The 69,700-nt window shown below is 35.9% G+C and overlaps 7 protein-coding genes and 1 long non-coding RNA gene across 25 annotated transcripts; 5 read left to right on the top strand and 3 right to left on the bottom strand.

Annotated features, from left to right (window-relative positions):
* Nucleotides 1–1,333: 1,333 nt before the first annotated feature.
* LOC18422244 (malate dehydrogenase, chloroplastic) lies at nucleotides 1,334–4,340 on the bottom strand. 2 transcript variants are annotated; one of them, XM_020663194.2, is made up of 2 exons: nucleotides 4,270–4,340; nucleotides 1,334–2,914 (listed from the first exon to the last, which is right to left on the bottom strand). In XM_020663194.2, exon 2 carries the CDS (start codon nucleotides 2,872–2,874, stop codon nucleotides 1,633–1,635), a length of 1,242 nt encoding a protein of 413 aa, XP_020518853.1. In that variant the 5' UTR covers nucleotides 2,875–2,914; nucleotides 4,270–4,340; the 3' UTR covers nucleotides 1,334–1,632. The 2 variants fall into 2 exon arrangements, with proteins under 2 accessions (XP_020518853.1, XP_006827259.1); XM_006827196.4 differs by having other exon boundaries at nucleotides 1,334–2,918.
* A 3,739-nt stretch (nucleotides 4,341–8,079) lies between these two features.
* Nucleotides 8,080–12,531, bottom strand: LOC148782642 (uncharacterized). The gene is made up of 2 exons (XR_016055084.1): nucleotides 11,546–12,531; nucleotides 8,080–8,966 (listed from the first exon to the last, which is right to left on the bottom strand). It is a non-coding gene; the product is annotated as an uncharacterized LOC148782642 (long non-coding RNA).
* Nucleotides 12,532–16,266: 3,735 nt separating this feature from the next.
* LOC110007115 (Pyridine nucleotide-disulfide oxidoreductase family protein) lies at nucleotides 16,267–19,772 on the top strand. The gene is made up of 3 exons (XM_020666262.2): nucleotides 16,267–17,030; nucleotides 18,312–18,607; nucleotides 19,051–19,772. The coding sequence occupies exons 1-3, from the start codon at nucleotides 16,313–16,315 to the stop codon at nucleotides 19,579–19,581; spliced, it is 1,545 nt and encodes a 514-aa protein (XP_020521921.1). The 5' UTR covers nucleotides 16,267–16,312; the 3' UTR covers nucleotides 19,582–19,772.
* Nucleotides 19,773–20,303: 531 nt separating this feature from the next.
* LOC18422248 (GDSL esterase/lipase At1g74460) lies at nucleotides 20,304–24,442 on the top strand. 15 transcript variants are annotated; one of them, XM_020666276.2, is made up of 5 exons: nucleotides 20,304–20,754; nucleotides 21,981–22,111; nucleotides 22,234–22,473; nucleotides 23,070–23,319; nucleotides 24,112–24,442. In XM_020666276.2, the coding sequence occupies exons 1-5, from the start codon at nucleotides 20,484–20,486 to the stop codon at nucleotides 24,288–24,290; spliced, it is 1,071 nt and encodes a 356-aa protein (XP_020521935.2). In that variant the 5' UTR covers nucleotides 20,304–20,483; the 3' UTR covers nucleotides 24,291–24,442. The 15 variants fall into 15 exon arrangements, 12 of the variants coding, with proteins under 12 accessions (XP_020521935.2, XP_088722263.1, XP_088722269.1 ...); XM_088866137.1 differs by having other exon boundaries at nucleotides 24,128–24,442; XR_016055086.1 differs by having other exon boundaries at nucleotides 20,308–20,754; nucleotides 22,234–22,526.
* A 4,464-nt stretch (nucleotides 24,443–28,906) lies between these two features.
* Nucleotides 28,907–40,402, top strand: GALT1 (galactosyltransferase1). 2 transcript variants are annotated; one of them, XM_006827200.4, is made up of 8 exons: nucleotides 28,907–29,513; nucleotides 31,058–32,350; nucleotides 34,862–35,097; nucleotides 35,211–35,492; nucleotides 36,792–36,920; nucleotides 37,016–37,195; nucleotides 38,123–38,230; nucleotides 40,007–40,402. In XM_006827200.4, the coding sequence occupies exons 2-8, from the start codon at nucleotides 31,597–31,599 to the stop codon at nucleotides 40,211–40,213; spliced, it is 1,896 nt and encodes a 631-aa protein (XP_006827263.1). In that variant the 5' UTR covers nucleotides 28,907–29,513; nucleotides 31,058–31,596; the 3' UTR covers nucleotides 40,214–40,402. The 2 variants fall into 2 exon arrangements, with proteins under 2 accessions (XP_006827263.1, XP_088722274.1); XM_088866148.1 differs by having other exon boundaries at nucleotides 28,940–29,513; nucleotides 34,845–35,097.
* A 284-nt stretch (nucleotides 40,403–40,686) lies between these two features.
* LOC18422250 (protein DMP9) lies at nucleotides 40,687–42,173 on the bottom strand. The gene is made up of 2 exons (XM_006827201.3): nucleotides 41,711–42,173; nucleotides 40,687–41,403 (listed from the first exon to the last, which is right to left on the bottom strand). The coding sequence occupies exons 1-2, from the start codon at nucleotides 42,016–42,018 to the stop codon at nucleotides 41,079–41,081; spliced, it is 633 nt and encodes a 210-aa protein (XP_006827264.2). The 5' UTR covers nucleotides 42,019–42,173; the 3' UTR covers nucleotides 40,687–41,078.
* A 6,396-nt stretch (nucleotides 42,174–48,569) lies between these two features.
* LOC18422253 (uncharacterized) lies at nucleotides 48,570–62,610 on the top strand. Its single transcript, XM_020666292.2, has 11 exons — nucleotides 48,570–49,009; nucleotides 50,628–50,758; nucleotides 50,878–51,117; nucleotides 52,045–52,294; nucleotides 52,490–52,652; nucleotides 52,736–52,748; nucleotides 56,147–56,405; nucleotides 58,390–58,520; nucleotides 59,805–60,044; nucleotides 60,867–61,116; nucleotides 62,315–62,610. Exons 1-11 carry the CDS (start codon nucleotides 48,697–48,699, stop codon nucleotides 62,557–62,559), a joined length of 2,235 nt encoding a protein of 744 aa, XP_020521951.2. The 5' UTR covers nucleotides 48,570–48,696; the 3' UTR covers nucleotides 62,560–62,610.
* A 2,870-nt stretch (nucleotides 62,611–65,480) lies between these two features.
* On the top strand, nucleotides 65,481–69,109 carry LOC18422255 (uncharacterized). Of its 2 annotated transcripts, none has more exons than XM_088866149.1 (4): nucleotides 65,481–66,398; nucleotides 66,780–67,166; nucleotides 68,285–68,490; nucleotides 68,636–69,109. In XM_088866149.1, the coding sequence occupies exons 1-4, from the start codon at nucleotides 65,555–65,557 to the stop codon at nucleotides 68,888–68,890; spliced, it is 1,692 nt and encodes a 563-aa protein (XP_088722275.1). In that variant the 5' UTR covers nucleotides 65,481–65,554; the 3' UTR covers nucleotides 68,891–69,109. The 2 variants fall into 2 exon arrangements, with proteins under 2 accessions (XP_088722275.1, XP_088722276.1); XM_088866150.1 differs by having other exon boundaries at nucleotides 68,285–68,383; nucleotides 68,636–68,711.
* The last annotated feature ends 591 nt before the right edge of the window (nucleotides 69,110–69,700 follow it).

A 69,700-nucleotide genomic window follows, 5' to 3' on the forward strand; every position in this document is an offset into this window, starting at 1 on the left:
TGTTGAACAATTACATAAAACAGCAAAAGCTGAACTAAGTTACACTCTAAATATCAGAATACAAAGTTACCAACTCATAAAGCAAGCGACCAACAAGAAGTCTCAGCAAAGAAAATGAGAGGATCTAAACTTAATTTCAATAAAACAATATTATTTCAACTAAGCAACGCTGAATAAAAGCAGCATCAAATATTAGGTTTCAAATTCTACATGTAGAAGCATAAATATCTAGGCACCTGTTTGATGCATAATACAAACCAAAAACCAACTTGACACACTTCACGGCCTACTGAAAAAATATGCCTCCGCCAAAATGCATCACGTCAGTCACACAACTTGAGCTCAGAAGTCAATCAAACCCACCATACGTGCAGATCTTTTTTTTTGAAACTGTTAACTGTATTGTATTAGTAATAGAAAGTTACATGTAATAATGGTTCACGAAAAAATAGGTTACCCAAAACAACTGGGAGCCCCATACAAAAACGCTCAAGGGTCCAAAAAATCCCAAATAAAACTATACAATGAATCACGAGTGGGAATAAAAACAAGTAGGCGTTCAGTAGCTCAAAAAGGTCGTTGGAAAGCCCTTTGAAGGGTGGGTTGCTAGAAGCTTCCTCCCTAGCAAGGAGATCAGCATCAGTATTAGCTTCCCTCCATACATGCCTCCACGAGATGCTAAGCGGGCTTGTAATGGGCAAAACTTCATCAAAGAGATGGGCCAATCGCCACGAGCAGGGGCAGAGGCTAAAGCCCAGGGAATGGTGTTCTTGGAGTCACCTTCGATGACCAACGTGTTGCCCCAGCTCGGAATGAATTTTCTGAGGCCAACAAGGAGGGCTAGAGCTTCGGCAAAGGTGGAATTGGCATGGCCGATAGGGAAGGAGAAAGAGAGGAGAATATTGACATTATGAATTCTGAAAATTCCACCAGACGAGCAGCTTTTTGAATTTCATTTTTCATCTTGGTTGCTTTATAGTTATTTCCAATGCATACCCATGGTGTGACTCTTTGATCCTAAAGCATTTGTAACTAAGCATCTGTAACCCATAAAGACATCCAAAACAACTTTCTGGAAAAAGTAAATGCAAACCATGCCATCCACCACTGACCATTCCACCACACACAATACTGAGTCCCTTGATGATACTTTTCCATTTTTCTTGTTTACTTGTCATGGAAAATTTATCAAAATACACCTCACTTTTCAACTAAATAACATTTTACCCTTTCTTACTATTCCAACTACAAATCATGTGCATTTTGACAGGCATTTCGAAATTAAATCAAAACATGTGAGTAAAATGGAAGACAGTTAATATCTTGGGTGTGATTTGACAAATTTCCCTTGTTTTATTGCTCGTTGTACGCTTATACTAATAAACACCCTGATAGAAGACCTCCAATGCATTAAGAAATACAGAATTAGACAAAAATTACATCCATATGAAAGATAGATGCCTCCCAAAAAGACTGTCCCTCAACAAGACCACTACATCCTCTGGAATGCAAAGAAACCTAGTTCATCTGTAAAACAACATGTGAAAAACCCCATAATGGAAATTCTGCCTCCTACACTACAAAAATTGTTATTATCCCTGCTCGTTAAGTATGCCAGCCACATAAATGCAGTCAAACTGATGCATGTGTTTGCTTCTGTACAAATGCCACACCCTTCTCAATGCTGGCCTTCAATTCTGGCTTCAAAGCCTCCAAAGCCTTCTCCTCATAGTCAGTTAGCCCTTGAAGATCAGCAGATATCACAGCCTCAACACCTTTACGCCCAAGCTTAACCCTTGATGCAAAGAAAGGTAGCTCAGTGAGTTCAGACTGAACATAGGAGCACTCAAAAACATCTCCATCTCCATCTAAAGCTCGAAGTGAAGACTCAACAAATCTAGCTGCAGCATAAGCCATCGAAAGAGTTGCAGACCCAGCACCTGCTTTCGCCTCCACAACTTCAGTCCCTGCATTTTGAATCCTCACTGTTAATTCTTCTATCTCTTCCTTAGTAAAGGTAACTGAAGGCTTGGTCTTCGATAGCAAGGGCAAAATGGTAATTCCAGCATGACCCCCAATAACTGGTACATCAACATCGATGAGCCTTAGGTTCTTTTTCTCGGCAACAAATCTATTTGCCCTCACAACATCAAGGGTGGTTACCCCAAACAATTTTTTGGGATCACAAACACCTTTCTGTTTGAGAACCTCAGCTGCAATAGGAACAGTAGAATTGACCGGGTTGCTTATAATGCAAATCAAAGCTTCAGGGCAATTATCAGCAACAGCTTCAATCAATGTCTTGACAATTCCTGCATTGATATTGAAGAGATCATCTCTTGTCATACCAGGCTTTCGAGGCACTCCAGCAGGTATAACAACTAAATCAACACCCTTCAAAGAGTCAGCCAATTCTGAAGGCCCAGTAAAGTCTAAGACCTTAGATGGGGTGTTACAATGGCTGAGGTCAGCTGCAACTCCTTTCACATTGGCTATATCATATAGATGGAGAGAAGAGACCAAGGGTGACATTTTGATCAATAATGATAATGGTTGCCCAATTCCACCTGCTGCTCCAAGAATAGCAACTTTGAACGATGCTTTAGGTTGCAAACTCTTTGAAATGCTCTTGTTTTGGTTTAAATATGTGGGTTTTGATGCTTGAAGAGAAGCAATGGAGCCTTGGCCCAAGAAAGATCGTTCTGATGTCAAGCTTAGACCAGTTGTTGGTCTGAGACCACAGAAGCTCTGAATGGGATTCCATGAATTGTTTCTAGCAACAAAGGGCTTGCTGAATTTGAACCTTGAGCAAGAAATGGTACTATAAGAAGCAACCGATCCCATGGAGAAGCTCGCTGGTGCTGATTTTGCCATTTTTCAATATGAATGGGACTGAGGAAACCAGCCTTACTACCTAACTGCAGATAGAAAAAATGGGAGTTAGTTGTGACTTTGCTGTGTGATCATCATCATCATCAGAATCTTATCCCAACTATTTGGGATCAGCTACACGGAGTCATGTTCGGCCATTCTGCTCAATCAAGGGCAATACCCTCAATGAGACCATAAAATAATCTAAGCATACCATGTTTACGATATATCAACCATTGCATAAACTTGAAGAAAACAACTAATTGCCTCTGTTTCATCAGTAAAAGATAAGGGAATCTGGAAAGAAAGATTACAGACATCAGATATGGGGAGGAAACCGCTAACGGTCAAGAAAAAACAGTTTTAACAAAAAATGCCCTAAGAAATAAATGATAACTTCAGATTTTTTGCTTGGGTTGCTCAAATTGGCCTAATAAGAACTGTAAGGCTTAAATACATGACATACAATTCAAGTTAAGGTTCCACAGAATTTAAAATTAAGTTTTATCTTCGGACCTACTGTGAGAGAAAAAAAGCTACCGAGCAATTAGAATTCAAGCTCATTTCAGCCACATAAGAAACAAACAATATATATTAATGACTTCCTCTTTAAAGTTTAAACTTGCTCACAATTTATAAGACCGGCAACTTCTTTTTTTTTGGGAAAATTTTCTTGAATTTTTTTTAAAAGACCAACAAAAGTCATCCTCAAATTCTACAAGTCATAGTTCATTTGCCCAACAATAAAATAATTGACTGTAACTTAAAAATATAGTTTCCTTTTTGTTGATCTACAACTTAACAAATAGTTCCTCATCAAAACACAGACTTAAAAGGTTTTTCCTTTTTCCATATACTTGTTGTAATGGTTAAGGCCATTTCTTTAATCTCTTTCTCAGAGGCTCACACTACAAAAAACAAATACATAAAAATAAAAATATACAAGAAAATGAAACTCTGTAACATTTCGCAGTTTTCCCAATAAGTTATTTGGCTACAGGCACAATACATCAATAAAAAGGAAAAAAACAAAGTCATTTTCTGATGGAAACCACAGCGCAAAATTTCTCTCTGTAAATGCACAATATACAAATTTTTATCATTCCTACAATTTCACATAGTGTATATATAAAATCACTTATTAGCTAGGCACCAAGTTTCTCACCCTAAATGCACAATATACAATTTCTCTCTCTAAATGCCCAATTCACCTTGAAAAGCATGCATTTTCAGCAAGAAACAGATCTGTTCTGAAAGGAAGTTTTGCATGCAATAAGCTGCAGAGATCTAATATTGAACAGAACCATTTGAATGAAGAAAAATCACTTGATGTCTCAGAGAAATTTGGTAGTAATACACATTAGCTAAAGAAAAGACTGAACTAGGAGAGCGAGGCACCTGGTAAGAAAAGCAGAGCAGATCCCCTCCTTCGCTTTCTCTCTCTAAAAAGGTCAAGTGATCTCGTTTATATCTCTCTACAAATATGCAGCGGGGACGTGACAAAAGACAGATCCTTAATGAGGTGGCTCGAGGCTCAAATGGAAGCGGGTATACATCCTCGTTCGCTGCTCTTGATCTGACGGTGTAGAGAGCGCCATGTAAAGCCCTCTTTCCGATGCGCGACGATTCCAAGATCCGAGTTTCACGAATTACGAAAACAAACAAAGAAACCGAGTTTCACGGTAAAGGCGCCGCGCTTGCACGAATGTTAATGAACTTTTCTATCAATTCACCGAATGAACGCTCGAAACAAATCGATCGTTGGAAGGTACTAATTTTTACCATATCTAATGTGTAAATTAAATTTTTTTTCATAAGATTGATTATGAGGATGAAGAGAATACATTTGTAAAATTTAAAATCATATAAATACCACAAACATAATTTTTTAAAAATGTATTTGCATTATACTATGATACAACCGGTTGTTCTTCTTATTTTTTAGCTTTCCATTTGACTAAATCACACCTCTTAAGGGAGTTTAGTAAAAAAACAAAATATTAAATTTTTTATTTAAAACAAAACAGTATTGAGGAGGACATATGAAAATACAAATGGGGGTATCTATAATTTTCTCTAATTTTAAAAATCATTTTATAGAATGTGACACATATGTAAATCTCCCAAAGAGAGGGACATATGATTTTAAGTGACATTATTATCTATTTTTTATATCAAATTAATTAATAATAAAAAAAAAAAAGATATAAGACATGAAGGTCAATACATATACAAAAATTGAGAGTTGGTAGGGTTATGCCTACATTATATTGTATCTAACAAAAGAAATAGGGATGCGCTTATCTATATGGAAAATTGTTTCATGCTGGTTGGACTGCATTTCTACATATACGGGCCAAAAAGTATAAAGCATCCATTTTAAATATGGATGCAAATAGGTTTTCCATCTAAAAACAATGGAAACTATATGTTCAAATGCTTTTTTACAAGAATTATTATTTTTAGTTTTAAAATTTTATTTATTTTTTCACATTCATCATGTCCATGTTAGAGATTATATGTCCTTAAAAATTAAGTCTTAAAATCCAACTCAAAAATGGATTTATCAAAAAGCCCATATTTCTACATATATGGGCTTGGCCGCATAGAAACCGGGTCTTATTCACATATAGTTTAGAATAGAAAAATATTCTCTGTATATATAATATATGAAAAGTATAGAAGAGAGAGGCGTGTGAGAAAAAGGAACGTTGTATCTGCACACTCGTCTTCACGAGAATGATAATAACTTATTTCTTGCATCGTTTTGTTGAGAGACGCGATCTTGCCATAAAAATCGGTATTATGACATCATCAAATCGAGTATTATCTTGGATGGCATTATACAAATATGGCCTCAGGCTTTTATTCACGTTAAACTTCTTTCATTTTATTAATGTGGGATTTGAGCATAATACTTATTGTGAATAGAAAGCAATATAGTATAGGCTTAGAAAGGTAATATAATATAGATGTTTATTATAAAAGGTAATACACAAGTAGTGTTGTGGTGTAGTTAGTTATCATGTCCGTCTTACACACTAAAAGTCCCTGGTTCGAAGCTGGACAGATAAAACACCTAAAAGGTACCTGAGCAGCATGATTTTTTTATAAATAAAATGTAATACAACAAGTATCATGCATTTCAAACATGCATTTGCATTCCGATTATCGTAAAATTAAATTAGATATGTAAAGGTCATACAATATAGACATGATAGGTCTTTTTCTCTCTCTCATATGTGAATGTCTTTTTCTTCTTTTTTTTAAATGCTTATTGTTATATATATTTTTACTTCGGAATAAATAGTCTAAATATATATATTTTTTATTTTTATAATATGGTGGTCTTTAATATAAATTTAAGAATATTAATTTCAAGATTGGGTTCATACAATGAGGCTATTTAAAACCTCTCTCTCTACTAACAATCTCTTCCACTAAATTTATTCTAGAAACCTAAAAGATTAGATATGTTTAAAATTAAAGTGTTATTTCGAAAATCGATACGCATTCTAATAATTTGTACATTGATAACCAAATATTGTATTTTATTTATTAATTTATTTGTATTGTAAATTATGTAATGTACTATTTTTCTTAAAGTTGTCAATAATATATTTTAAATTAGATGATATTATAAGATATTTTGGATTTGTTATTATTTGTATTGTAAAATAATTATAAAATATAAATTAACCACTTCAATTTCAATATATAATATTATAATTAGTTAAGTTGTAATAATTTTGGATTATAGTTAGTTAGGTTGTAATAATTTAAGTGTTTTTTAGTGGAATAGGGTTTTCCACCAATTCGAGATTTTGGTGACCACTTTTTCATCGATTTAATGTATTCTTTATTATAGTCCATGTATGATTATATGCTTCATCTATGATAATTTTATGGTTTTTCTTTTGTGTGATGTAAATTTAATGGTTAACATAAGTTCATACAAGAATGAATCAATATTCGTATATTGATAAAAAAAAAATGAAAGTTAATAATGTAGTACCCCATTTCTTATTGGATTACTAAAAACAACATTTATACTGATTTTTAATAAATTTTTTGGATTTTTTTTATTGCTGAATCCGATTGATTCGGCCAATTCTCGATCTAAACTGCCGATTTATAGATCCGGATGGGTTTTTGGGGTGCCTGATCGAGAACACAGATCCATTTTTTAAACCATTGGTTGAGAGTAAGTGAGAGAGAGAGAGAGAGGGGTGCATATTCATTGAGAGAGAGAGAGAAATTATATATAATATAGCCCCTTTGGGCATAAACAAAAATAGGGTTTTGTTTGTATGCGGTTGTAGCATTGAACAATTAAATTAAGACACACCTCCAAATTTTATCATAACCATAGTTTTGGTATAAAAAATTTGTTAGGATGACTTGAAAATCTAGTCTCATTTTTAATTATGAAATCTTATACTCTAAAAATAGTTCAAATCAAGTAGATTGATAAATATTTAAAATTTTTAAAAATAAATGGTCTACATAATATGTTGCAAAATGCAATATTCTTAAGACTCAAAATCTTTTGGGGACAATCTCTAAAGGGGGTCAATTACCATATGAGGGTCTTTTGCCAAATATCAAGAGGAACACCCCTCACCCACTGCTCTAGTTTTTTTCCTAAGTTGCCTGGTTGGTAGTGCTTTTTAATGGTTTTGTGTTATGTACATGGGCAAGGCCGCAACTGAATGTGGCAAAGTTGCATACAGGGGTCAGGCCAAAGAGGAGAAAGAGGAGTCTTTCATGGGAAGTGGTTATTCGGTTCCAGCTGAAGCAGTCACGTTGACAAAGTTAGGAATATTTTTCGGTCTTCTTTGTTATTAGAAGTTGTTGCTGTTATTTATTATTTATGTTGCACTTGTTGAGGATTTGTGTTATGTTAGCACTTATTTAAATTTGTGTTTTGAATAAATAAAGTATGAGATTAATTACAGCATTGTGGTACTTTACCGGAAGCTAGTGGATTCCCTCGAATCAACCCAACTCTGTTTCTTTCTTTATTTTCTGCGGTCATCACCATAGGGAAGGAAAAAGGTACCTTGTTTGTACCAAAGTGGTATCAGAGCTCAGGGATGGATCAGCGGGTGAAGCAATTGGAAAAAGCAATGCAGTCATTTTCATCTTGTCAAAATGAGATGATAAACAAAATGACTGAAATGTTTAACAAATTGAATAGCCGGATGGACCAAATAGCTGACTAATCCAATCGAGAAAGTGGTGAAAATTCACTTAACATAGCTAATGGAGGACGGGCTATCACCACAGCGAGTTTTCATCATCTTATGCTCCTAAACTAGTGAAATTGGATTTTCCTCGCTTCAATAGCAGAGAAGATCCCACTAGCTAGCTCTGCAGGGCAGAGCAGTTTTTTCAATTTCAGGGGACCCCAATAGCTGATGAAGTATCTTTGGCATCATTTCACCTTGAAGGCGATGCTCAGTTGTGGTTCCAACTGCTGAAACAGGAATCATCCTCCATAACTTGGGACGATTTTAACGAAGCACTCCATTCTCGTTACGGCCCTAGCCATTTCTGTTATTTCTTCGGTGAACTCCACAAACTACAACAAACTGGCTCAGTGCGGGATTACCAAAACCAGTTTGAACAACTTCTATTCAAAGTTGGGTTTCTATCACAAGCTCGACCGGTCAGTTGTTTCATCAGTGGGCTGCACAAATCCATCAGAACCGATGTACAGGCTAAACAACCCACATCTCTATCAGCTGCAATCAGGGTGGCTAGATTGAATGAGGCAAGGAACTTGTCCAAGCGAAGGGCAAACTCACCAGCTCCGAGGCATGGATCTCAGACTGATCAACTGCCCAACCGTTCACCTGCGATACCAGTAAAGAGATTGTCCCCGGCAGAGTTGCAGGAACGTAGAAACAAAGGGCTTTGTTACAATTGTAGCAAAAAATTCAGCCTGAGATATCGTTGCAAAAAGTTGTTTGTTATCGAAGCTTGCTTGGACGAAGCTGAAGGAGACGTTGTCATGGAAGAGGAATTAGCCGAAGACCTTATGGCAGAAAGACCAAAGATATCTCTTCATGCCATCTCCGAAACCCATGCACCTGAAACAATGAAGGTTAAAGGCAAACTAAGACAAGCCATAATTACTATCCTAGTTGATTCTGGTAGTACTCACAATTTTGTGAGTGAGAAATTGGTTGAAAAGGTGGGATTAAAACCAATTTTTGGTGGTCAATTTGAAGTAATGGTGGCATCTAGAGAAAGACTTGCTATCCCAGGTAAGTGTACCAACGTCCAACTTAATCTACAAAGGGTTCCTATCATTGCTGATTTTTATTTACTGCCATTACAAGGCTACGATGTGGTATTGGGGACTCAGTGGCTTCGTACACTGGGGCCAAGTTACATATGAAATTTCACATTGAAAGAAAATATGTGGCATTGCAAAGCTTGTCCGTACCAGATAACAAAGTGGTAAGCCATTCTCAGATGGAACGTTTGACTCGAAAGAAAAAAGAAGGAGCTTTATTACAACTGTTTTCCTTGGGGGCTCGACAACTTCAGACTGCTAGCTCTCCCGTCTCTTCAGATTTGCAGCAGCTTCTTGATAAATACAACGGAGTGTTCACTAAACCTAAGAGCCTACCACCTCCACGCATCCAAGCTCACAAAATTCCTCTACTGTCGGGACAAGGCCCAGGTTGTCTAAAACCATATCGGTATCCACATCATCAAAAGGCCGAAATTGAAAAATTAGTATCAGAGATGCTATCTTCGGAAGTGATTCATCCAAGCAATAGTCCATATTCATCACCCGTCATCTTAGTAAAGAAACATGACGGCTCGTGGCGAATGTGTGTCAACTATAGGGCTTTGAATAAAATTACAATTAAGGATAAAATTCCCATTCCATTGATTGATGAACTTTTGGATGAATTGAATGGCGCGCAATATTTTTCAAAGTTGGATCTTCGCTCAAGTTATCAGCAAATTCATGTGTTTCCAAAGGATATGGAGAAGACAACATTCCGAACACATCACAACCACTATGAATTCATGGTAATGCCCTTTGGTCTCACCAACGCACCTTCTATTTTTCAAGCTCTCATGAACAAGGTATTTAAACAATATTTGAGAAAATCTATCATTGTCTTTTTTGACGACATTTTAGTTTACAACAAGACTTGGGTGGAACATATGAAACACTTAGAGTGTATTCTCTCGATTTTAAAAACCCACCAGTTGTTTGTATAGCTTGAAAAATATCAATTTGGCCAAAGGGAAGTTAAGTACCTTGGCCACATCATAACCAATGCAGGTGTGGCAGTGGACCCTGACAAAATAACTGCTAAGTTGGGATGGCTAAAACCCCATAACGCCTAAAGCCTTACATGGATCCCTGGGGTTGACCGGCTATTACAGAAAATTTATCCAAGATTACGATAAAATATCTGCCACCCTTACTAAGATGCTTAAGAAGAATTCCTTCTTATGGACTCCACAGGCTAAAGAAGTATTCCAACGACTCAAGAAAGCAATGACAGGTGCACCAGTCTTAGCTCTTCCAGATTTTTCAAAAAAAACCATTATTGAATGTGATGCTTCTAGTTCAGGGATTGACGTCGTTTTGATGCAAGAAAGACCCATCACATTCTTTAGTGATGCCTTACAAGGAAAGCAACTCATGTTTTCTACATATGAGAAATAAATCTTGGCCCTTGTATTAGCAGTCCAGAAGTGGCGACCATATCTCCTGAGAAGGCAGTTTATTGTACGCATCGATCACCAAAGCCTCAAGCAGTTGTGGGCTCAGAAAATCACGACGGTAGCACAACAACGATGGCTTTACAAATTGATGGGCTTTGATTTTGTCATAGAATATAAAAGTGGAAAAGAAAATACGGTAGCAAATGCACTTTCAAGAAGGGAAGAAGGAGTAAGCCAAGGATAAATTATAGCCATTTCTTACCCTCTACCTAACTGGGTAGACGCCCTCAAGGAAGAAATGGGGAAAAATCGAACTCTTCAATGGTTAGTACAGCTTGTCAAAGAAGGGGAAGCTGTCGGACCCTGGAAAATCCAAGACGAAATTTTGTTTTTCAAAAATAGAATTTATTTGGCAGACAACTCTCCTTTGGTTGATGCTATAATCAGACAGTTTCATGGAAGCACGCATGAAGGATTTCAAAAAACTCTCCATCGCATCCGATCCAATTTTTACTAGACGGGCATGCATCAAAAGATCAAGGACCACATTAAACAGTGTGACATTTGCCAACGTCACAAGGTAGAGCAACTCACCTTTACTGGACTCCTACAGCCGCTGCCCATACCAAACCAGATTTGGGAAGATATTGCGATGGATTTCATCGATGGGATGCCAAATTCAAAAGGGTCATCTACCATATTGGTGGTAGTAGATTGACTGTCTAAATATGCACACTTTATAACTATAACCAATCCCTATACAATTGTAAGTATTGCTCAAGTTTTCTTTGATCAGGTTTTTCGTTTGCATGGAATGCCTAGGTCAATTGTGTGTGATCGAGATCCGATTTTTATGAGGCTTTTTTGAAAAGAATTGTTTCGATTGAACGGAACAGATTTTAATTTCAGTTCAGCGTATCATCCCTAAACAGATAGAAAAAGTGAAGTAGTGAATCGTACAATGGAAATGTACCTCCGCTGTTTTACTAGTTCTCAACCAAAACACTGGGCCAAGTGGCTAACGTGGGTAGAGTTTTGTTACAATCCCAACTGGCATTCAACCATCAAATGAACACCCTTTGAAGTGGTATATGGGCGAGCCCCACCCACTCTTCTAACCTATGTACCAGGAATAGCCAGGGTCACTGCAATGGAACAATAATTATGTGATTAGACAAGGTTATCAAGGATTTGAAAGAGCAAATCAAAGATGCACAAGCTATGATAAAACGCGTCTACGACAGCAAGCACCAAGAGAGATAATTTTCAATAGGAGATATGGTGTATCTGAAGTTGCAACCGCATCGGCAATTATCTGTGGCCATGAGACAGAATTTGAAACTATCTCCAAAATATTACGGTCCCTTCAAGATCTTACAGTGAATTGGAGCGGTGGCTTACAAATTAGAATTGCCACCCAACTCTCGAATTCGCCCAGTTTTCCATGTTTCTCTCCTTAAAAAGCAACTTGGGATGAATACTATTGTTCAAACTCAAATTCCCTCGATCAGAGAAGGTGATGAGGCGCTGATTGCTAAACCTCAGGCAATACTTGATCGTAAAACAAGAAAGAAGAAACAAGAACTAATGGTCCATTGGCAAGGGTTCTCACCGATAGAAGCCATATGGGAAGAAATGAGTTTTATGAAACAGCAATTTCTAGAACTTGCCCTTGAAGACAAGGGCGAAATTTAAGAGGGGAGGAGTTGTTATGTATATGGGCAAGGCTGTAACTGAGCGTGTCAAGGTTGCATACAGGTGTCAGGTCAAAGAATAGAAAGATGAGTCTTTCATGGGAAGTGGTTATTCGGTTCCAACTGAAGCAGTCACGTTGACAAAGTTAGGAATATTTTGTAGCCTTCTTTGTTATTAGCAGTTATTGTTGTTATTTAGGATTTTTGTTGCACTTGTTTAGGAGTTGTTCATGTTGTTTAGGATTTCTATTATGTTGGCACTTATTTAAAGTTGTGTTTTGAATGAATAAAGTATGAGATTAATTACAGCACTATGGTGTTTTACCGGAGGCTAGTGGGTTCCCTTGAATCTACCCAACTCTGTTTCTTTCCTTATTTTCTGCAGTCATCACCATAGGAACGGAAAAATGTACCTTGTATATACCATTTTGATAGCAAGTTCGCTAGCATGGCCGCAGGAATTTCTCTGCCCCACCTCGAAATCCTATGGTGAAACCTGCTAACCTCTCTTCAGGCCATTCTTGTGCAAGTTTTGTGGACCCTGTAATCCTCTCTTCAGGGTCTTTCACCTCTACCATTAATTTGCAGAGCGACTCATCGGCCAACATAGTGGTTCTGAGGGTTCAGAAGTTTTCCATATATTGCCTCCCCCCTGCTCTTACCCCAATTCACGGCCACAAGATCTCGAAATATAATAATGCAGGGGTAGCCCTCCATTGCAGTTCATGACATGAGATAGAATGTTGTTTGATGATATTAGAGAGCCAGTGTTGGTAGAGAGAGATAGGGGAGGGGGAGCAAGGTGAAAATAGACTTATTACAATCGCATGAAAAATCTAGAGAGAAAAAACAATGAAATGACAAAAAATGGGTTGGAAAAAAAGAACTAAAAAAGGGAAATGAGCTTACAAATAAGAGAAAACAATAAAATGGAAAATGGGTCTTACATTTCGGCCTTGGAGAAAGCCATTTATGGGTCCTCAATCTAGGAAGAATTCAAGAAAAGAAAAGCCCATATTTTCCATTGAGATTTCCATTGGGGTTGCAGCAAAGAGCTTAGCAGCGCTATGCAATGTTGCAGCTGTTGACGATGAGGAGCGGACAACAATGGTGGATGGAGGCGATGGCTTTGCTCTTGCTTCTGACGAGGACAAATTCTTCGAGGTTTTGGGGGAGGTGAAGATAGGCAAGAGTAAGAGGAAGGGCCAGAGAATAATAACTTAAGAAGACGCTTAGCTTGTGGTGAGTGCAGGAAAACTAGCCCCGTGACAGGTGTTTCAATTGCCGAGGTTGGAAGTGGTGCTCGTAATATTGGGGCAAATGATTTTCATACGGTAATTGATCCCCCAAAGAATGCCCGTGCGTAATTTTCTCAATCTTTTATTCTTTTTTCATATTCATACATCTCGATGTTGAGATGATCAATTAAAGAGTTTTTCCAACATCAAAACAACCATTTATGATGGATTTTAGAGGTGCACCTTAATTCTAAATTTTAAGTATGAGATTATGTAGTATAGTTACAAGGAAGTCACAATCACTTCTAGCAGCTAGATGTCAAAAATAACAAATCTCTACCTTAGCATGAATTTTAAAAGATATTCTCATCGACCGCCTTCTCCACATGCGTCCTTACATGGGCTCACCTTGCTTTCCTTTACACATAACCTTTTGTAACCAAACGTGATTGAAACTAATTGCCATCAATCTCAAGTGACCCTTCTTTTTTCTTATAAACTTATTTATATCGAATGACTCTCTTGCCTTTAAACAGCTTCATGAGATCCTAGGTACGATTATTCCGAATAGACTTCATTTCTTCATTCGTGACATTACTCCACCTGCTGTTGTCAATATCATGCATAACTTCATTAAAACTGGATGACTCTTGGCTTGTGGCTTGTGGATTTTTCTTATGAACTCATTTTCATCCAATAGCTCTCTTGCCTTTAGACAACTTAACAAGATCTCAGGTACGATTCTTCTAAAGAGACTTCATTTCTTCATTCGTGATATTACTCCACTTGCTATTGTCAATATCATGTATAACTTCCTTAAAAGTGGATGGTTCCTAGCTCATAGCAACTAATAGATAAGCTATCATGTCTATTATTTCACATGGACTTTTTTGCATATAATTTGGCGTATTTTCTATAGATGTCAACTCCACCTCAATTACATTACTATTGCTATTATTTTCTTTTTCTGCACCCTTTCTGAACATGTTTTAACAAGACACACTCATCAAACTTAACATCACAACTAATATTTAACTTAGTCGACTTAGGATCTGAGCAACATAGCTATAGCTCTTAACTTCAACTGTATAACCAAAGAAAATACACTTTTTTTATTTGGGACTCCACTTATTATCCTTCACATGAACATATTATGCATGACAAACAAAAAATTCTTAAATGAAAATAATCAACAGGTTTACTAGACCATAGCTATTGTGGTGTTTTGTAGTCTATTGCAATAAAACTTCATTGCAATTTTTGGATTCTAAAATTTTGAAAATTTGAAACCAAAAATAAAATTTGGAATTTTAAAATATGAAATTGTAGATTTTGGATTTTTCCGTGTTAAAATTTTGAAAATCCAAATATTGCAATTTTCATATTTTTGAAAGTTCTTAAAATTATAAATGTTATTTGCAAAAGAATTTTGGATTTTCAAAATCCAAAAATGTTGGGGGACTCTAAATTGAACTTTTTTAGATGTTTTTAGATGTTGAACATTTAAAAGTTCTAAAACGGATTTTGGAAATCTAAAAATATTCAATTTTGGGATATTGAGAATCCGAAAAGTACAATTTCTGTCAGTTGGCGTAAATGTAAATTTTGGATCTTGAAAATCCAAATGAGCAATTTGGTTATGTTTTAAAAATATCGACAAAATATTGTAATAAAGGACAAAATAGGTAGAGTGGTAATGACATGAAATTTTAGGTGATATTGCAATATTGTGGTGGTGCAAAATTTTAGGTGATATTGAAATTTTAGGTGATGTTACAAACCAATTAGGGCGTACCTCCAAAATTTTTCATAACATGTAAGTTTGGTGTAGATTATCTGAAAATCTATTTTTATATGTAACTATAAAATTTTAAACTCCAACAATAGGTAAAATCAAGTAGGTATATAAACATATGAAAATCTTAAAAATGAATAGTCTAGATAATGTGTTGTAAGATGCACTATTTTTATAACTCAATTTTTTTTTTTTTTATATTCATACATCTCGACATCGAGATGATCAATTAGATGGTTTTTTAACATTAAAATAATCTTTTCCCATAAATTTTTGAGGTGCATCTTTCATTTTTAAGATTGTAACCTTATATAAATTTTTTCCTTTTAATAATATTACTCTGTTTCACAAATATTTTGAAATGAAAAACTGTTTCATGCGGACTAGACTGCATTTCGACATATGGGGTTAAGAAAGTGTAAAACATCCATCTTAAAAATGGATGCAAGTAGGTGTTCTATCTAAAATCAGTGGAAACTAATGGTCCAAATGTTTTATAACTAGAATTATTATTTTTAGTTTTTAAATTTATTTAATTTTTAATATTCATGATCTCCATGTTAGAGATTGCATGTCCTTAAAAATTAAGCCTTAAAATCCATCTCAAAATAAATTTATTAAGAGGCCCGTATTTCTACACATACGGGCTTGGCCACATATAAACCGGGTCCGAAATGATATATCACGTGCCCCGCATACAACATGCACCACAAACCAGTTTCACGGGCTCTGAACGGCCCATACGTTGGCCGCGTGTCATATTTTCATCCACTCAAGTTTCAGGTATTTTAAAACTTTATTTTAAATGAAAAGTAAGTTTCCAAATTATCATATTATCTTACATAATGCATTTCAACCGTTCATACCCAAGGATCCGACGGCCGATAAGCCTCTATCCAGATTTCAGCCAGAATAGTATCAAGAACTTAATTGGTCCAATTGCCATCATATATTATCCACACTACAGAGTCTCAAGCTTAGTCCCCTGGCCTCACTCAACGCGCCGGAAAAAAATGGCAACTTCCGGCCTGCAAGCCCAATTCTCGGTCTACTCTAAACGGAAAACCGCCACCCACCCCATCCAAACCGCCTCCTACCAAGCCAAAGCCACCCCCCACCAAACCAAAGCCACCATTTTAGACCATAAAGCCATCTCAACCCTCAAACCCCACCAAAAGCCACTACTCAAACATTTTGCCGGCCTCCGCCCCTCGTCGGAAAACCACCCAACATTGCCAGAGAACCGCCCATCCCCGCCGGAGAACCGGAAGCCGCTTGTGGTGTTCGCTAAAAAATCAGGACGGAAGCTTGAAGGCCGGAACCTCCGTGTGGCTGTAATAGGCGGCGGGCCTGCCGGTGGGTCCGCGGCCGAGACTCTGGCGAGAGGCGGGGTGGAGACAGTTTTGATCGAACGGAAGCTCGACAACTGCAAGCCGTGCGGTGGTGCGATTCCGCTTTGCATGGTTGGAGAATTCGACCTGCCACTCGATATTATCGACCGGAAAGTGACGAAAATGAAGATGATCTCGCCTTCGAATGTCTCGGTAAATATCGGGCAAACATTAAAGCCCCATGAATATATCGGGATGGTGAGGAGAGAGGTTCTTGACTCGTTCTTAAGAGAGAGAGCCGCTAAGGCTGGAGCCCGAATCATTAATGGGTTGTTCCTGAAAATGGACTCGCCCGAGTCTGATGAGGCGCCTTATGTTCTTCACTATATTGAGTATTCAGGTAAGGTTTCTACCGGTGTTTTTAAGTCCGGCGATTTCTGATTCAGGTCGCCGATTAGAATGCATAATCGGTTTGGACGGAACCGTTACATAATCGTATAGGTTTCTCCCCCTCCCCCCAAAATCCCCTCTTATTTATTTATTTATTTATTTTATTTTGTAAAGAGCGAGGTTTTTGTAAGGTTGCAACTTTAAACATTCGCGCACCTCCAAATTTATTATAACATGCAATTTTAATGTAAATTTTTTGTAGAATTATCTGAAAGTCTATTGTCATTTCTAATTATAAAATTTTAAATTTAAAAACTAGTTAAAATTAAGTAGATCTTTAAACATATGGAAATCTTGAAAATGGATGGTCTAGATAATGTGTTGCAAGATGCATTATTTATAAGACTCATAATCTTTTTTCTTTTTTTTTCATATTCATACATCTTGATGTCAAGATGATCTATTAGAGGATTTTTCAACATTAAAGCAACATTCTCCAATATTCTACATTTTAAGGTTAAACCTGATATAAACGTTCTCCTTCTTTAAACTTATCACCCTTTTCTTGTTTTTCTTTTTTTTAAAAAAACTTATCATGTGGCTCCCACCTAAATCGTCATCTTATAATCCTCTATTTTAATTTTAATTTTAAATGTTTTTTTAAAAAAATTGGAACACTCATTCAGATTTCAAAACGATCCGAATCGCCGATCCGGACCGGTAGGGGGTGGAAGAGCGGTTATTTTAAACAATGGTTTCTACATTATGGAGTTGGGGGTGATCACGGGAAGTGAGAATGTGGAATCATATAACAGGATTTAAACTAGTGAATATTTTCACAATATTACCTGAATTTTCTTGAAAAAAATCTTCTTTTCTTTTATAAGTGGGGAGACCTTTGATAAATATAGACTGTTTTGGTTGCCAATCAAAGTAGCCCTTTTCAAAATAACGGTTGTTCTCCGTGTCATAAACATTTCAAAGTAGTAACGGTTGTTAGTTGCGACCCACTTTCATGCCCTCTTGAGTTTTAAATAATTTGAATCTTTGGTGATGTTTCAAAAGAACAGTTGGTATCCATTTTCATGCCATTTTAATTGGAAAAATTAGTCTAGATTATAACGGTTATGTAACGGCTGTTGTCCAAAACATAATGGACTGTTTCATATCTGATTCAACTACTGTGCGCCCCTCTGTCATTTAACAACATAAAGCGCTAATTATGATGACAACCGTTATTTCGGCATATAAAATACGTTATTTTGAACAATTTACGTCTATTGAGGCTCAGGCCAGGGAGGTGTGGGAGAGAAGCGCACAGTCGAGGTCGATGCAGTGATTGGCGCTGATGGTGCCAATAGCCGAGTTGCAAAATCCATAGATGCCGGTGACTACGAATTCGCAATTGCATTTCAAGAGCGCATAAAAATACCCGACGATAAAATGGCCTACTACAAGGACTTGGCCGAGATGTATGTCGGCGATGACGTATCTCCCGATTTCTATGGATGGGTCTTCCCCAAATGTGATCATGTGGCAGTGGGGACGGGCACCGTTATCTCGAAACCAGACATAAAGAAGTTTCAGGCAAGTTTCATAAACTTAACGGATCATATTGGTCTTGGGCTGTTATTGTTATATAACGGTAGTTGCAGCCTTTACTTACATGAATAAGAGAGTTGATAATGAATGGGTTTGATATTAAAAATAACAGATATAATGGTTGAAACGGATAAGTCAAAATAACGGGTGATGTATTTTCTTTTTTTTTAACTTCGTAATTTGCATTAGAAAGGATATTGTGGGTTTCTTTTTGAAAAATATAGGAAATAAACGAAATTATATAAATGAGAGAACTATTTTTCTTCAACTTGGGAAAACCATTAAACATTGCTAGACCATTAGAGAAAAACTTGTTATATTAAGGAAAAACCCGTTATTTACTCACCATAGGCATCATATCGCAATAAGCATCCGTCTGTAACAGCCATTGTACCATTACTTGACTGTTTTTCCTACCACTGTTTCAGCTTGCCACTCGAAACCGAGCCAAAGATAAGATAGAAGGTGGTTCTATCATAAGAGTAGAAGCTCACCCGATACCTGAGCACCCGAGACCTCGTCGAGTGAAGGATCGAGTTGCTCTGGTAGGCGACGCGGCCGGCTACGTCACCAAGTGTTCCGGGGAAGGCATCTATTTTGCAGCAAAATCAGGGAGAATGTGTGCCCAAGCTATAGTTGAGGGATCAGAAAATGGGGTTAGATCGGTGGGAGAAGAAGATTTGAGGCGTTATTTGAGTGAGTGGGATAAGACTTATTGGCCCACTTATAAGGTTTTGGACATTTTGCAAAAGGTGTTTTATAGGTCTAATCCTGCTAGAGAGGCTTTTGTTGAGATGTGTGGTGACAAGTATGTTCAAAAGATGACTTTTGATAGTTATTTGTACAAGACTGTGGTGCCTGGTAACCCTTTGGATGATTTGAAGTTGGCTTTTAACACAATTGGGAGTTTGGTGAGAGCAAATGCTCTAAGAAGAGAGATGAGCAAGATCAGTGCGTAAGTTGATATAACTAGGTTAGAGGACAAGAAAGGTCGGTTTTTTTTTTTTTTTTTTGGTGGTGATGGGTTAAGGAAATCTTTCCTTTGCCCAATTCCAACTTATAATTGCTTCTTATTTTTGTAAAATTTGGATTGTAATGCAAATGCCCATGGAGTTCTTCTATTTATGTTAGGTGTTGGTTTGTACTGCAAGAGGAATGAGTTCCAAGTAATTTGTGAACCCCATTTTAATTAACTTGTCTTATAAAAATTTGTCAATGGACAGCACAGACACCGCCACCTTGCTTCTACAAAGGTAAAATTGCAGCACCCAAAATTCAATTAAGGGGCGTGAACCTTTCTTTTCAATATTTTCAAAGTAAAAATTTAAGGAAACGTCCAAGTTATAGAATGAAATGATTTACTCCGAAGTCCAAACCAATCCACATTAACATGAGTGTGTATAAACAATTGATGCGTCTTATCACACACAGTCCTTGTACTCTCTTAAATAAGCAAGTTAGCAAATGGGAAAGAACAGTGTTTCAAAACCTAGATTCGTGGGGTGGATATGCACCCCATAAATTCATGTCGGATCTTTGGATTGACTATCTGGATTAGTAAATATAATATAAAAATTAAACTAGTGCTTTTATAGGGTGGGGATTCAAGGGTAGCTAAGAAAAATATTATATAAACTTAAAAAAAAAAAGAAAACATAAAAGACGCTTTAAGGGAGAAGCCGGCTGGGCTCATACGTTTAGTTGTGATAGATCCCTTATCAAATCAACATTCCAAATTGCGAACCTGGTTTTAAAAGAGAGAGAGAGAGATTGCAAGTCTTTTCCCTTTATTTTTTAGTCATCAAACCAAACAAGTATAAATGCCTCATGAGGCTCTAGGAAGAGCGACTCTTAACAAACCATGCTTTTGAACTCTAACATGGGTACTGCACAACCCCATAAAATTAAAGTGGCAATGGCACTGATGATTCTTTGGGTGTTAGTGAGAAATGGGAGAGTGAGCTGCAAGGTTGTGTTATTTATATTTGGGGACTCTCTCATTGATGTTGGGAACAACAATTATCTGAATGGAACTTTGTCCAAAGCTAATTTCCCTTGGTATGGCATTGACATGGGAAATGGGAAGCCAACCGGCCGGTTCACTAATGGCCGCACCGTGGCTGACATTGTGGGTAGGACCTTTTCTGTCTCTCTCTCTCTCTCAATTTGAATAGATTCATTGGACACCTCTCAGTTTTTATACTTTGAAAGATGATGGTATATGTACCATAAGGACAAATTTACTCCGAGAAGTAGTAGACTCATGGTTCACAAGATTGGATGCGGAATAGTTAAAATACGTTATTAGATCTAGTTGGATTAGATTTTAAAAAAAATAAAATAAAAATAATAATTTGAACTTTAATTTGTGAAATATACTAAAAAGTTAATCACTTTTATTTAGTCAAACAAGTCGGTCAAAAGTAACTCATCCAACCAATTAAAACCGGCCAAATATTTGTTTTATCCAATTTTATATGGAATTGAATATTGTTTTGAACCATATGGGCTAAGGTATCAGTTGGTGGTCTGAGCATCGGCTAGACAATCCAATTGGCTCTCAAGAACTATGGTTCATAGTGGTTAAAACCCTACCAAACATCATTTCTTTCAGTAATTTAATGGCAGAGCCGACTTGTGACTCAGGCTTGGAACACTACAGAGTTAGTGTCTGAGCTCGGGTTTTAATTACAGGCTTTTTACAAGTGGTAGAGTTAGTGTCTGAGCTGGGGTTTTAATTACAGGCTTTTTACAAGTGGTAGTACAATGTTGAGAAATTCACTCTCAAAGAGTAGCAGATTCATCGACAAAAGTTTGTAGATTATTTACAAACCCACCAACAGTTTGAATAAATGAATGTGCAAACAAGGTTTTCTAAGATCATGGCGAATGTAACCTTGAGAGCCTAAGTATTGCTCTCTCAATCTCTCTCCTTTTGTAGGTTTGTACAAAGGAACTTCTTTTTTTTTTTTTTTGAAAGCTAATGAGGGACCTCTCTTTTCTTAAGCCATGTAATTCACAAGCATATTATAGTTCATGATCAAAACGCTGTCATTTTGGTGACAAACTACTAGAAAGAGTTTAGAAGTCGGACTCAGGCTTGCCAAGGGCCCAAGCCTGAGTCACCCCAGTCCTTCTTAGGCGAGTCAAAGTTGGTATGGGCAGTTTTAATATGAAAAATGTAAAACTATGGAAATCTAGAAGATCCCATGGTTTTCCAGTCGATCATCGCCTAGCTCCTGATCTACACCAACTTGAGTGAGTCCCAGTTCGGCTTGGCAATTTCTTAAACATTGCTAATAGTTTTGGGTCTAAGCTATTTTGGTGCTTGTGTTTGCTTACTCTTTGTATTTTGTAGGTGATAAAATGGGTCTCCCTAGACCACCTGCTTTTTTAGATCCATCTTCAACCACTGATGTCATACTGAAAAATGGAGCAAATTATGCGTCAGGTGGAGGTGGGATTCTGAATGAAACTGGAGACTTGTTTGTAAGTACAAGCATGGAATGCCCTATGCACAGACAACATGGTTCATATAAATGTTTTTGTTGTCCAAAAAGATTGAGAAAAGAATTACCATTTATTATTCTATGTTGTGCATTTTATATTAGGGGCAAAGGCTATCTTTCTACAGACAAATTGAGCTATTTCAAGGCACTAGAGAAATGATTGTAAGGAGTATTGGAAGTGATGAGGCAGATGTGTTCTTTAAAAGTGCTCAATTTGTGGTTGCAATAGGGAGCAATGACTTTCTCAACAACTTCTTGCTTCCAATATATGGTGGCTTTTGGACATACAATGCAGATGAATTCATCAACCACTTGCTGGAAACCCTTGAGAAACAGTTAATTGTTAGTGAAATAAATGGCATCCAAACTCTTTCCTCTAAAATTTTATACTTGAAGTTAAGACATCTTTAACTTTTATTTTATTTATTTATTTGCCTGAGTGGAAAGTGGTGGGACTGGAATCCTTGTCAAATTGCAGTTTCACTGTGTTAACCACTAAGCCAATGGTCCCCCACCTTCCCTCCTTCTAATAATTTTGAGCAGAATTATTAGAACCGGACCAGGCGTGCCGGTCCAAGAAGTCGGACCACTGATGGACCCTAAACCAGTTAAGCCTGTGAACAAACCATATTTTGGACACACTTACTTTTGTAGAATCTTTTCAGATATATTTTTGGGTTTTTACTGGTTTCCATTATTCCAACTTATTCGAGGACTGGCTCACTGAACTAGAGAGAATACTTTCTCGTTTTTCTGTCCAGACCGGTTTTCATAAGACTGATTTTGATCAATACATAATCCAAACTCTTTGCTCTATACTCCTATACCTCAAGTTGTGAGGCCCTTGAATCTTTTGAGATTGGAATCGTTTGAATTTATCTCAAAGTGTTCTACTATGTGCCATTTGACTATAGTTTGCATGTTTTTGTTCCTTGCAGGTATTGCATAGCATGGGAGCTAGACAATTGACATTTATTGGTCTTGGGCCTTTGGGTTGCATTCCTCTTGGACGCATCATGAACCTCTTTGGTGGATACCAGGAATATGTGAACAACTTAGTCATCAAATTCAACAATGCAGCTAACCAGCTCTTACAAGGCTTGTCAACACATTTGAGTGACTCAACTATGAGATTTAGTGATGCGTATAGAATGGTATTGGAAATAATTGACAACCCTCAAAAATATGGTAAGCTACATGGATTGTCATCAAACTCAAAAGTAAAATTTTTTTGCTCGATCTTACTGGTAAAGTTTCAAAATATCATATGATTATTTCAATGTTTGAAAGCCTAGTGATTTGGATTGGAATTGCTTGATCCAGATCAGGCTCTGTGGGTGCCTGATTTGAGTATGTGACCCCTAGAATCACTAGATTTCCACCCTTTTTCTTATTTTTATCATTTTATTATTTTTTGCCCAATTCCCACCTATCCTAATCGCCAACCCACTTGATTGAGATAGGCAGAGCCGGTGGCGAGTTCAATTGACTGGTCCGATTTTTAAAACTCCAAATAAGTCAAAGGGTTTATATAAATCGATTTTTTTTTTTTTCAAATAAAAAAAAAAAGAAAAGGAAAAAAAGGTTAATAGTTTATTAAAGAGATTGTACAAAGGTCAGACAACCCAAGCCTTTAGTTGTAACATTGGACATGTGGAGTGTGTCATTTTTCTGCAATACTTTTGAAAAATATTTTTTCCAACTTTGAGCTTGGTCAATGATATATTTGCAGCTACCCAATTTCACATATGATTATTAGGTGTGAATTTTTTGGTACCAACCAAAGATAAACAAGGCTGGCTTGTCTTCTCCATGTATTCTTTTTATTCGAAGTTGATTATATTTTATCTCATCAAATTTTTTAGTGGGAAAATTTGCAGACCTTCTTGATAGTAAATTTTGAGGGTTTCTTTTAAAAGATAAAAAATTCTCAAAATTTACTTGAAAAGCATAATTCTAATGTTGTGTGAATATAATTAGGGTTTGATGACTCTAGGACTCCATGTTGCACTGTTGGGGTAATTCGACCAACTCTTACGTGTCTTCCAATATCAAGCCTATGCAAAGATAGAACGAAATATGTATTTTGGGACGAGTTTCATCCAACTGATGCAGCTAATGAGATAATCGCTCATCAAATTATGTCAAACATTTTTTAAGAGCTTCTCATTCTCCATTGTATGATTTATAGGCTTGTATAAAGTGTTTTGGGTAGCATATACTATTTCTGTGTAGCCGACCCTAATTAATTAAAAAAAAGCTATGATGATGTACTACTCTTGTGCATGATATATACCGTTGTCCTCTCGAAGGGTTGTTGAATGTAATTAACCAATTTTATATCTATGGATGCAGGCTGGGGAGCTATCCTCCATTGATTTACCAAAAAAAAAAAAGAAAGAACGAAAGAAAGAGGAGAAATATTTCACACGGCCTCATCTTTATTAAGCTGCATTTCAAATCTCTCACGAAATTGGAGTTTTAGAATTGGAAAACTGACAAATCGTTCATCTCGACGTTAACAATCATGGATCTAAAAAAAAAAAATGTTAAAAACTAAAAACAATGTCATGTAAAATGGTTTTTGGACCATCAAGGGTTCATTGATCGACGGGATTAGCAGCATTTTTGGGGCTTAAATTCTATAATCAAAAGATATTTTCAAGCCATCACATGGGTTTCTAGCATCAGATCTGCATTTTTCAGTAGGGTTTGGGTTGCAGCCTGCCAAAATCAAAGGCTGTGGCCCCACGGAAATGCTCTCGAAAACGTTTCATTCCTTAACTGCAATGACCTTATGTGAACCAAAATTTGGTGAGTTATCTTTTTCACCTTGGAATTGAGCAAAAGATTGGTACCATTCGCCATTTAGTTATTTTCATATTCTTTTTCCTTAACTGATTGGGAAAAAGAAAAGAGGAATGCGCGCTAAATAAGAAAGGCAATCCTACTTCTTCTTTTCATTGGACTTTTAGGCATATCTTAACCCCGAAGTCATTTTTTTAGCTTTATGAAGCCTTACATTGAAATGAAAAACTTACAAATCGATCATCTTAACCGTAAAAAAAAAAAAAAGGATTCAAACACTAAAAAAATTATCCTTTTTTGTAAAACCTTTTTTAGATCTTATATTTTAGTATTCACAAATCAGTTTGACCTAGACCATTTTAGTGCTTCAAATTCTATAGTAAATGGCAAGAATAGATTTGAAGGTCATTACAAAGGTGTTTGAGCTAGATTTCAAGAGGGATTTTGAGGTGCGACTTTACTAAATGAACCCTCGGCCCTACCAAAACCATAAGAAGTATATAGATGTTGTCTTGGGTGTAGATTTTCTCTTGGATTATTTATGCTATCTCTAGAAATCTATAATTTTAATGGAATCTTTCATTTTAAAAGTCACAACCTTTTACTTGTATAAATATAAGATCAAATTACGTGTAAAGCAAGACCAACACTTCTGTATGTGGGTGTGGTTACCATGAGGCCTAGGCCTTGTAAAAAAAAGGGTCCGGTATGCATTACTCAAAAGTTTTTAATATTAATTATTATAGAATGCATATAACGAGATCATTTGTTTTTGACACAAGGAGGTCACAAGCATTATTAACAATTTGGTTTGAAATCGGGTAGTTGAAGATGTGTCATTGTTAGTAATTTCTTTCTTTAGCTACAAGAAAGAGGGATGGTATGCAATGAGGTTTCACAAACACTGCACACTATGCATATAAAAAATCATATGGTTGCGGTGTGCCATTTTTCGCACTAAATTTTTAAAAATATTTCGCATGTTGATCGTGATCAATAATGTAACATTAATACCCAACGGAAAAGTGTTTTATGCATCCAATCCAACATTTGTGAGTCCCCCAAAACGTAAAACCTTCACATTAAAGATAGATGTAAATGGTGGCCCATCAAAAAATAAATAAATTCAAAGGCTTAAATTTTTTGTAAAAGAAATATCATTTTTAGTTTTTTCTCCATACTCGAGATCAGAGATTGTACGCAATGAAACTATTTATCTTTGGTACAAGGCGATCACAATTATTTACATCTATACGATATGAAATCTGATAGCTTGGATGTGTCACAATGTTCGAAAAAGATTTTTTGAACTTTGAGCTTGGTCAATGCAATAAATTCAGCTACCTAATTTTACATCCAATGGTCAAGATTAATTGTGACCACCTTATTTTAAAGATAAATAATCTTATTATATATACTTTTCCTAGATATTATATATACTTTTAAAAATAGGTATTAGGTTCATCTCATGAAGAGGGGACATATCTACATATGGGGGAGCAGACTCATAAAACCGAGCCCACACAAATTCTACATCTATCAAGGGATGATTGTGACCTTAAAATAAAGCTCACGCTTTCCTTAACAAATAAGAAGAGTATCAACCAATAAGGACATGGCTTGATAAGGACATGGCTTGATTAGACTTAGTTATACCGTCAAGAATAATAAATGAGTACATGTAAAATATGATAGATGCCTACCTTCAAATAGTGTCCAGAAATGTAGTTTGGATATTGAAAATCTTTGTCATACTGTATTTATAAAGTTTAAAGCTTCAAAAATAGTGTAAATCGATAGATCTATGAAAACTTGAAAATCTTGAAAATTGATGATCCTAAAATACATTACAAAATACATTATTTCTAAAACGTGAAATCCATATTTTTCGGATGTCTATGCATCTTGATGTCGAGATGATCAATTTGAAGATATTTGAGAATCACGACAACCTCTTCTAGTGAAATGTTTGAGGTAGGCTCAAATTTGATTGTTTAGAGCCCCAGCTCTATATAAACTTTTCCCAAATGGGGATGGCAAGAATTAAGAAGCAAAATATAAAGTCTCCTTTAAAACCCAAAATTAGATTTTGGATCGCCCACCATCAATCAAATGGGCGATCCAAATGAACCAAAACCAATAAAAAATTGGTCAAAACTAAATAAACAAATCTATAAGATTCATGGACATATGGACTCAAATTGCCTACCCACCGAATCCGATATAAGATGACAATTACTGATCTAAACCATCAGTCAAATTGGTGATCCAGATGAGCCAAAAAAAAAAAAAAGGGTAAAAACTAAATGGGTGCAGTTTGTACAGAGCCTATGCTCTAAACAATCAAATTAGAGCCTACCTTCAAATAGTGTCGAGAAATGTGGTTTTAATACTGAAAATATTTTTGATGGCCTTAAAATATTTTTTATCTTTATTTATAAAGTTTAAAGTTTAAATTTTCAAAAATAGTGTAGATCAAGATATATACGAAAACTTGAAATTTTTTAAAATTGACGGTCCAAAAATGCGCTACAAAATGCACTATTTCCAAAACTTTGAAATCCATTTTTTTTCTCATATCCATGCATCTTGATGTTGAGATGATCATTTTGAATATATTTGGGCATCAAAACAACATCTTTTTTTTTTTTTTGACCAATAATAAAAGTTGTTATTGTTTTGAAATCAAAACAACATCTTCTAGTGAAAATTTTGCGGTAGGTTCGAATTTGATTGTTTAGAGCCTCGGCTCTATATAAACCTTTTCCAAACTAAATAAGAAAAATCAATAAAATTTTTGGATATAAGGACTCAAATTGCCCACCTACCAAATCCGATCTAAACCGGCAATTCCTGATCCGAATCTCTAGGTTTTAAAACCTTGCTACGCGCTTTGGTGGCCACGAGCCACGAGCCACGAGCCAAGACAAACGCTGAATGTCAAGTTGTCAACTTAGTAACCAACTAAATATTTAAACATCTGCCAACCAAACTTTGCACTCTTCCCAATTTAAAGACAAAACAAATGCCAAAACCTCAAATATATTGATCATTTTTCAATGAAGACTATAGGTAACAAGCATAGAAAAGTCCTCCCTTGGTTGGACCGGGCTTAGTTTTGCCTACTTTTGCAACAAGCAAAGCTTGGACTGCACCATATGCTCATATATAAGTAATATATTTTTATTTTGACAATGAAATAATGAATATATTTATAGGATAATTTATTTCCTACTCTAGGTGTCAGAATAAAAATTATATAATAAAGAATATATTTTTAATATTTTTATTTTTTAAAATCCGGTTGAATTGGTTTCTGAACCCGTTTAAATAAGAGTATTTATAAGTCAATTTCTCTCTCATATCTCTCTTCATTTATTCTACAAATTTTGTATACGTGCAGGTGGAATAGGGATGTATAGAGGTTCAAATTTGATCATGGTATATAACTTTGATGTAAAATATTTTTAGAGTTATTTCAAAATCTATTTTTATATTTAATTATAAAATTTTAAATTTTAAAAATGGTTAAAATGAAGTAGATTTATAAACATACGAAAACGAACTGCGTAGATAATATGTTGTAAAATGTACTATTTATGATACTTAAAACGACCTTTTTGAATGAATTTTTGAAGGGGCATTCGACATTATGAGGTAGCTATCCTTAAATAAACTATTTCCATGTTGTAATTCAATTTCTCTCTCTTCATTCATGGTACAAACTAGCCTTAGTTTTCGCGTAGTGTCATTCAGACGTTCCCTCTTGTGGACACAAGGTCAACATTTCTCCTCTTTCTAGGAGCCAAGACGAGGTTTCTAAGTTTTCTCTCTCTAAAACTTCGAGGGCATTAAAGTAATTTTAAGAGAATCAGTTACGGTCCAGTACCGACTGATCGTTTTCCACCCGAGACAGGCGGTGGCCCGCAAAAGAAGCGAAATCTTTTTCTCATCCTAAACTCTTTCTCACTCAAAACTTAAATTTCTCTTTCTCACTCTAACACTTAAAACTCACTCAAAAACTCTTTCTCTCTCTACTCTTCAGAGAGAGAGAGAGAGAGGAATAAAAAAAACAACAACTGTTTAGCAACGATTGCTCTTGTCCCTTACCGTGGACTCGAAACTGCAAAAAAACTAAGCGCGAAGCTTCTCCGTCTTCGAAAGTCTCTCTAACTGACAAATGTCTCTCTCCCGGAAATTTCTCCCTACCTGAAATCTCTCCCTCTCTATCTACTTATTCGGGATAAACATGATCTCATGCTTTTGGTTGACCTCTGGTTCGAATCCTTGTTCCATTCCGCTTCTATCGAGGTCTCTTTTCCTAGCTTCAAGGGTTTATTTGAAGTTATCTTCGTTTTCTGTTTTCCTGATCTAAACGCTGCAGTTTTAAGGGTTTTTGTTCTTGATTAGAATGATCTGAGCAAAAGCTCTGCTTTTTGCTTGACCTGGCAAGTTCAGAGCATTATTGGCTTCAAATGTTGATTCCTTGAAGTAATGGCGGAAGACCTTGAAATGGCTACTTTAATGGAGGATTTTGGCCTAAAAATGAAGCGTTTCTGGCAGTTAATGTACAGGTATGATTTCTCACTTTATCTGAACTCTGAATTTAGGATATTGCCTTTTTGTAATCATCATTGTGAAAATTTTTGTATATAACCTGCATCTTTGATCTACAAGTTTAACAATTTCTGTTTAGTACTCTTTTAGAGCTCAAAGTTGAGAAATGCTGAATATTGACTGCATCTATTGATTTGATCTATCAGAAACCATGATTATGGCCTCTGATTTCTTATTTGAGGGATATTTGAGTATGAAATGTGCTTAATCTGTGACATTGGCTTGCTATGCCTCGTTTTCAAAATCGAACTCTTATAGATCAGTTTTGGTAGTTGATTTACTGGGTATAATTTGCAAGTTATGTTTCAAATCTTCGTTGGATATTTTCTGAACTTTCTTTCCCCCTTTGACCTTCTTTTTGTCGCTCCATTTCTTCGTGCCCAGTCTAGTTATCATGTAGTTGACTATATTATGGATTTCCTTAATTATTTGCTTACTGATTCATGAATTAAATTTTTTTATGCTTTTTTATAATTTTAGCTGCTAATCTGTAGCTGCAAATTGGTATTAAACAATACTAAACATAAATTTGTCCATGAACCAGAAATGGATGACATATACATGCATAAACACTCCTTTATTCTTGATCTATTTATCGTATACACCATAAATATTCATTTTTTTTTGGATCCCGGAACTTTCAGATAGTAGATCTTTTCTGCTACTATTAGTTTGTGCTACTATTAGTGTGCCATTTATGGGTTACGCTGTATGACATTTTGTTTGTGGGCTAAGAGGAAGGCATTCCACCTAAAAACATGTTTCTTTTTAACATGGAGTTGTTATCCATTGGTTCTTTAGCCAGGGCTTGTTGTTTCACTGGAAGATATTATTTGTTCTTGGAACACATTAAACTTTGGCTCATCATGATAAAAACTTGGCATCTCATTCTTTGCCATGAAGATTGCAATTGCTTAGCCAGAGACCGGTTATATGTTTTTGAATGCTGAGATCTATTTCAAATGATGTTCCATGTTCTGAAGTTCATTAGGTTAAAAAACTAGAGGGAATTCATGAGTCTGACCAGCATGCCATTTTCTGGGGAAGTTTTAACATTTGCATGCGAGTCACATTCAATTAATGTTTAGTCAACTATTTTTTTTCTTTGGGTGATTCAGCGGGGAAGACAAGGCCCTACCCTTTTTTTCAATAGATTAGGGAGTTAGCTTTTTTGAAGGTGTCAGTGAGTTGTGTATTGGAAACCACAACGTGGAAACTAGGAATGGGGGTGCTACCTCCACTACCCAGCCCCTTTACTATGTTTAGTCAACTACAATATAACCATCATTTCCGATGTTGACCTCATTATACCAGAGCATGGTTTGATGAAACTGTTAGTTGTCAATCCTTGTGGTTTAAATCTCAATCTCAAGTTTTTGGGTTACTTAAATTTATGCATTATCTGCCATATTTTTCTGTACAGATTCTCTGATGGGATGCATTCTCTTTCCAAATGTCTTGCTTAGTGGGATCTGATTCTGGTTGCATTTTGTTTATGTAGTTACAGGTTCACATAAGCATCATCATAAATCCAGGAATTTGTGATCGAGGGCATCTAGGGGCTCTGGGTAAACAGTGCTAGTTCTGGTTTTGCATGGTTATAAATCTCTCTTATCAGAAAGAAATTGCCATAGAGCTTGCTCGTGTGAAATGCGGGTCCGGATGCTCTTAAGGTTTGTGTCTTAAGGATCCAGTCATAAAGTTCAGAGGAAGGGTGTTTTACACGGTTGTTGAGTGATTGAAGAACCATTTCTATGCAGCATTTTGCAAAGTGGCGATTCACTGATTGCCATTCCTGTGATTGATTGCACCATTGAATCATCATAATCCTGCTTGTTAGGTGTGTTTTGTCCTGCTTCTCCATATATATTTGAGAACTCAATTTGGACCTGGAAAATGGAATGTTCTTACTTCCACAATCATTGGGGGATGCACAATTTGTTCCAAGTTATTTGGAATGTAAAGGAAATCCTTGTGAGATTTATGGTCCGGAATAGAGAAGTGTAATATGAATTTGAAGTTGTCACTCACAAAGAAAAGATGAAGAGGTGGACTGGAGGTTTCGTAATCTGTTTTCTTTTTATTTGTCTGGTGCTGATGTATAGTGTGACACAAACCCGTCTTGATTCCCCCTCATTTTTGGGTTTCTTTTCTAACCACACAACAAAACAACTTCATTTGGAGAATGTTGAGGTTAAGCCGATAGTTCAAAACTCAGATGGTGGCATTCAGGTAGTTTCATCTGATATTTTAGTTTCCAGTCTTTTTGTTAAAAGAAACCTTTCGGAAAGTGAACTATTATCTTTACAAACATGGAATCGTTTAAAGCACCTAACAAGTCATGCGGAGGCTTTGCCCCATGCCATGGAGGCTATTAAAGAAGCTGGGGTTGCATGGGAGAGCCTGATGGTTTCAGCTGAGAAGGAGAGGTTGAATGGAACTGACTTTCGGAAGTCAAAAGAGAAGCAGTGCCCTTATTCTTTGAGTAAGATGAATAGCACAGAACTCGGTGGCAGTGAATTCAAGCTTCAGATCCCCTGTGGCCTTATTGAGGGATCTTCCATTACTATTATTGGTAGTCCAACTGGCGTTCTTGGTAATTTTAAGATCGACTTAACTGGAGCACCACTTCCAGGTGAACCTGACCCCCCAATTATACTGCATTACAATGTCCGACTTCAAGGAGATAAGCTAACAGAAAACCCTGTTATTGTCCAAAACACTTGGACTGTAGCACATGATTGGGGTGCGGAGGAGCGCTGCCCTCCTCCTGGATCTGGTAACTCTGGAAAAGGTATGGATTACTATACATGATCTCAAAGTTTAAGGTTATAATCTCTGTGTGCTTTTTCTTGTTTTCTATAAACACTTGTGGACTTTTTTTGTTTTTGTTTTTGTTTTTTGAGTAGTCCAGTAGGGAAGGGGTCCCCTACCCCTAATGGGAATGGAACTCAAGACGTTATGTTGTGACACCTTGCCACCCTAACCATGTAGTCTTGGGCCCATTCATATAAGCATTTATGGACTGATGTTCTATATTCTTACACCTCTTGATGTCTTGTATCTCTTTTTTTTTCCTTTCTTGGTTTTGTTGTATGCATTTGTGGATTGTATTGATCTTTAATTGCATTAATTTTTCCATCTCATGAATTTGATAGTTTCATATGTACTGGTTGAGAAGTTGATTTTCTACGTGTGGAAAATTTGAAATTTATGGCACATTCACATTTCTACCAGCACAAATGCGATTATCAGAATACATACTTTTCTGATTAATAAAATAGTGTGGTTTAGTATTCACATTTTCTACTCTTGGCCGCAGGTCTATAATTGATTTATGCTTCTGAATATGGGCTTATTTGTCTGATTGTTAAAAATGGCAGATCAAATGCCCCAACGAACTTATGATGTGGCTAGTTAATGAATTTGGTGAAATAGATGATTATATGAATGTAGTCTGTTCTTTTATTAGTTAGTCTAGGTTGAGGAAAAGCCTTTTCCCGTGATTTATCTAAGCTGCATAGACTTCTGAAGTTCCAGTGAAGTTGTAATATGTAATGTGTGCATATTAGTGTACTGATCCGCATGACTCAGAACATTTGAGTTCATGCAGGACTAGACTGGCTCCAGATTTTCAAGCCATAGGCTGGAAGTTTATATGCAGTTGACCTTCAGGTAATTTTTTTTCAAGAATGGACTAAAAAGGATTGTAACCCGGTGCTGGTCCTGCCTAAGCAGGCTCCTAGGAGGGATGGGCTGGAAACGGACCTAACCTCTGGCTTATGCTCAAAGTGGCCGCTCTCAGGACTCGAACCTGCGCTCTTGCGCTGGCTACTTGAGCCTTTTACCGTCACACCAAGTGACGGCCCGAGCCTTTTCAAGAATGGACTATGAGGATTAAGTGCAGCGAATGCATGGACACATGTCACAACAGTGATTAATTTAAATCAGTTAGTATGCCTTAACTAGCTTGTTAACTACCAAATATGTCTCATCACATTCTCTCTTATTGATATGAAGAGGTCCGCATCTGGTGTATAAGTTATTGATGGAAAGCTTTTGACTGCATCCACTTTGTTGAGCTTCTTGTTGACCAGAAGCACGTAGGGATTGATTTTAGTTCTGCTCCACCCTGTCATATATTTCTCAAGGTCTAAGGCTTTCCATCATGAAATTGGCATTTGCTTGTTTTTTTAGTGAAAGAAAAGTTGACCAGCTTGTACCAGCATAAACTTTGAAATAGAATAAATGCAAATGTTAACAAGCTGGTATATGTGTAGGTCCAATGCTTATGCTGCCTGTGTTGCAAAGATCAGCTCCTTAACCGACAGAGCACAAGCCTAAATCCTTAAGTGTTTTCTTCTATTAAAAAAACTACGACATATAAAACAATTTTGAAAAGTAAAGTGAATTTTAAAAAGTAAAAAGTAGTTCTGGAGAAGAAAGCTAAGGAGAACGAAGAACTCCTAAATTTCGGTTGGAATGTTTTTATCTTCAAGTAGCTATCTAGCTCCATTAGCAAGGTCCATCAAATGATACTGGTTAAGAGATTTAAAACCAATCATTAATGTGTACCAGAATATTAGAGATTGTGGGCTCCCACATGGTTCTGTTGAACTCTTGTTTGTTAAAAGGTCACACTCAATACAGCAAGGCAGAAGCTGAGCACTGATTGGTGTCAAGTGTAATTAAAGTTTCTTAATGGGCTCATTTGTTTTGGGAGGTGGCTCTCTCAAATTGGATTCAATTGGCAAAGAGAGAACCATTTATCATTTGGAGATTCAATTCTGTCATTGCTGAGCTATTTGAGGTGTCTGTGCCTCTCCAATCTCTTGTTTTCATGGGTTTTGAGAGGCAAATAAGATAAGCCGACTTGCTGGCCAGCAAGGGGAACATGCCATCTCCTATTTTTGGAGACCAACTTTCCAATCCCGGTGGCACTGATTTGTTTCTCCCATTTTTTTTCTCAAGCATTTGTCTTTACATCAAATCCTCTTGGTCTTGTAATCTGGTGGTGGTTGTGATTCATTTGTGATATTGGTATTTTTTGGGGTAGATATTTGTATATGGTATTGATACAGTGATGATTGATAAACAATCAATCATCACTCAATCAATACCATATCACAAATGATGATCGATTGTTTAATCAGATTGTGATATGGTATTGATAGAGTGATGATTCATTGTTATCAGACTGTTGAATTAAATATTCATCTGCTCAGTTCATATTTTTTAGCTTTTCATGTTCTTGTTTATCCCTTTTACTTGCATTTATATCTTTGTAGATTCTCTTTTGTTTCAGTTGATGACTTGGACCAGTGCAATCCAATGGTGGGTAAAGCTGAAAAAAGGAGCTTTGCCATTGGTAAACATTCCAATGTTTCAGAAAGGTCTCACTTGGCTCAAAAGACTGCTAAAAAGAGATTGTATTTTCCCTTCACTCTTGGATTTCCATTTGTTGCAACTCTTCGCTTGGGTTTGGAAGGGATCCATATGACCGTTGATGGAAAGCATATCACTTCTTTTGCATACCGTGATGTAATTACCCTACTAATATATCCTATTGACCAAACCTTTTGAAATACTTCCAGAACAATGTAGAGCTTCTTCTTGCTTATTTCAATGCCATTTTGTTTTTGGATTTTTTTCAGAGTCTGGAGCCGTGGCTGGTCAATGAAGTGAGAATTTCGGGAGACCTGAAGCTAATGTCTGTTTTGGCCAGTGGTTTACCCACATCAGAGGATCTGGAGCATGTGATCGATATAGATACACTTAAGGCAACACCTTTGCCTCCCAAGAAGCAGCTGTCCCTTGTCGTTGGTGTTTTTTCAACTGCAAACAATTTCAAGAGGAGAATGGCTGTTAGGAGGACATGGATGCAGTATGATGCGGTGAAATCAGGAGCTGTGGCTGTGCGTTTCTTTGTTGGTCTTGTGAGTATGCGTATCGATTTTACTTTTGTATTCCTCTTTTATGCCTTTACTCCATTTAGAGGCCCATTGGTGGTGCTTGCTCTACATGGTTTTGATACTTGATTTGTTTTGAATACTATTGGTGGATCTCTTTCTTTCTCCTTTTCTTTTAAGAACACTTCTATTCAATAAAGGAAAAAGTCTATATAAGGTTGCAAACTGCAAATGTAGAATTAAAGATGTGCCTCAAAATTCCATTGGAAAAGGTTGTTTTAATGTTAAAAACCTCTCTAATTGATCATCTCGACATCAAGACGTATGAATATGTAAAAAAAAAAACGATTTTGAGTCCCATAAATAGTTGATCTTGCAACACATTATCTAGATCATTGTTAGAGAAACCAGGCGATCTAACCGCTAACTGCCCGGTTAGATCGGAAATGGCCGGTTCCCATTTTTGGGCGGTTTTGGTGACTGATTGGTATTTAAAAAAATAAAATTCAAAAAAATGTATACAAATTCCCAAAAATAAGGAATTTGGTTCGTAATGTATTTTTTAATATTTTTTACATTATGTTAAAGTTTAAAATTTGTTTTTATCATTAATACTCACGTTAATTAAAAAATTGATTCTTTAAAATCTTCTTTTTTCATTAATTTTCAACTTCATTTGAATGTGTTTTGTTTTAATCATTCTTTATATGCTTTTAATATTTTAGTAGAATTTGTTTTTGTATTTTTATTTTTATTTCTTAAACACTTTTTTGACCACCCGGGACTTGCCCGATTAGAATGGTTGAATCAGCCGGTTTACCGGTTAGGCCGGTTAAACCACTTTCGGACCCATGTCCGATTAACTGATCCGGTTTGATTTTTGCGAACATTGATCTAGATCGTCCATTTTCAAGATTTTCATATGTTTGTAGATCTACTTGATTTTAACCATTTTTGGAGTTTAAAATTCTTTAGGTAGAGATAAAAATGGATTTTCAAATAACCCTAAGAATTTTTACACCAAAATTACATGTTATAATAAAATTTGGAGGTGTGCATTAATTGGATTGTTTAAGGTTGCAACCTTATACAAACCACACCCTTCAATAAATATCCAAGGGAAGTGCAAAGAGGAAAGGAGAAAAATATTATAGACAACCTTTCGTCCATGTGATAACATTTCCCGGAATCTAGTCTGATGGTTTGTATGGTTCTTGTTGAAATCCCTCCATTATCTTATCTCTACTAAGGCTGCAGTTGTTTCTTTTCTTTTTTCTTATCTTTTCCATAGGTGACGTGATTTTATTATATGTTAATTCCGTGCAGCATAAAAACGAGCTGGTGAATATGGAACTATGGGATGAGGCACGCACATATGGGGATACTCAGTTGGTGCCCTTTGTTGATTACTACAGCCTTATAACGTGGAAGACCATTGCCATCTGCATCTATGGGGTAGCTCACATTGAATTTTCTCATTTGAGAATTTTTTTTATTGTTAATGGTTATTTGAGATTTAAGTTTTTAATTGTGATTTTCTTCAATTCCAGACTGAGGTTGTTTCCACCAAGTATGTGATGAAAACAGATGATGATGCATTCGTTCGCATTGATGAAATTCTTGCTTCCTTAAATAGCAGTGGCGTGACAAAGGGGTTGTTGTATGGTCTAATCAACTCGGATTCGAAACCTCACAGGAATCCAGAGAGTAAATGGTATATAAGCCCTGAGGTATTTATGAGGAAGCATTGGCCCTTTTATCTAGCTTCTGACTTTCATTCCTGCTACGACTTCCTCTTTCTCCATTTGCTGTAAAATAAAACCTGCCTTCATTTAATCTACATTGAGCCTTGGTTAATCTTAGATGGTGACCATGTATATTTCCAAATTGGCGTAGACTATCTCTGCCAATGCTTGATTATTTGTTTTCAAACTTCAATTTGTGTCACTTTTTGGGTCCCATGAACTGTGGAGCGCATTACCTCAACCCCTCTGATTATGTACTCTCTCTCTGCCTTCTAAATTTGGCTTTAAAATGGCTGTGTACAATCTCTCTCTCTGCCTTCTACGTTTAGCTTTAAAATGCTTTTATACAATTTAAAGGCGATCTGGTCAATTCATTGGCAGTGACATTTATTGACATTTCATGATATAATTTCCTCTTAAATGAATTTCCTGTTCTTTTAATTAAAGGGTGCAGTTTGTATAGAGCCTAGGCTCTAAACAATCAAATTGGAGCCTACCTTTAAATAGTGTCAAGAAATGTGGTTTCAACACTAAAAATCTTTGTCATAGCCTTAAAATATATTTTCATCTTTATTTATAAAGTTTAAAGCTCCAAAAATGGTGTAGATCGATAGATCTATGGAAACTTGGAAATCTTGAAATTAATGGTAAAAAAATGCATTATAAAATACATTATTTTCAAAACTTAAAATCAATTTTTTTATCATGTCCATGCATCTTGATGTCGAGATGATCAATTTGAGGACTTTTGGGCATCAAAATAATCTCGTCTAGCAAAATTTTTGAGGTAGGCTCTAATGTGATTGTTTAGAGCCTCGGCTCTATATAAACTTCTCCCTTAATTAAAAGAGCTATTATGGTCTTTAGTTTGTATTATTTCTCCTGATTTATATTTACTTTCCTTTCTTGAAGGAGTATAATGAAGAAGCCTATCCTCCATGGGCTCATGGACCTGGCTACATTGTATCTCGTGATGTAGCTGCATCAGTTGTTCATCGTCATAAGAAGGGGCGCCTAAAGGTAAGATGTATTCGTAGTTTCTTTTTAATCTCTCTCTTTCTCCCCCTCTCTCCATTTCTCATTCTGCATACACTTTCTTTTTCATTTGCACGTGGGTGGCTTCCTTCCCATTATATTTGCAAATTTGGGTTTTCTCTCTTATTTTTTATGTCTAAATCGTAGTTATAAAGATTGTGGTCCGATTAATTCTGCTCACCGGTGGGTTGGCATGTTTGGTCTAAAGCAAAAACTTGATTTGGTTGAAAATTTGTAAAATCAATGTCTAACCGGTTTTGACAAGTCAACCCTCCGATTTTGATAGAAGTTTTTTTTCTAATATATTTCATATTTTTAAACTCTTATTCTTAATTTTTATATTTTTTGTAAAATTCTATCCAACTGATTTTGATTGGACCAAACCCGTCATTGATTTTGTAGCTGAACCAATATTAATAATGATGATCTAAATCTCCTTCAAGTACAACATGTCTTAGTGTAGAAAAAATCAAACCGGAATAGTTAATTGGACATGGGGCTGGAAGCGATTCAACTGGCCTACCTGGTAAATCCGTCCGTTTGACTGGCCTAATCGTCCAAGCGTCGGCAGGTCGAAAAAGTGTTAAAAAATAATAAAAAAAAAGAAAATCAGTAAAATATGAAAAGTACACCTAAAGCATGATTAAACAAAATACATCTAAATGAAGTTGAAAATTAATTTAAAAAAAAGCCGTAAGGAATCGATTTGTGCACAGGGGTTGTTTTGAAAATTTTCAAAAAAGATGGGAAAATGTAAAAACTAAGTATTAATGACCAAAACAAATTCGAGTGTTTGCCACAATGAGGGAAAAAAATTAAAAAAGTGCAATACAAATAAAATCTCTTATTTTTTGAGATTTTATATAATTGTTTATTATTAGAAATTTTTTTGTATAGAACCTTAATTCCTAGTATTATTTCTGGGTAGATTCTCTTTCCGTTTTTCTTTCAAACGGCATAAAAAAAACTTCGAAAGATATCGTACCCCCTCATCACTTATCTCCATCTTTTATTGACTTTGATCATAAAAATTGACCTTAACAAATTTTTTTATACCATTTCAACTCAATTTTTTTTAATAGGTGGGAAAGGAAAAAAAAAAAAGGGGTTAAAATTTTTTTTTGGATGAAACGATATAAAAAGATTTATTGGGGCTAATTTTTATGGTCAAAAGTCAATAAGAGGGAGAAAAGAGATGAGGGGTACAGTTACATCGTTAGGGATTTCTTTATGCTTTTTGAAAGAAAAACGGAAAGAGGGTCTACCGTGAAATAATATAAGGAATTAGGGTTCTGAACGAAATTTTTCCTTATTATTATTACTTTTTAAATGCCTGATCGGTTCACGAAAACGACCTGAAACCAGAATTGACTACTGGCCGGTTCCGATCTAACCCAATCTAATCAGGTGGTTGGAATTTGAACTGCCCACTTTTTCCTAGACTGGTGTCTCTTCTTATTTGTATCCTTCCAATTTTTCTTTCAAAAACAAAAGTTTGGGTTCTCAATCTCTCACCTTCTTTCTTGGTATCTTTTTGTGTTTAATTTATATTTTTCCACTTCTGATTCATTCAAAATTTAGCTTTTATTCAATTTCTAGCTCGTTAAATCTTTTCATCGTTCCCGCTCTCTCGCACCCCCTCCCAGGGGGACCTGCCACGCTTCCTATCCTCTCTCTTTTCCACGTACCTTTTCTCTTTTAAACCACGTTTTCCCAGTTCTGATTCATTTAAAATCTTTTTCCTTTGAATTTAATCGGCAGCTTTTTAAGCTTGAAGATGTTGCAATGGGAATATGGATAGCAGAGTTGAAGAAGAAGGGTGCAGATATAAAATACGTGAATGACAAGAGGATATTCAATGAGGGGTGCGAGGATGGTTATGTTGTGGCTCATTATCAGGGGCCCAGGAACATGCTATGCCTTTGGAATAAGTTACAGGAAGGAAATCGTGCAAAGTGCTGTGATTGAGAGAGAGGGCATAGTATTGTTGTAGAGCAGGGGATTTGGCTAACAGGATTGAAATGGTTGGGGGTTTGGTTTGGTTGGTGTGAGCATTCTTTGTTTTCTCGGCCTAGAAGTGTACCATATTTTCTGAGAGATTTTAGAGGGTGTAATTTGCGATCATAGAAATACATGTGTCGAGTCTAATTTGCCCTATATCTCTCTCTCTCTCTCTCTCTAAGTGCTAATAAAAGTGTAGCACACAAACTCTCTCTCTATTTTGTGAGAGCAGAGCCGATTAGAATTGCAATGTGCTACCACAATCTATTTTGGAAGTGCTAATAAATTGTAACTCTCTCTCTCATCAGTTTCTCCGCAAAACTTATGGTCACACACTACATTAGATTCCATGTTCTGAGACAAGTTGGTATTGTTAAAGATCCCGTACTCGGTAAAAGCCATGGCCAGGCAATCTTGAGAAAAAAAAAAAAACACTCGTCTGATGAAGTGCTTTTAATTTATGGGCACATGAGCCACCGGTTAAAACAAGAACAAAGAGCATAATTGAGTTAGAGTGAGAGAGAAGCACATTGAACCGAGACGTAGGGAGAGGCAACCGGAGCAGGGAGAATAAAAAGAGGCAGCCACAGTTTTCAAAACATGAGGAAAGAGAGAGGGAGAATAAAAAGAGGCAGACACAGTTTTCAAAACATGAGGACAGAGAGAGAGAGAAAGTGGCAGAGAGGGAAAGAGAGAGGCAACCACAGTTGTCAAAACATGAGAGAGGGAGGCAACCATGAGAGATAAGAGGCAACCACAGTTTCTCAAAACATGAAAGAGATTGAGAGAGGCAACCACAGTTGCTGAACAAACGTTCTCACTCGTCCCTCACTCAAGCAGCCATGCACCCAACTCCATACCTCGTATTTGGAAATACAAAAAACAAGCCACTGCAAATGATCCCAACCATCACAGGGAACCCATCCATCACCACCTTCATATCCTTCTCACTCACTTTGGGAAGCAAGCAATCCACCACTCGATGATCCGAGAATGCAATCGAAACGAACACCAAAACCGACATGAGGGCGTGCAACAAGTCAACAAACCCTATTCGAAATCTCTCATCTTTGGGCACTTCAACAGGAACCCCACTCTTGAAAACTGAGAGCCCACTTGGTGTAACAAATCCATAGTACACCTTTCCATCTGAGGCCCTGAGACCAAGGTTTGAAAACAAAGAACACTCGTGTTATCTACATTTGAGAAGGGAAAGTATAAATTAGGACTGCTACATTTGGTATGGACGTATCAAAAAATCACTCTTGATCATCAAAACTTTCTCTCTCTCTCTCTCTCTCTCTCTTAACCATCAATTGACCAATTGACCCGTGATGACCCTTGTGATCATTCTTTTACCAAATGATTATAAGGGGAGTATACTCTCCCCATGCATTTTATGGCATAACGGGCGAGTGACCACTATTGTTACACTTGCGGTTATAACGCTTATTTCAAACTTGCCTGAAACTATCAGTGAAGTGGAAGAGGAAGCACGACGCAGCGCAAAGGCCAAGCAATGCATGGGTGGCTATTGTGCTAACATGGGTGCACTGCCCATCGTTCGATACCGTGGGCAGGAGCATCTCGAAGCTCAGGAGCGTGCCTGTAGGTAAGAAATTCACTAGCATGGATGTGCGTGCAAATGTCTTCTGCACTTTCTTTGCAATCGCTTGCCTCTTTCGCCCTCTTTGCGGAACTCCATCGTTATTGGGGTTGTCTTGGTTCATGGAGTCGTAAATTTTCACGGCCACTCCCGCTATCTCTTCCATCACGATTTGGGCAAATTCACCGGAAATTGCCCCACAGTAGCATGAAATGGCTCCAAATTCCAGGTGTCTGGTTTTTGCCACGGCAAAGTGGGTCGGATTCCAGTGAAATGGTGTCGAAATCCTGTGAGTTTGGAAGGAATTCAGTGGGAGAGGGGCGAGGAATGTTTTTGAGGGAACACCATTATATGGAGGAGAAGAGGGGATTTGTGATTTGAATTTGAAAAAGAGGGGGAGTTCCAACGAGTAGTAACCGACTAATAACTAACAGTTGGTTAAGACTTGGAGACGTTTTCGTAGTTTCTTTTATGGAGAGAGGGTATATATAGGGATCATGAAGTCATACCACTTTTTAACTAGTATATGATTAAGGACGTCTTTTTTATATAGTGCCTAGGATTTATGGCAATAAAGTAAAGCCTCACTTTAAATTCTCGTCGAAGTACTCTAGGTATCGGAAACTTTTATGATGGCTCTAAAATCAATTTCCAACACCAACGATGAAATCTAAAACGCAAAAGATAGTAGAGATCTTATGGATCCATGAAAACATATTTTTTTTGGTAAAATGGATGGTCTAGATAATGTGTTACAACCTACATTATTTTTTAAAAAAAGTTTCAATAAGTTTGCAACCTTATTGAAATATAATTTTTGGTGAGTTTTGAAGTGAGGTTTTACTTGTTTTGATAGGGCTACATCCCTATTTAAATATTTTCCTATTATTAATAATAGTCTTTATTTTGTTGGGAAAAGTTTATATAGAGCCAAGGCTCTAAACATCATCTTGACATCAAGATGCATAGACATGAAAAAAAAAGATTTTCATGTTTTCATAGATCCGTTGAACAACACTTTTTGAAGCTTTAAACTTTAAATAAACATGAAAATATACTTAAGGCTATCACAAAGATTTCCGATATTGAAACCACATTTGTCGACACTATTTGAAGGTAGGCTCTAATTTGATTTTTTAGAGCCTAGGCTCTATACAAACCGCACCCTATTTTGTTTATATATTCTATTTTTGTGAGGGGACACAATTATTGTGGATGGATAGTGGATGCGTATCATGTAGTATATACCAGTAGTGTGTGGTATGGCTTTTTGTATTTACGGATTTACAAAACCTCGTTTGTGTATAATCCAGTTAAAAGTGGATCATGATAGAAGCTTATAATGTGTGTAAACTTTTTCTCCTGAGGAAGGCGTTTCTTAATGCTTAAAAAGAAAAAGCATTGAAAGCGTTTCATGTGACCCCTGATATCAGAGATGGCTGAGACGCTTTGAATTACAATGTTAGAAGTGTTGGATCTGATCCCACCGCTCAGAGTGTTTATTTTTACTCTTTATTCTATAAATCATTTTTCAAAGAAAATTGGGGAATATATAAGTATAACAAGGGCGCATATTATAAGAATAAAAAATATTTCTTGTGGTGAAAAATTATTAGAAGACCCCTTAAACTTTTAGGAATATTTTACTCATTTATTTTCATGAGTATTTATTTATTTATTTTTGCTAGAAGCGCCGCGCCCCAGTAAGGAGATGGTATGACCTAAATTTTGGCCAAAAAAATATTTTATAAAAAAAAATTAAAAATCAAACAATATTTTGACATGACATTGTGATATTAGCAAACCTTGCTGTCTATTTAAATCGAATAGCCAACAAATGGGGTCAAATATAATTTATGCGCGGTTTAGGTTACATAAACGGCTTTTCCTTATTTTAAATTATTTAAGGTACTAAATTCTATTTTCATTTTTAGCCCAAGAAGCCTTTTTCACCGTTTTACTTCTTCGTTTCACAAAAATTCTAAAAAGATTTCCCTTATTTGAGGGTGAGGTTTGTATAAGGTTGCCTCCTTATACTGCATAAGTTAGGCGCATCTGTAAAATTTATTTAGAGATGCCTTGTCGGTGTCGAAAATTTTATAATTGCTTCAAAATATCTTTTTATCCTTAATTATAAAATTTAAAGTTTAAAAATAGTACAGATTGAGCAAATCAAGAAACATTTGAAAATCTTAAAAATAGACGGTCCGGATAAACTTGTTACAAGATGTACTATTTGTTGGACTTGAAATTCTTTTTTTTTTTTTTTTTCGTTATGTCCATTCATCTTAAGGTCGAGATGATCAGTTGGAGGGTTCTCCTACGATGAAAGACTCTTCACTAGAGGATTTTTGAGGTGTACCGTACTTCAACAATATAAGGTTGCAACCTTATATAAATTTTTTCCTTACTTAAAATAAGAAATTCTACTTTTAGTTTTAGCCCCAAAAAAACTCCTTTTTCGCACTACCACTTCGTTTCACAAAATAATTGGGGGGTGTTTTTGCTCGGCAGAAGGCTGTTTTGGTGGGGCGGGTGGCGGTTTTCCAGTTAGAGTAGACGGAGAATTGGACTTGCAGGCCGTAAGTTGCCATTTTGCATGGCGAGTTGAATAAGGCAAGGGGACTACGCTTGGGATGAGATGGTAATGGAGCAATTAGATTGAGGAAATCACCTAACAATGGGTCATTGACCGTGTTTAGAGCTCAAAACAATTTCTTTAACCATTATTGGAGAAATTGATACATCCTGGATGTTTGACGACTGGGACTGTTCATGACTAGGGGTGGGAATGGGTCAGGTCGGGGCCTTGGGGTTAGAGGCTCGGGATGTTGGACCCTGACTCCGGTGAATTGGACCTGGACTCGTGTTGACCTTGGGTTTATAAATAAAAAATATACTATATATTTTATATTATATGCGTAATATTATTAAAATTGCATCTATACTAATATATAACAGGTATAAGATCTAAGCTTTGTGGACCCTAACCTGACTCAGGTCGGGTCAAGATCAAATGGCCTTGGATCCGACCCGTCAAGTCCAAAAGTCCAAAATATGGGTCCAATTTTTTTTAAAAAACAATATTAAAATGCAACTCCCAATCCTTTTTTTAAAAAAATATTAAAAAAATGGTAACAAGTTATTGTTAGTACAATAAAAGAGCAGTGCTTCACATAAAATAGAAAAGAAAAGAGAAAAAAAGAAGGGAAAGCAGGGGAAAAAGAAGAAGAGAAAGAAAAACCAGAAAAAGTTTCCTAGCCACTTTTGCAAGAGCATCAGGATATCCATTTCATTCCCTATATATAAAATTGAAATGCATGTAAAATCAAATCCACAGCAAGTTTGATGCGCATGAAAATATTTCCCAACAAGTGAAGTGAAAAAACTCTTTCATATGATTAGATGTTTTTCCATATAAATTTATCCCACTGTATTTTGTCACACGAATTGACAGCCATTAGTGTGAAAATACTCACTCACCTAATCATAAAAAAGATCTTTTTTGTATGAAATTACTTCTCGAAAATTATTTAGCCCAGGGTTTTAAAAATCGGCGAGTCGAACAGGAGTCGCCCGGTTCGACTTGGGAACCGGCACAGCTCGTGCCGGTTCCAATACAAAACTGGGAATTTTTGTATGAAATTACTTCTCGAAAATTATTTAGCACCAGGGTTTTAAAAATCGGCGAGTCGAACCGGAGTCTCCCGGTCCGACTTGGGAACTGGCACAGCTTGTGCTGGTTCCGATACAAAATTGGGAACCGCCGGTTCCAATCCGGTTCTGTCCGGTTCTACCCGGTTCCCTCCCTGCACGCGTGCGACACGCACGCGTGCGATACGTGTAAAGTTACCCCAATATTTCTACACAAACATTTTAATTTATATTACATAGGTATTTATATATCAAAGTGGAATACCCATCTTTCGATGTGGGATAATTTCTAAACATCATTAAATGAAAAGGGAATTTAAATATATTCTATTAATCATCAAGTTATAACCACATATGGTGAGGTGGCGTGGTGATTAAGGCTTTTGCTTTTTTATGTGATGTCTCAACTTCGAGTCTCCCCTTGGGCGTTATTTTTTTGTGTTGTATAGTTTTTGTTGTATATATTGTATAAATATATTTGTAAATAATATAAAAAGCAGAAAAAAATGAAAAATAAAAAAGTTAATTTTTTGTATAGCAGTTAATTTTTGTTGTATATAGTGGTATAATTATTTTTTTAAATAATATGAAAGGCATAAAAAAATAAAACATAAAAATTTTATTCTATTTGAAATCTCCATCTTTCTACTAACAATCTCTTTCACTAAATTTATTATAGAAACCTAAAAAAATAACTTTTTGAAAAATTGAAGTGTTATTTCCAAAATTTGTACGCATTTTATTAATTTTTACATTGATAACCAAATCTTTTATTTTATTTATTAATTTTTACATTATAAATCATGTAATGTACTATTTTTCTTACAGTTGTCAATAATACATTTTAAATTAGATAATATTATAAAATATTTTTAATTTGTTATTATTTATCTAATAAAATAATTATAAAATGTAAACTAATAATTATAATTTCAGTATATAATATTATAATTAGTTAGGTTTTAATAATTTTAGATTATAGTTAGTTAGACTGTAATAATTTGGATTTTTTTAGCGGATTAGAGTTTTTCGCCAAAACGAGATTTTAATGGCCATTCTTTCATTGATTAGTCTACTCTTTATAATAGTCCACATGTAATTATATATTTTATCTATGATAATTCTATGATTTTTCTTTTATGTGACGTAAATTTAATGGTTAACATAAGTTTATACAGGGAAAGAGCATCTTAATATTCATAAATTGATGAAAAAAATGAAAGTTAATAATGTAATACCTTCATTTCTTATTGGATTTTTAAAAAACAATATTTATAATGAATTTTAATAATTTTTTGAGATTTTTTTGAACCTTTAATTCGACCGATTCAGTCGATTCCCGATTCGAATTACCGATTCACCGATCCGGATCGATTTTTGAGATGCCCGATCCAAGTCACCGATCCGCTTTTTAAAACATCGGTTAGCACTCAACCTGACCACCCAAAATTTTAACCCAAACGTAATGCCTCATTTTGTTTCAATCCCAACTTCGATTTCCTTACGTACGCTTAACATATAGCAATTATTAGAAAGCCTTTTATATCTACCTAAATACGACAGATTCAATATTTAAGGCCCTAATTTGAAGGGAACAAATTATATAAACCGGTAAACTTACACTGTAGCATAAGTTGGTTGGGACCCACATTTTGGACATATGTTTTTAATTAGGCAATTACAGTCAGAAAAGGAAAATAAATTCGCACAAATGACTAAGTAAGAAAATAATTAGTATGTCATTTTTAGAAAACGTGGACCACCCATTTGACAGCCGAGGCTCTAAACAATCAAAGTAAAGCGCACCTTAAAATAGAGTCAAGAAATGTAGTTTTAATACTGAAAATCTTTGTGGTAGCTTTAAAATACATTTTTATCTCTAATGATAAAATTTAACGCTTAAAAAATAGTATAGATTGAGCAATCTATGAAAATTTCAAAATCTTGAAAATTGACAGTTCAAAAATGCCTTACAAGATGCACTATTTCCAAAACTCGAAATCTATATTTTTCTCATGTACATGTATTTTGATGTCAAGATGATCAATTTGAGGATATTTAGGCATCAAAATAACCTCTTATAGTAGAATTTTTTAGGTGTGCTCTAATTTGATTGTTTAGAGCCTTGGCTCTATAAACTTCTTCCTATGAGAAATTGACGCAACCCATTTTATTTATTGAATAAACAATGCTCAAAATTTCAGCAACAAAATATTCATCTATGCTTATACTATAGCACGAGCTTGCTATTTGTTTTAGCCAATAAGCTTGTAATATGAAATGGGTGAGGTTTATGTAAGGTGCCCGCCTTACAGGCTTATCTAAATTTTGACGGAAGATTTAGATCCGGTGTCAGAAATCTTACCATGGTTTGGAAATTTCACATTCAACCCATTATGAAATTAAAATTTCAAAAACAATGTTGCTTGAATAGATCGATAAACGCTTCAAAATATCGAAATAGACGGTCTAGATAACTTATTACAAGATGAACTATTTTAAGGACTTAAAATTCTTTTTTTTTTTGTACCATACATCTCAATTTCAAGATGATTAGTTTTACAACTTCGAAACACTATTTTCTACTAGATTTTTGAGATGCACTTTATTTCTATAGCATAAGATTGCTATAAGATAGCATAAGATTGCAATCTTATATAAACTTTTTCCTCATGAAATTTTCTTTTCAATTTATCAGAAAAGCTCATCTAAGTCAAAAGCATTTTGTGTAGAAGAAGTGCGGTATCTCTTAAAAACTAATTAAAGAAATATAATTTTAAAAAAATTATATAAAAAATGGCTACTTTACTTGTAGAATTGAGTTTTCAGTATTCATTTGAATTTGACAGCATAAATTAGACAGTGTCTTACAACACATACCAAATTTTGGTATTGTCTTGAAAGATTTAATTAAGCAGCGAGAACCTCTCTTTTCAATCTTTTTCACAATAAAAAGACAAGGAAACGTGCTAAGTTATAGAATGAAATGGCTTACTCCAAAGTTCAAACCAATCCGCATCGACACGAATGTGTATAAACAGTTGATGCGTCTCACTTTTTAACACGCATACTCCTTGTATTCTCTAAAATAAGCAAGTCAGCACCTATAGATTCATGTCGGATCATTGGATTGGCGATCTGGATCGATTTGAATCAACTATCCAGAAAAACAAAGCAAAAATTAGTATAAATGCCTCATGAACCTCTAGGAAGAGCTACTCCTAAACAAACCATGCCTTGGACTCTTAACATGGGTACGGCACAATCCCACACAGTTAAAATGGCAATGGCACTGATGATTCTTTTGGTGTTAGAGAGAAGTGGAAAAGTGAGGTGCAGGGTTGTGTTATTTATATTTGGGGACTCTCTCACTGATGTTGGCAACAACAATTATCTGAATAGAACTTTGGCCAAAGCTAATTTCCCTAGGTATGGCATTGACATGGGAAATGGGAAACCAACTGGCAGGTTCACTAATGGCCGCACTGTGGCTGACATTGTGGGTAGGATCATCTTTCTCTCTCTCAATATGAAAACATTCACTAGACAGCTTTCAGTTTTGATTTTGAACGATATAATAATTAGTCTTACTATACTTCCCCTATTGTATGTAAGATACATATTTCTCAAATATAAAATGTATTAAAGTTGCCCAACTTTATTCAGCGAGTCGAATCATTCAAAAGTAGCTCACCAACCAATTGAAACAAGTGTTTTGATCAATCTTTTATGAAACTGAATTTTGTTTTTAACCAGACTGGCCAAGATATTAGTTGTTGGTCTGACCCATCAGATAGACAATTGGATTGTGTCATGATAACTATGGTTCACAGTGATTACAACTCTACTAGACATCTCTTCTTTCAGTAATTTGATACGAGATATGTGAAAATATTCGCTTAGGAGGCTTTTGGTTTGAAAAATGATTACCAAAATAGGGCTCGTACTCTGTAACCTGGCAAAGTGCTCAGTCTCGATGACTATCCCCAAAAATCAGGTGATCCTGACATGAGTCATAAAGAATATATATATAGATAGGAAAAATGTTGCAACCTTAAAATTTAGAAGTACAGATGCACCTGAAAAATCCATCAGAAAGTTGTTTTAATTTTGAAAAACCCTCTGTTTGAACATCTCGAGATCGAGATGTATGAATATAAAAAAAAAAATTAGTTTTTGAGTCCCAAAAATAGTGCATCTTGCAACACATTATCTAGACTGTCCACTTTCAAGATTTTCGTATGTTTATATATCTCCTTGATTTGAACCAGTTTTGGAGTTTAAATTTTTTTAATTAGATATGAAAATAGATTTTAAGATGATCCTAAGAAGTTTTTACAACAAAATTACATGTTATGATAAATTTTGGAGGTGCTTCTTAATTGGATTGTTTAAGGTTGCAACCTTGTAGAAACCGCACCCATATATATATATATATATATATATATATATAGTTTTCTTCTAGACTCGGCAGAGTTGATTTTGACTCGGGCTTGGAACACTTGAGAATCAGTGTACAAGCTCGTGTTTTTAAGCACTGGCTTTTTACAGATGATAAGTAGACAAATTCACTCTCAAGAAGTAGTAGATTAATTGATAAAAGTTGGTAGATTATTTACAAACCGACCAACAGTTTAAATGAATGAATGTGCAACCAAGTTTTTTTAAGATCATGATGAATGTAACCTTGAGAGCCTACAATATCACTTTCTCATTATCTCTCCTAAGTTTATACAAGGGATCTCTCTTTTCTTAAGCCATGTAATTCACAAACATATATTTCATGACTATACCCCTGTAATTTTGGTGACATACTACTGGCAAGCTTTTAGAAGTCGGACTCAATCTTGGACTTGCTAAGGGCCCAAGCCCGAGCCACCCCAGTCGTACTCAGGCGAGTCAGAGTTGGATCTGGTGGTTTTAATGTGAAAAATGTAAAACCTATGGAAATGTAGGAGATCAGGGAGATTCCATGGTTTTCCTCGCCCATGATCGCCTAGCTCCCGATCTACGGCAACTGGGCAAGTTCCAATTAGGCTTGGCAATTTCTTAAACATTGCTAATAGTTTTGTGTCCAAGCTATTTTGCTCCTTGTGTTTGCTGATTCTTTGCATTTTGTAGGTGATAAAATGGGTCTCCCTAGACCACCTGCTTTTTTAGATCCATCTTCAACAACTGATGTCATACTGAAAAATGGAGCAAATTATGCCTCTGGTGGAGGTGGGATCCTAAATGAAACTGGAGAGTTCTTTGTAAGTACAAGCATGAAAGACTCTATGCAAAGACGACATGTTTCATATAAATGTTTTTCTTGTCCAAAAACATTGAGAAAAGAATTACCTGTTTTTATTCAATGTCTTGCATTTTATAGGTGCAAAGGCTATCTTTCTACAAACAAATTGAGCTATTTCAAGGCACTAGAGAAATGATTGTAAGAAGTATTGGAAGTGATGAGGCAGATGTGTTTCTTAAAAATGCATACTTTGTGGTTGCTATGGGGAGCAATGACTTTCTCAACAACTTCTTGCTTCCAATTTATGGTGACTATTGGACATACAATGCAGATGAATTCACCAACTACTCGATGACAACACTAGAGAAACAACTAATTGTTAGTGTAGCATATGGAATAGCTCTTTCCTCTATACTAGCATATGAAACAACTACTCTTTAATTTTTTATTTTTTTATTTTTATTTATCTTGAGTGGGAATGTGGCGGGATTGGATCCCTTGATGTTGGACTGTGGTTTCAATGCCTTAACCACTAAGCCAAGAGGCCCCTATTCCTCCTTTCAAGAAATTTTGAGCATAGTTATTAGAACTGGACCAGATATGCCAGTCCAACAGGTCAGACCACTGATGAGACCCTATACCAGTTAAAGCTAGCTAAAACACTAGATCTTGGAGACACATTTAATTTAGAAAAATCTGTAATTATATTTTTGTGTTTTTACTGGTTTTCATTAGTCCAACTAATTTGATAACTGGCTCAACCTCTAATTGAACCCGAGAGAATACTTTGTCATTTTGCTATTCAGTCTGGTTCTAATAACATTGATTTTGAGCAACATAGAATCCAGACTGATTGCTCTATATTCCTATCTTTCTAGTTAGGGGTGGCAATGGGCTGGGTTGGCCGGCCTAGTCCTATCAGTATCCCCTAAAGAAAGTAGGGCCTAGGCCACAAAATGTCACATGAGGGCCAGGCTGTTTGGCCCAATGGTATGGCCGCGCCTGGGCAAGGGCCATGACAGGGCTGCCCGGGTTATGCTCTGTTCCTTTAGTTTTTGTTTTATTTTAGACTTCGATTTTGTTTGGCCCTTAGAGGGCTAAGGCCTCTTTGGTCCAGTTCAAGATGGCGGGCCTATGAGAGCCCTATGGGGACAAGGGCTGGGCTAGGGGTAGGAGTGGCCTAACCCGATGCCAATCCTACCCTCAATTGGTGAGGCCTTTGAAAATTTTGAGCTTGATACCTTCTGATTTTATCTCAAAAGTGTTCTAGTGATGTGCCATTTAACTATAGTTTGGAAGTTGCAGCTATTGCATAGCATGGGAGCAAGACGAATCACATTTATTGGTGTTGGACCTTTGGGTTGTATTCCTCTTGCACGCATCATCAGCCTCTTTGGTGGATGCCAAGAATATGTGAACAACATAGTCATGAAATTCAATAATGCAGCTAACCAGCTCTTACAAGCTTTATCAACACGTTTGAGTAACTCAACCTTCATATTTAGTGATGCATATACTATCGTATTGGAAATAATTGACAATCCTCACAAATATGGTAAGCTACATGGATTATCATTAAACTCAAAAATAACTGAAGACTGGCTTGTCTTCTCTATATGTCATCAATATTTATCTCATCAATTTTTTAGAAGGAAAATTTGGTGACTTTTTTTTATTGTAAAGTTTGAGGGTTTCTTTTTAAAGATAAAAGAAATATCATAGTTCTAATGTTTTGTGTGGATGTAATTAGGGTTTGATGACTCAAAGACTCCATGTTGCACTGTTGGTGTAATTCGACCAACTTTTACATGTCTTCCAATGTCGAGCCTATGCAAAGATAGAAGGAAATATGTATTTTGGGATGAGTTTCATCCATCTGATGCAGCTAATGAGATAATTGCTTATCAAATTATGTCAAACCTTTGATAAGAGCTTCTTATTCTTCCATTGTATGGAGTATATGCTTATGTAGACTTGTTTGAGTTGCATATACTAGTCTTGTGCTTGATGTATAAAACTGTCCTCTCAAAGGGTTATTCTATGTAATTAATTAGTATTTTATTAATGGGAGCTCTCCCCCATTGATTTACCAAAATAAAAAAAAGAAAGAAAGAGGGGAAGTATTTTGCAGGACCTTAGCTTTATAAAGTTGTAGCTTTCAAGAAAATAGAGCTCGGTGACATTAGCAATGATAGACATAAAAAAAGGTGGATGCCAAGATCGAAAAATGATCTATCATGTAAAATCTTTTTTGGACCATCAATTTCAAGCTCCATTAATCCGCCGGATCCACACCATTTTGAGGGCTTAAATTCTATAATCAAAAGAAGAAATAGATTTTCAAGCTGTTTCTAGCACCTGTTTTGCATTTCGTAGCGCCCCCCAAACCGCAACTGAGCCCCCCCCCCCCCCCCCCCCCCCCCCCTCCCCCCCAAAAAAAAAAAAAAAACCACAATGTCACGTCACTATTTTATTTATAATTTATTCTATAAACTATTTTGATACCAAATTCTGTAGGTCCTATCTTCTATTAAACTAGCACTAGCAAAAAATATAAAAACAATATTTTCAATAAAATAAAATGATCAAAATACCTTTGAAAGTTTCAAGCGGTATTTTGGTCGTTATATTATTATATTTTATCGAAAAATTATTTTTAATATTTTTTATAGGATTGTCTCAATGAGAAGATGACCCATACTAAATTTCATATTCATACAATCTGTATAAAAAAAAAAATACTTTACAATGTTGGATCTAAGATCAAACGGTGAATAGCTCTCTCGATCAAAATTTGAGAGCTAGATGATAGGAGAAACATAGATCTTCTATACTGTAAGGAAAATATAGAAACCTTTCCCTTATACCAACAAAAAGATTTGGTGAGTGGGGATCTTTTTCACCTTGCAATGGGCAAAAGATTGGTTTTGAAAAGACGGACCATTGGCCATTTAGCTATTTTAATAATCTTTTTACTTAACTGATTGGAAAAGGACTTCAAAAGACAAAAAGAGGAATGCGTGTTTAAGTAAGAAATATCATCCTATTTTCCTTCTTTTCATTGGAATTCTAGGCATATTTAAACCCCTATGTCCTTTTGTTAGCTTTGAGTGATGGGAGAAAAATGATTAAGCTAATGCTTATGGAAAATCCATCCATATATATATATATATATATATATATATATATATATGTGTGTGTGTAAACTTAGATTGCCACACAAATTAGTTTGAGATTTATGTTAACGGTTTAATGTGACAATGATTTATATCAATAAGAAATGGGAAAGTATTTTGCAACCCTTACTTTGAATTTTGCCGGTAAATGCAATTTTGCTAATAAAAATCTTGCAAATTGATCATCTCAACCTTGAAAATCATCGATTTAAAAAAAATAAATTCAAACACTAAAATTGATATCTACTTATAAAACCTTTTCTAAAACATATATTTTAGTCTTCATAAATCAATTTGATCTTAGACCATTGGAGTGCTTCAAATTCTATAGTTAGTGGCAAGAATAGATTTGAAGGTCATTACAAAGGTGCTTGAGCTAGATTTTCAATAGGGAATTTGTTTACCAAATATTGTGATGTGGATTGAGCATTTTTAAATTTAAGATTCACGTTCTTAGGGTTGTAGTGGTAGCACGCCCCACAACATTGTCCGCATGTTGTGGTTTTCATTCTCAATGATACCCCAATAATACCGTTAAAAACAAACTTCTAAACTATTTTAAAAAACAAATAGGAGCTTGTATACGACCAAATTACATATAAAGCAAGACTTGCAAGTTCAGCACCCTTTTGTGTGTGCGTGTGGTTACCATAAGGCCTAGGCCTTGTAAAGAAAATGTTGATCGCTACATCTCCAAAACCTTCGTAAAATGAAGTTTTAATATTGAAAATCCTTATGATGATTAGAAAATATACTACTCTAGTTATGAAATTTCAAGCTAAAAAAAAGGTGTAGAATGTGTTAACACTTGAAAATTGATGGTGAACGGCCCTGAGTCATCTCAACAAAAACCAATACAACAAATTATTATAAAGGTGCGGTTTGCATAGAGCCTAGGCTCTAAACAATCAAATTGGAGCCTACCTTCCAATAGCGTTGACAAATGTGGTTTTAACACTAGAAATCTTTGTGATAGACTTAAAATATATTTTGATATTTATTTATAAAGTTCAAAGCTTCAAAAATAGTGTAGATCGACATATATATGCAAACTTGAAAATCTTGAAAATTGATGGTAAAAAAATGCATTACAAAATACACTATTTTCAAAACTTGAAATCCATTTTTCCTCATGTCCATGCATCTTGATGTCGAGATGATCAATTTGAGGATATTTGGGCATTAAAACAATATCTTCTAATGAAATTTTTGAGGTTGGCTCTGATTTGATTGTTTAAAGCCTCGGCTCTATATAAACTTTTCCCTTATTACAATGAAAAATATTTTTCTATTATTTGCACTTGATGAAAATTAGTGAAAGTATATAATAAGACTGGTTATTTTTAATACGAGGAGATTATAATCATTATTGATCATTGGATGGAAAATGGACGACTAAGGGCACGTGATTGATTGGGCACAAAAATCAAAATAAACTTTATCAAATTGTGTGATACACCTTAATTATTAGATTTTCACATTCGATGGTTAAAGGTTATTCCAACCTTTTAAAAATAACTTACCTTATACTTAAAAATTATAAGACAAATCTTGGGCGTCCAATTAAGAGAACAAATTACGAATATCCGCAAAAAATATAATCAATATACGTGGGAGGAGATACCAAGACTAGGTTGGTTGGTGGTGGATTTTGGTAACCCTTAGTATTCAGCACCTCAATATTAAAATACATGGGGTATAGGAATAGGCTCAAGGCTAAATGGTCTGTGGTCAGGGTACCAAGGTGCCACAATATGATATCTTGAACTCCATTTCTATTATGAATAAGAGGTCCCTTCTCGACTCAACTATCAAAAAAAAAAATAAAATAACTAGAGGCATTTTGGTCATTACTTCATGTAAGAGCCTTTCAAGTTTCAACCTATTTTGTTTTCACTTCATTGTCCTCACTCGCATGTGCATCGTCTCAAAGTGTTCAATGGCTGGTGTATCCGTCAACTCCTCTTTTTTTTTTCTCTCTCTTATTCTTTCTCATTTTTCAACATGAGTAGGGCATTCATTTACTTTGGGTTCCTAATTTAGGTACGTTAGATATTGAATTGTAACGGTTGGTACAACTCCTCTCTCTCATCTTTGCCAAGGTTCGCCATTAAACATGTTTCAAAACCTTGTACATATCTCATGCCTTACTCCACACTCGCAAGTTTTCCCACTCCATTGCTTCTCTCACCATGTTTAAATATGACCATGTTCCATTACACAGGCCTTAGGCAGTTGTAGAGAGAGAAAAAGTGAGCATGGAGGCGATGAAGATGGCGATTCTGATGATTCTTCTTCTTATAATAAGTGAGCATGCAAAGGGTGCCATTGTCCAATTCATCTTTGGGGACTCACTCTCTGATGTTGGGAACAACAATTACTTGCCTAGGAGCCTTGCCAAGGCCAATTTGCCCTACTATGGAATCGATTTTGGAAATGGGTTGCCTAATGGCAGATACACAAATGGGCGCACTGTTGCCGATATAATAGGTAGGTCTCTCCTGTACAATAACAAATGGCTCTCCGTTGGAAATGGTGGGCTCGCCAAGTTTTAACCATGGCATGGCCAGGCCATAAAATTTGTTAAAGGCCCGGGCCCCAATTACGCTGGTTGGCCCGGTGCTGCTGGCCTGATGGGCCGGGACCTAAGAAACAAGGGTCTGGGATGCAAAATGTGGCCCAAGGTAGAGCCATCATGGCCTCTGCGCCAGGTCCGATATTGGGCCTGCCTGGCCCGAACCTAATAGTTTCTATTGTCTTCCTTTTGGTTTACTTTTATTGTATTTGGCTTGGTCCGGCCCTGACACAGCCAAAGGCTCTTTGGCCCCATCAAGGCTGGGCTTGGCTCAGGCCAACCTTGTTGGGACTAGGGTGGGGCTAAGGCCTAGCCTAAGCTTGGCCTATTCCACCCTTAGCCCTAGCTAGGGCCTTTACTGCCACGGCCTTGCTTAGTGAAGTTTTTTTGCTGTGGCCTCTTAATTTAATTATTATTTTTTTGGTAAGTAATTTTAAAATTCCTATTAGACCAAGCTCAAACTAAGCCAAAACTGGGTTGTCCATTTGCCCGGCCTGGTTTGGCAGCAACACTGGCTTGGCCCAGCCCCAGCTAGTGGCAACCCTAGCTCACACATGAGAGAGAGAGAGAGAGAGAGAGAGAGAGAGAGAGGGGTGTGGGGTGAAGGTTGTTAGCTTCTTGTTTTAACTCTTCCCGTCCTAAAAAAATCACCAAGCAGACTTGGGCAGGAGCCAAGTGAGTTGGGTTTTAATACCTGGGAATCACTCGAGTCTCCTATTTTCTTGTAATGTTGAATATTACCTGTACGGTCAAGACAGGTAGGGATAGCAATGGACCTAGACCCGATGTGGGACCCAACGCCTAGACCTGACCCAAGTTCGGGTTTGGGTCCAACAATGGGATCTGGTGGGTCTGAATTTGGGTCCATGTGGACACAACTGGGACCCAACTTGAATAGTATTGGTATATAAATAAGGGTGCAGTTTCTATAGAGCCGAGGCTCTAAACAATCAAAGTAAAGCGCACCTTCAAATATAAGTATTTTTTTTAAAATAATATAATATTTAATAATATTTAATTAAATATAATTGTATATCTAGTTTTATTATTTAAACAATGTATGTATTTAACATAATATTTAAATATATATGATTATTATTTTTGGATATGTCTAGATCCAGTCCCGGGTCCAGTTGGGTCTGAATCCTATACTTTTTTTTTTAAGTTTGGGTCTGGGTCATGGTCCAGCCGAACCCACACCCGGCCTGTTGCCACCCGTAAAGCTAGAGGCACTCGAGCTTCGGCCCCTACCGATTTTAATTCTAGAAACATCATACTGCACTGCCTCGTATTTTTACTTTTCCAACATCATAATCATGTCAGCCATTTGTAAATAGGAAATTCAATAAAGGAAATACATATAATCAGACCATTTATTTTTTACATAAGAAGGTTAGAATTATTATTGCATGTCGGATGTGAAATCGGTTGGTTGAGGATGTGTTATTAATTGGGTACAACATAAAATTTGTGGAATATTGTGACACACTTCAATCTATTGGATTTTGCATCTAATGGCTAAAATTAAGCGTAACCTCTTTTTACCAAAAATAAATGATCTCATATTATACGATATACATTTAAAATTTGAACTACCTAACATTTTATAGTAGGTAATTTTAATAATTTCAAAACCCATTATGATGCTAGATAGGTTATTTGAAATTTGATCAAACGAATGACGCCCAATTTGAAATTAGATAGAAAACTATAGGTCTGATGTTAAACAGCCCAAATCTTGTAGGTAATTTGATAAAATTCCCTTTTTAAGGCATCTTCAGTGGAATGTATTCTGGCGTTATATCATTCTTAGCTATTTTTAAAAACAGATGTTTAATATATGTATTGATAATTAGAAATGCATGAGATGAAGCTTAGTGAAAAATTGGGTGTTTGTAGGTGACAAAATGGGTCTGCCTCGGCCTCCTGCATTTCTTGACCCCAATCTCACAGTTGACATGATACTAGAAAAGGGGGTGAACTTTGCTTCAGGTGGAGGAGGGATTCTAAACGAAACAGGGCAATGGTTTGTAAGTGTCATCTAAAACTGGCCGTGGTTTCTATAAGGTTGCAACCTTAAACAATCCAATTAAGGTGCACCTTCAATTTTTATCATAACATATAATTTTGATGTAAAATATTTTTAAGATTATCTCAAAATCCATTTTTACATAAAATTATAAACTCCAAAAATAGTCAAAATCAAGTAGATCTATAAACATATGAAAGTCTTGAAAATGGACGGTCTAGATAATATGTTGTAAGATGCACTATTTTCTGATGCTCAAAAGCTTTTTATTTTGCATAGTCATACATTTCGATGTCGAGATGATCAATAAGAGGGTTTTTTCAACATTAAAACAACCTTTTCCGATCGATTTTTTAGGTGCATCCGTAGTTCTACATTTCGAGGTTGAAACCCTATATAAACTTTTTCCCAACTACTAGTACTCTCTCTCTCTATCTCTCTCTAAAAAATAATTTGGCTAATCATGAACTCCTAGAGGAGCAAAAAGTAGACTTGGGGTGGCAATTCAATCAACCCACTGACCTGATGGTTCAACCCGACCTAGGTCTTGGTTCACACCTGAATATTGGACCCTACAGGTGGGGTATGGGGTTGGCTCCATCCATGGCCATATCAGGTCCGATCCAAGTATAATAACTTGGGCCCGACTTATACCATCCAACTAGGACCCAGTTGGGTCTGGTATGTGTTAGGCTTAGACTACCCAACTAGTGTTGTATGCATAAGCTTTAAATCCGACGTGTTAATTTTTGGCAAATAAAGTATGAGGAAAAAGAATAGAAAAAAAACAAGCAACAAAGCCAGGAAAAATAAAGCAGACACTTTTGGGGGTTTTTTAGAGAGAAAACTGTAGAGAGAAAAAAGTTTGGTGGGAGATTCAGCTATGTGTCTCTAGTTCTCTCAAGTAAGTGCTTCGTAATTTTTTTTTCTTTCAAGTAGAAAACATCAATCGTCTTTGCCCGTAGAAGTAGTCACATCTGTAACGAACTACGTAAATTTTGGTATTCTTTTTTCTGTTATTTTTTCCTGCTTTATTTTTTTTGCTTGTTTTTATTCGATCTTTTTTCTCGTACTTTATTTGTCAAAAATCAACCAAATCGGATTTAATGCTTCCAAGCACAACAACTAGACCCAGTTGATTCGGGAATGGGAATGGGTCAGGGTCAAGGTCAGGGTCAGGGTTGACCCCAACTTATTTACACCCCTAAAGAGACTTACTCTCTCCAGCAAAAAGAGCTACACAGGTTAATTTATGTAAGTTTTATCATTTGTGCTTTGTTTGCAGATTCAAAAGTTTTGCCTTTGGAAACAAATAGAGCTATTTGAGGGCACTCAGCAAATGGTTTCAAAGAAAATAGGTCGCCAAGCAGCAATGGAATTCTTCACAAATTCAAGATATGTGGTGGCCCTGGGAAGCAATGACTTCATAAACAACTACCTAATGCCTGTTTACAAGGACTCATGGACCTATACAACAACGCAATTCATAGACTACCTGATGACTACCCTCAGACAACAACTAATAGTATGTGTACCGATCTATAGCAGGAGGTTGCATGTTTTCTTTGTTATTTTTTTATCATCATCATTGTCCGAGCTTTATCCTAGTTATTTGAAGCTGACTACATGAATCTATTATACAATTCATTTTCTATTTCCTTTTAAGTCAAAATTTTATGAAGCTTGTATTGGGGCATATTGTATATTTGCTCCCTTAGGTAAAATCCTATCTAGAATCACTTTTAGGGGCCAAATTTTGCGAAATTTAGCGTGCTCAACCTAGCAGGCAAGTTAAAAAAGAAAAAAAAAAAAAAAAAAGAAAAAAAAGAAAAAAGAAAAATAATGCTGGGGCAGCTAGAAATTTTCCAAGCACCCTTAGAATCACCTCATGTTAAGTTTGATTTATTTTGGAGCTCTAGAAAGTCTTGAAATCTACACAATCTATGGAAGAATAAAATGAATGGTCCAAATCTGATATCGACCAAAAATTCAATTTTTCTAGTGGGCAGAGTACCAATTTTTGTATCATCATAATCATTAGAGTAATTTCTCAATTATTTTGGGTCAGCTACAAGAATCCTGGTCTGCCATTCTACTCTCTCAAGTATCAGTTTTTGTATAAAAGCTCTAATTTCCTATGTGTAAAAGCACTTTTACATAATCAGTTTGGGCTAGCTTGATTAGTCACTAAATAACCAATTTCTTTTTTTGGTTTGTTGGCTAAAAAAAAAAAAACTGCTTTTTTCAATATGTTAAATAACAAAATTTTATAGGTTCAACCTTGTCAAGTTTTCATTAGAATTAGCACAAAAACAGTGTGATTCATATATCATTGCACTTCTTACAGGTATTGCATGGGTATGGGGTAAGGCAATTGGTATTTTTTGGGCTAGGACCCATGGGTTGCATTCCCCTTGAACGTGTGCTAGGCATAACTGGAGGTTGTCAAACCAAAGTAAACAACATTGCTTTCCAATTCAACAAAGCAGCAAGCAACCTCTTGAAAGATTTGTCATTGCATTTACCAAATGCTACCTATAGATTTGGGGATGCATATGATGTTGTAGCTGATGTGATTCATAACCCCAACAAATATGGTATGATCTTTGCTCCCTCTCTCTCTCAATAGAACTACCAATCCGTTAAGTAGTTTATGTTATGTCCCCAATCCTCATATATTTATTAGATCATTGAAAATTTAGACCACTGTTTAAATTTTATTTTTTTCTAAAAAATAAATTACCTTGACAGCCTATCATCAACTATATATACGGGGAGTAGTTGCATATTTTAGGTGACAACCTATTGTTTAATATATATATATATATATATATATATATATATATATATATATATATGGAGGAGTGATTTTATATAACGGTTTTATAGTAATGGAATAATCTTCAAAAACTATATTAGGGCTATTTGTTTGACCCCAATTTTTAGGTATGCATTTTTTTCATTTTAATAAACAATCATAAAAAAAAACAAATACAAAACTGAAAGCGCACCATAGAAACCTTTTTATTATCCCAATTAATATAGGAGGTCTATTTTAGTGAGATGTTTAGATCTAGGGCTTGGAACGATTTTTATTTCCAAATTTTTTAAATAGTTTTATTACCATTAGGTTAAAAATGTTTTAAAAAAAAAAAATTGATTTTGAATTTGTAATACCTAGATCTTGAAATTCACCAAAATGATGGTCTAGATTCATTGTTAGAGGAGACTTATTTTGACAATATCTAAGGTGCAAATTGAAGTTTATATTTTTGAGATTGATTATTGGGGTGAAGAGAGTGTGTGCACTAAATCTGGGGTCAAATAAATATCACCAAAATGGTTTTCTAGTAGAAGTGTGATAAGATGGCTTGGATTTACTATTATAAATTTGGACTGCGACATGTATGTGCATTGTTCTATTTTTAATATTTTATGAATAATTTTGACCCTATTATTTTGGGAAGTGATGTACCTCACTTAGGTGTATAAAAAAAAAAAAACATGATACACTATTTTTTTTACCAAAATGCTCCTTACCATAGTTCTATCTCGACTGTCTGGTTCGCAATTGTTCTATAGGCAAGGTAGCTTATAGAAGGTTGTTCCATGTGTGTGTCTGTCAGGGCTTCAAGTTTTGACATTTGCACTGTCCAATATAATTTGATCAATGTTGATTTTTGCCTCCGTCCAAAGTCATTTGCTTTTTCGATGTATGTGAGCTAGTTTATCACCATTGCTCTAGAGTGACGCACAAATGGATGGTTGTTGACCCCTATAATGATTCATTTCCAGGTTTTGAAAAGTCGGACTCGCCTTGTTGCTCATTCGGCCGAATCAGACCGGCCCTCACTTGTATTCCAGCATCGAGTCTTTGCAAAGATAGAAGCAAATATGTATTCTGGGACGAGTATCACCCCACTGATGCAGCCAATGAAATAATTGCCGAGCAAATTATTGCAAATCTTGGATTCAAGCCCATCAATGCCTCAGGAGAAGCCCCCTTTGGAGCACCAGAACCTGCCCCCTCTCTATTTTAGTTAATTTCTTTTAAAATATTTTTACTTAATTATTTATAATCTTATTCCAAATATTTTCAGTTAAATATTACGTATACAAAATATAGCCTGTAGGAGGATGTTATTATTTAATTTTCATGTGTGGGACTATGGTTATCCTTTGGTTACCTTTTATAATGAATATTAAAGGAGGAAGAGAGGTGGTTTTTTTGACTTTAAGAAGTTTCTTTTCAAGGAAATTTGGCCTTGGGCTTTTTGTAAGGCTTTTGGTATTTTATATCTAAGTTGAGAGAGAGAGAGAAAGAGAAAAATTGGGTTGAAGGATGTGATCTCTATATAGTTTTGTGAAAAGATTTGCTGCTTTTGTGGAAACCATACTGTCAATTTGCTCCCTCATGTAAAACTAAGAAGCATTCTTGAGACACTAAAATGTTGGGATGTAATTTATTGAATTTAGAGCGGAAACTTATTTAAAATGCGTCAAATTACTATTTTCTTTTAAAAAAATAATGTTACGAGATTAAATAGGGAGATTCCAATTTTTTGAGGGCCAGATTTAAGTGTTAAAGAACTCAAAATTGAATTTTTATTTATTGTAAATAATTATCTATCATTTTTTAGGTAGATCCTAAAATTTGAGATAAAAATCCTCCTAAGTAGCTCTTTTGCATGAGGAAGGTAAAAAAATGGTATATAGGGCTGCAACCCCAAGTAAATCATCAACTAATAACTCATCGAAAATTACAATCCAAACATTGGAGAACCTTTACATCCATCATCTCGGCACATTATAGTTGTGAAAAAAAATTAGGACTTCAAGCCCTAAAAATAAAGAATACCATAACAAATCATCTAGACCATCCATTTCACCTTAAAAATATTTTTTCTTAGATCTGTACTATTTTTTAATTTCAAACTTTATTGTTTATGTTAGAAATTGATTTTAGAACAATCATGAAGAAATTTTTTGCTAAAAGTGCTTTTTGGACAATGATTAGAGGTGAGGCTTTATTTCATTTTCCTAACGCTTAGGCCTTATCCGGAAGCCAATACATAGTATGCTCTCGCCAGAACATGCTAGGTGTGTTTTGTTAGTTTTAGCTTGTTAAACTTCAAACATGCACTGGACACCCCTGTCCTATGTGAATCGATTTGGCAAGTCCCAAGTTGACTCGCTTCAGACCTCCGCCTTATTCTAAAGGGTGCGGTTTGTATAGAGCCGAGGCTCTAAATAATCAAAGTAAAGTGCACATTCAAATAATGTCGAGAAATATGGTTTCAATATTAGAAATTTTTATGATAGCCTTAAAATACATTTTTACATTTAATTATAATATTTAAAACTTAAAAAATAGTGTAGATTGAGCAGATATATAAAAACTTAAAAATCTTGAAAATTGACAGTCTAAAAATGTGTTACAAGATGTACTATTTCAAAACTTGAAATCTATTTTTTTTCTCATATCCCTGCATCTTAATGTCGAGATGATCTATTTGAGGATATTTGGACATCACAACAACCTCTTCTAGTGAAATTTTTGAGGTGGGCTCTAATTTGATTGTTTAAAGCATTGGCTCTATATAAACTTGGTAGTTTCCATTAGGCCTAGGCTTTAAGAAATCAAAGCAAAGCCACGCCTTGAATCCTCTTCAGAAAAATATTTTGGGCATCCGAAATCTCCATGACGGCTCTAAAGTCGATACCAACTATAAAATTTGATGCTAAAAAAATAGTAAAGATATTGTGGATCCATAAACATTTATTTTTAAGGTGAAACGGATGGTCTGGATAACATATTGCAATATACACTATTTTTAGGGCTTTACATCCTATTTTTTTCACACCCAAATGGTCGAGCCAATATGATCAATTTGTAGGTTTTCCGATACCAGAACTACAATTTTCAGTGAGTTATAAGGTGAGGCTTTACCTTTCTCAAACCATGTTAAAAAAAGAATACTCCCAAATAGGATTTTCCCTAGGGAGAAAATATAAGATGTACTCCCGCGGGTGCATGTTCAGTGTGGAGGTTGTTGACAATGCACATAGGTATTGAGTTCCCTTAATATTATGCCCTTTTGAAAAAAATAGTTATAAGGTCGTTACCTCCATGACGTTGGCATGGTTGCGTCACCCCAAATGTTTTTTAGCAGCTAAGTAATTGCCTAATTCTTGACCAACTAACAACTCTTATACTCAATTGTGTGAGCCCCATCTCTCTAATTTTTATGCTGAAATCCCTCTATTTCCATGATGCTCTTGATGACTCGGTCACAAGATTATGTGCTCCTGCAGGTGCATATTATACATTCACTCCCCCACTTGAAGCTTCATGTTTGATTACTTGTAGGACCTTATTTTGGGATGTAGACTTTTCAACCTAGCGACTACCTTTAGAAAATAATAATAAAAAGTAGCATTTGCGCTCTTATGAGCGGTTTATTTCTTAGAGGTTTCAGCTCCAGAGCATGAATTTTCAAACTTGCAGCTTCCATAGAGAGCACAGCTTCCATAGAGGGCATGGAAGCTATGAGTTCTGATTTTCCTACCAATTTTCGGATCTATGAGTTACAAAATGGGTGAAAAAACGAACATACGGAGACAAACATAAAGCCAAACACATCTTGTATGTTGCAGAAAAAATAAAATCTTAAAATTGAATGGAAGTTGTTTGATTCAATTCTTTGGCCTCTCAGATCTAAGTGTTTAGAAACTAAAACAAATGTTTTTTCTGATTTTTTTTAGCATTCATATGGTGATTGTAAAGTTGATCCCGAAATTTGACGGTGGAAAAACTCCTCTTTTGCCTGAGGTCTAAATCTATAGTGTGCTTGCGAGGGAGTACGCTACATGCCTCCCAACATTAAACCTTGAAAAACGCCTTGATATTAAACTTCAAAAGACCAACCTTGCACAAATCACAAAAGTCAATCCAGGGAACCAATCCAATCCATCAGGCTTACTACAAAGCCCTGTAACTTGAAGAATCCATCTCACTCTACCACTCTCTCTAGGATGGGCTTGCTTTCATTTTGGATCATCTCTAGTATTCTGGTCCCTTTAGCATCTCTAGCATGGAACCTTGTGAGCTTATATATCAACCCTTCGTGGTATCTTTTATTCAAGATAGTGATTTGGGATCGAGTTTTCGGAAAATATGTCTCGGGATTATCATTTCGTACTTCTTGGATGATTCGCCTGGCTATGCTAGCTCTGTTCAAAGTGGTGGGAAATCGTATGACTCGACAATTTGAGGCCATGATTTATGAGTTTTTCTTCGGTAGGCCTCAAAATCACAGTAATACAAATTCTTTTCAAGCTCAACCAGAAGTTGAAGAAGAATCAAGAAGATTGGAGGTTGAGAAGAGTGATTATGAGTTAATCATTCATGAATATCTGTTCTTGAGTCCTGATAATTACAGTGGTTCTCAGGAGGAAGAAGTTAAAGATGGTTATGTATTAGATAATACTAATAGTCATCCATCTTTAACAAAAGGAAGTAATGAGATTGCAAACCCAATACAGAGCATTGTTTTATATGACTATGACTTTCTTCAAGATGGCTCAGATATGGGAGAAGAATCAGGAGGCCTTGAACTTCAAAGAACTGATTTTGGATATGGGGAAAGTTTAATACCAGAGTTGGAAGATGTCCGAGTGGAGGATTTGAAACTTGAAAGCCAGAGTGGTGAAAGTGAAGAAGACGAGACCTTGGCGCTTGTTGTTGGTTTTGAATATCGAGCTTTGGAAAGGGAATTCCAGGAGAGAAGAGAAGAAGAAATGGATGGGTTTTACAGGGTTTACAATGAAAGGATGAAGTGGTTTGATACACTCAACTGTGAAAGAACATTGGCAATAAGTGGGTACTCAAATCTTGGTTTCTTACTGATTAAATTTCCCTGTTTCAAAAATTTTCATCATATTTAGAACATGCCTCTGTTTTTGTTCTAAAGAACCACTTATATAGAGAACCAAATTTATTTTTATTAAAATAAGCCTTTCATATAGATAACCAACTTCATTTATACCTGGATCCCTTGTAGCATTGACAAAATCTCAGAGATGATTCATTTTACAAGTGAGTTTTCACTCGTGCAAAATGAATTTGTTTTGAATGTCTAAAAGTTTAGAGGGACTTTTTGAATTAGCTGAATTTTGTTTTTATTGTTTCATAACGTTTTATCAGTCCATGATTTCATTGTGACAACGGAAAAAACTAATTATGTGTTTGAAATCTCAGGCACCATGTTAAACAAACAAGTGGGAAACTTCAGTTTATCTGATGTCTTGGCCTTTGCAACTACATATACTCCTGAAATCTATTCAAGCAAAGCTGGGATGAGAAGGCTCATGAGGAGCTTACAGAGTGACTTTGAGACTGTATATGTTGGGCAGTCATGCTTATGTTGGGATGCTCTCCATCACCAGTTCAGGAAGGTCCAGGATATGTCTTCCCCTGATGACAGGGAGAGCATTGTGTACAATTACAGTGCAGGGAGGTTTCAGCAATTCCAGGTATTGTTGGAGAGATTCATGGAGAATGAGAAGTTCTATGGAGAAAGATTCTGGAGTTATGTCCAGTGCAGGTTTTCTCAGAAATATTTCCTCCATGTTCCTGCTATAGCTGGTAGTGTGCCCTGTTTTTCTCTGCTTTAACGCGTATTCTTGAATCTTGATCTCGCGTTATAATATGTTAATATTAGTTGCACTCCAATACCATGTCCACTGCTCTCTCATGGTTGGTCAGCAGTAGGAATCGAACTTATTACAGTCTTCCAAATCATAAACAACTAACCTCTCAAGTACAATCCCCTCTCACTTACACACACACAACAAATAAGTTCACAACCCTCTCATTGTCTCACTTTCTCCCTCTCTCTCTCACACATACAAAAATAAGTTCATGACCCCTTCTCCCTCTTGTTGGATATGGTGATATCCAAAATCACCCACATAATTATGTGGGATTGAGATTGATATTGATAAGTTTCTTAAAGAAAATAGACCAAAATGATTAGGACTCTTGGATATATCTCCTGGTTTTTTAGACATATGTAACATCTAGAAGAAATTTTCTATTTAGGGTGGATTCCTAACTTTATATACATGGGTTGAAAGAGTAGAGAATTTAGTGTGTCTTAGTTGGGTCACCATATGGGAAAGATGACTTCCTCTAGAAAGAGAGGGAGGCAGGGCCTCTTGTACATGAGATGCAAGTTCTCTCTTAGAGAGAAGAAAGCTTTCTATGGAGAAAAACATTAGTTTGTTGTAGAGAAGCACTTCCCATAGAGATTTTAGGTGGTTTTACCTTTTAGTTAGCGAGAAAATCAGTTTCTCATTGTCTCGTGTCTCTATCTGGTATTATCGATAATGATTGCCACAAGTAAAGAGAAGGAAGAACGACATGTAGTGTCGGTTGAAAGAGTGGTCTAAAAGGATTTGCTCGACTTGGTTTTGTTAAGGGTTAGAGAGGTAAACTCTATATCCCAAAATCTTTGATATAACTTTCATTGGTATAGTGGATTTTAGTTTGCCGTGCCCATAGCCCTTTTAAGGTGAACTATATAAATCTTTGCAATCTTGTGGTATGTATTTCATGCTTTATTTATCATACTTTATTTGTCAAAAATCAACCCATTGAATTTAGAGCTTTCACGTACAACACCTCTCTCTCTCATGCATTTTCTTTTATTGGATAACTAGAATTTAGTGTAAAATTCTTATTAAGTAAAGGATACTTGCAAGGAGTGGAGAGAAGCACAGAGAAAACAATGACACCAGAAGAACTGGTCAGAGTGATAGAGGACTCAATAAAGACATTTTGGGCTTTTATCAAAACAGACAGTAAGTGTTCTTCTTGGAATCTTCAAGGCCTTTTTTTCACCCACCCTAGAGTTGAAGACCCAAGAGACTTAGAGGTACTCAGTGACCTCAAAAGGAGACTTCATGCAGTAAGTCCAAAAATGTTTTCATTATTTAAACCTCAATTCTCTTTTTCTAAGAGCTTTCAAGACTCAAAATGTTTATTTGGGTTTGTTTTTTTTTTCCTCAATTGTGGGTTGGTTTTATTTTTAATTGTTCTTTTCTATTGTGCAGAAGGAAATTGAGATGAAGGGGTTGCAAAGAAAGAATAGGTGCTGGGTGAAGAGGTCAACCCCTATCCAAGAATCAGATAGAATGGAGATGTTGTTTTGTATGATCGATATGAAACTCATCTCCAGGGTTTTGAAGATGTCTACTATTACCTCCGATCAACTCATCTGGTGTCAAAAGAAGCTGAACCATATTGAGTTTAGGGGAGGCAGGGCGGCAGAGAGAGATTGCACAGGCTATCTATTTCCATCTTCATGACATTCCCACCAGATCTAGGACTTCCAGTTTTGATTTTGTGTATAGAGTTTTGTCTGCTGGGACTCTGGTGTGTGAGAGGGGGGGGCAATGCTTGGATTGTGTACAGTTCGTGTGCTGGGTATACTATTGTAGAGAAGCGTTGTAGAGGGCCTTTGTATTCCTTTTTGTAAAAATAAAAGAAGACTTACAAAGAATGAAGTCAATTTGACTGAATTTTAATACTTAGATCTTGTCCCCTAGCTTTTGGTGCAATACCGTGACGTCTTCTCCCTTATCCAAATCAAGCTAACCTCAATCCCTGAAAAGAAAGTTTTAGGAAAGCATTACGCAAAGCTTTATTTACAAAAGTTGGCGAATAAATAAAGGTGGCTCTTAAATGTTAAAGGTAAAGCCTGATTTTTTTTACTTTTACTAATGGACATGGCAAGTCATTGTGGACATGATTCCTATGTTTTGAGGCTCATGTGAACCCCAGTGTATGACAAATCCCCAACTCGGCTCGGGCCTCACCTGAGTCGGCTTGACTTGGGTGTGTGGTTAGTCTAGAGGCAAAAACTTAGTCCGAGTTGGCCTCTAAACCCTATTTTTGTTGTTAAAATATCGCCGGTTTGATTCGGGACTCAATAAGTTGGATCAGGTGACTCGGATCGGGACCCTGACGAGTCCAAGGATGAGCCTGAGTTATTGGTGTAATCCAAAATTAAAGGAATATAGAAACAAATGAAACATATATAAACAAATCATATAAATAGGGAAAATGTAAATGATAGAAATAAGAAATAATGGAAAGTTTTTGTATGATAGGATATA

Source organism: Amborella trichopoda, chromosome 4 (genome assembly GCF_054954075.1).
Source record: "Amborella trichopoda isolate Santa Cruz 75 chromosome 4, AtrichopodaSantaCruz75HAP2 v2.0, whole genome shotgun sequence".
Lineage (NCBI taxonomy): Eukaryota > Viridiplantae > Streptophyta > Magnoliopsida > Amborellales > Amborellaceae > Amborella > Amborella trichopoda.

Bases quoted from the DNA above. Each gene is read 5' to 3' on its own strand.
- LOC18422250 (XM_006827201.3), bottom strand. From the start codon at position 42,018: ATGGAAGAGATAGCGGGAGTGGCCGTGAAAATTTACGACTCCATGAAC. The intron at 41,404-41,710 runs GCAAGTTTGAAA...CCTTGGTCTCAG, and splicing joins CACTTCACTGATAGTTTCAG to GGCCTCAGATGGAAAGGTGT.
- LOC18422248 (XM_020666276.2), top strand. From the start codon at position 20,484: ATGCTTTTGAACTCTAACATGGGTACTGCACAACCCCATAAAATTAAA. The intron at 22,474-23,069 runs GTTAGTGAAATA...TGTTCCTTGCAG, and splicing joins CCCTTGAGAAACAGTTAATT to GTATTGCATAGCATGGGAGC. The intron at 23,320-24,111 runs GTAAGCTACATG...GAATATAATTAG, and splicing joins TGACAACCCTCAAAAATATG to GGTTTGATGACTCTAGGACT.
- LOC110007115 (XM_020666262.2), top strand. From the start codon at position 16,313: ATGGCAACTTCCGGCCTGCAAGCCCAATTCTCGGTCTACTCTAAACGG. The intron at 17,031-18,311 runs GTAAGGTTTCTA...ATTGAGGCTCAG, and splicing joins TCACTATATTGAGTATTCAG to GCCAGGGAGGTGTGGGAGAG. The intron at 18,608-19,050 runs GCAAGTTTCATA...CCACTGTTTCAG, and splicing joins CAGACATAAAGAAGTTTCAG to CTTGCCACTCGAAACCGAGC.
- GALT1 (XM_006827200.4), top strand. From the start codon at position 31,597: ATGAAGAGGTGGACTGGAGGTTTCGTAATCTGTTTTCTTTTTATTTGT. The intron at 35,493-36,791 runs GTGAGTATGCGT...AATTCCGTGCAG, and splicing joins TGCGTTTCTTTGTTGGTCTT to CATAAAAACGAGCTGGTGAA. The intron at 36,921-37,015 runs GTAGCTCACATT...CTTCAATTCCAG, and splicing joins TTGCCATCTGCATCTATGGG to ACTGAGGTTGTTTCCACCAA.
- LOC18422255 (XM_088866149.1), top strand. From the start codon at position 65,555: ATGGGCTTGCTTTCATTTTGGATCATCTCTAGTATTCTGGTCCCTTTA. The intron at 66,399-66,779 runs GTGGGTACTCAA...TTGAAATCTCAG, and splicing joins TGAAAGAACATTGGCAATAA to GCACCATGTTAAACAAACAA. The intron at 68,491-68,635 runs GTAAGTCCAAAA...TCTATTGTGCAG, and splicing joins TCAAAAGGAGACTTCATGCA to AAGGAAATTGAGATGAAGGG.
- LOC18422253 (XM_020666292.2), top strand. From the start codon at position 48,697: ATGCCTCATGAACCTCTAGGAAGAGCTACTCCTAAACAAACCATGCCT. The intron at 60,045-60,866 runs GTATGTGTACCG...CACTTCTTACAG, and splicing joins CCCTCAGACAACAACTAATA to GTATTGCATGGGTATGGGGT. The intron at 61,117-62,314 runs GTATGATCTTTG...ATTCATTTCCAG, and splicing joins TCATAACCCCAACAAATATG to GTTTTGAAAAGTCGGACTCG.
- LOC18422244 (XM_020663194.2), bottom strand. From the start codon at position 2,874: ATGGCAAAATCAGCACCAGCGAGCTTCTCCATGGGATCGGTTGCTTCT.